The sequence below is a fragment of the Pelobates fuscus genome, chromosome 4 (genome assembly GCF_036172605.1).
Source record: "Pelobates fuscus isolate aPelFus1 chromosome 4, aPelFus1.pri, whole genome shotgun sequence".
In the NCBI taxonomy this organism is placed as follows: Eukaryota; Metazoa; Chordata; class Amphibia; order Anura; family Pelobatidae; genus Pelobates; species Pelobates fuscus.
Window position 1 is genome coordinate 180,679,488 of NC_086320.1, and position 72,089 is coordinate 180,751,576.

At 42.9% G+C, this 72,089-nt stretch overlaps 1 protein-coding gene across 1 annotated transcript; it reads right to left on the bottom strand.

The window, feature by feature from the left end:
- Positions 1-19,656: 19,656 nt before the first annotated feature.
- LOC134608744 (glutamate decarboxylase 1-like) lies at positions 19,657-52,361 on the bottom strand. The gene is made up of 15 exons (XM_063451826.1): positions 52,086-52,361; positions 47,046-47,189; positions 45,798-46,040; positions 44,398-44,488; positions 43,479-43,591; positions 43,221-43,336; positions 29,724-29,803; positions 27,482-27,536; positions 25,992-26,108; positions 25,230-25,294; positions 25,068-25,146; positions 22,271-22,420; positions 20,693-20,800; positions 20,306-20,395; positions 19,657-19,866 (listed from the first exon to the last, which is right to left on the bottom strand). The coding sequence occupies exons 1-15, from the start codon at positions 52,114-52,116 to the stop codon at positions 19,684-19,686; spliced, it is 1,665 nt and encodes a 554-aa protein (XP_063307896.1). The 5' UTR covers positions 52,117-52,361; the 3' UTR covers positions 19,657-19,683.
- Positions 52,362-72,089: the final 19,728 nt, after the last annotated feature.

Genomic DNA, 72,089 nt, shown 5'->3' on the forward strand with positions numbered 1-72,089 from the left:
TTTTAAGTTGACACCATTCCTTTATAGAATCTTTAGTTTCCAGAAAGCCTTTTGCCAGTAATGCAACTTTTTCTTTCCCTTTTAACCACATTGCTTTGCTCAATACCAGTTAATCTGTCTAACCATTTCAATACACAATAGCGTTTTCAGGATTAACTCTTTTACAGACAGATCCTGTTACATTTGACAGCAGTCTTTTACTGTCAATCCATAATTAACTAAACAGTTAATACAATTTGTTTAACAACAACAACAATATACATTTGAGCAACTTCTACAGACATGTTAAAGACACATACCCTTGAAGTATTTGATTTCCACAGGTGTGCGCATCATCTGATGGAAGAATACTTTTTGGAATATTATTTCTTGAGAATCCTCCGAAATGCCATCTTCGATCTGCAATTCGTCATAACATTTATTTCTTCATAAATAAAGTATGGATAAAAGGACCCAGATTGTCCATCTCAATTATTATCGTCAAATTCTTCCTTCAGTGCTGAGATTTCCACGTTCTAACGATTTTTCACCCTGCGCAACTCTATTTTCGCATAGTAAAGCTGAATGTTTAAATAAAGGATTTTTGGGATGCCATCCTGCTGTATCAGTCACTTGTGTTTCTTCTGTTTCAAGCCGGGTACTAAAGCTTTTTCTTCAGGGAACAATTTCAACTTTTCTTCAGTGATTTTCTTATCTTCTTCTTGTAATCTTCTTGTAGCTTGTTGCAGAACACTTAAAGATTAAGTCAGTAATAATTCAGGCTTAAATCAAAAGGTTGCTGTTGGTGCCCGCATTCTCCACCATTAAATGTAGGAAATTGGCATTCCGTGAAATCTTTGTTTGTCACATATCAGTTTTCTTAACAAATCGAATCAAGTATCTTGCAGTTTAACTTATGTTTATTCAAACATAACACATCATCCAGTAATAACATATGTCATTAACAGTCTTTGTCCAATACATAGCAGTGTTCCAGATGTTATCCATTTTTGATGTTAAAGTTATTGGCCACCAATTCTAAGCTACAATCTGTGTTATGGGTTTAAAATTCAGTTACAGAGGGGAATATACATAAGATTGCCTTACTTTAAAATAAGTGGCTATCTTAGAAAAAGGGTGTGACTTAGCATCATTTGAAATCTATGATTAAAGTCATACGTTATATTTGGCGGCAAGATATGTAAGACAAAGAACTTCCAAATACATACATGATGTAATGAATAATTGCCTGTAGAAATGTGAGTCTTCAAAGGAATTCAGGCTTTCAAGGCTAGGTCAAAGGTTATTATCAACAAGCCCTTCAACATCACTCTTAAAGTGAACCAGATGTGGTCTCCATTCCTATACAATGAAAGTCTGTAATACTCTATAGGCCAAGGTATGGCTTCTCAATTTCAGTGTTCTGGAAGCAATTTGAATAAAACTTATAATATTTATATCAACACATTAAATACATTTAAAGTTCATAAAAAATATTTTTCACTAGTGGCTGTAGCAGAGCTGCAATATTAAAATCAATATCTCCGCTGGTAGACTGTAGAACATCAAAGAGAAGCGTAGCAATATAATCCCAATTCCCCAGTAACCGGGCGATACACAGTTCTGGGAGTCAACTGATTTTTTATTCTGCCACAGCTGGCTTTTATGCAACTCCCCATGCAAGGGGTTTCTTAATTACATTCCAGGGGTTTTCCACTGGTGGACCTTGTTGGAGACAAGGGACAAATCAACATTTCAGATTCCTCCTCTCTGCCTGGGAGATAATTGACTATGAACAACTCTTTAATTACATTATCTCCCAGGTACAGAAAATTGACAATATTGCAAAACCTCTATAAAAACACATTTTAGTACAGAACTCCATGAAAGTTACTTCACCGAATAGCAGGGATCTGAGCGCCCACTTTGTCGCAATATCACTCAGATCCGTTCGCTAGAATGGTGTTCCTAATCTAGTGAAGTTTAAACCGGTCAACCACGAGGTGAAGCCCCAAAATAGTTTAGGCTTTGGCCGGTCTTCTTTCGGGAGTATAAAACATAGAAAATAACAAATTAAACCATGTGTATAGAAGGGGGTTGTTTGCCCAGTGTTCAGTTGTTTTTTTTTATACGAATGCTGCTCTTTCCAGGTGAACTGAACCAAACACACAAAGGGGTGGTAGTTCAGCGGTGTTCGTGCTGTCGAGTGTCCGATTTTATAATTCCATGCACTCGACAACCAAACACCACTGTCTGTGTTCGTGGACAAAGATGGCCGCCGCCACGTGTTCAGTCATACGAACGACGGCCACCCAGCCGACCGCCTAGAACCTTGTGGTTTCTAAGTGTGAATGAAGTAAATTAGCACACGACTCCTCTAGATGGTCCAACTGTTTGGTAGATGTTTCGGCATACGAACAATATAGCTCTTGTCTGTTCGGGAACCCCAATTGTCAAAACCGGTCTTTGACATGAACCTAGCCGTCTTTAATACAAATAGGTAGCTAGTTCTGCAGTTTTACAGCTGCAGGGTTAAAGCTAGGGGGACTATAGTGGTCCTTTAAGTAAGAGAAGTCATAAGAACTGATCGTACCACAGGTCTAGCATCTGCTAACTCAGAGAGTAGCGAACCAGTAGAGAATCTGTGTATGTGAGTTAAGCAATATTAAAATAGAAACAAGCATGTTCTAAGATATTTCCAAACCATGTTATGGAAAATAATCTGGGCCCATTAAAAGGGTGTTGGTTAGCTTAAATCAGACTATATGCACTTGGTTTAATTCTAAGAATACATGAGTGAAGAGCTAGCCAAACTTGGTTAAACACCTCTAGTGACTGAGCATCAGGATGTGTATTACGTCCTCGGCCGGTGGTGAATTCTGAGAGAATGAGTAATTCAACAAGCTAGGTTAACTTGAGTGAGTGCAGCCGGTACCCAGAGTATTAATAGACAATAAGCAATATATGGTTTAGAACGGGTATGGGTAGAGGAACAGGTTAAAGTGGGCACATTGCATATCAAAACATAAAACTTAGAAAAAGATAATTAAAATGATAACTTGGCAACGAAGTGTAACAGCATAGGCATTAAGGTATGTTATCTCTTATACTGATTTTGAAAGTTGTTGCATTTATAGCATTGTTATTTCATGCTCATTCTTTATGACATTTTTGTTAATTGTTTGTTTAGCTAGTGTTACTCCTTTCACTAATAGTCTTGTACGTTTATGTTCAGTTTATGACTTTCACCTATCTGATCCTTTATATATTTTTTATCCCAAATGTTATCTCCTTTGGTTTTTCATCTCTAATTACCTCAATATCTCCATGTCTCCCCACGCATAATGGTGTTTTTATTTATTTATTTTTTCACTAAGCCCAGACCTTATATTTCAGACTGGGCCCCTAATAACAGCATTGATTATCAACACCAAGTATAAAGAGAAAAACAGCAGTACTAGCCCAGAATGAATCCAATACGTAAAAAACACACTGGTTTATATAAAATATCTAAACGTCTCCCAATTTAAAAATTGTAGTCTCTGTAGTTTGTAGATAGGTCCAAAAGTTACATCTACTTATTCATTCATTTATTTATTGATTCATGTAGACTTAAAATCATATAAATTAACCTCATGTAACTAGTAGATGCAGCCGTTTTTATAAATGAATATATGCTATACCCTGATTCACCCTGTTTTTTAAACAATGTTGTTTTCATTATCACAGTTTTAAAGTTATAAATTTGCACACAAATTGATATTTTGGAAAGTGCATTGTAGATGTGTGTTTCTTACTTGTGTATTTTTTTATATTTCTATTTTCATTTTCATTTTCATTTTCATTTTTGTTTGTTTATTATCCTAACATTATAAGTTCACGGATAAGGTGACTAACTGGATTAGTACTGTCCGCAGCTGTCCGGGATATTCTTGATAATGTGAGCTATAAAAGTACACTGATTGCTCCCTTAGGTATACGAGCCTCTGAAGAAGTGACACCATTCAGTCACGAAACACGTAAGGCAATTTACGGCAGGAGTCGCAATTTCACCGAGATCCCGTGGAACGCAGATCGAGACTAAGTGAGACGCACGCGAAAACTTTGACAACTAACTTCCCGGCTTTTCTTTTTACTGCTACCTCTTGACCGGCCAGAGGTGTAGTGAGTAACCGCTTAACCTGGACTCTGCTTATTCCAAAGGACTTTGTAAATATATCCACTTGATTTTATTACGTTTTCATTTTTTATTATTGATGATGCTGTGCAAATAAATTTAATATATATCTTTTATTCAAAAGATGGGTGTTTGCTGTTTTTAACAAGCACTAGAGGACATTCATTTTTTATCACTCTAGATCTATGACAGTGACCTAGTGTGTGATCAGAAGCCCTTGTTGCATGACATATGAGTGCATTTTTGTGTTTGTCTGTTAACATACAGATATATTATTACAGATAGTGATACAGTGTAGCTGGGACGTATTTATATTTCGTTACTGGCAGTCTGTATCCACTGTTACATTTATATATACCGATTTTATCTCACCTTTCAAAGGATTTTTTGTCCACTTGGCACCTTTATAGTTTAAGGATCTTTAGCTATTTTTTTGGACCTATCTACAAACTACAGAGACTACAATTTTTAAATTGGGAGACGTTTAGATATTTTATATAAACCAGTGTGTTTTTTACGTATTGGATTCATTCTGGGCTAGTACTGCTGTTTTTCTCTTTATAGTTAGAAGATCTCCTGGTACGTTTAGGGTTAATTCCCCTTATACACAGTTTCATTGTTCCAGAGCTCTAATGGGAAGCTCTTTTACCAGTTGAGAACTTCTTCCTATTATATATTATTATTTTTATTTATTCTGTTTTTAAGACACCAATTCTGTTTTAAGAAACCAATTCACTGTACTATTTTCTCCACTCATCCAGGGTAGATTTTTCAACCCATATATATATCAACACCAAGTACTCACAAGCAACCAAGCCTTGCAGAAAGGTCTAAGCAGATGTATCATCTATGGAAGGCTGCCCACCCTCCCCTCCCCACACCATGGTCATTATCATACTTATTAGAGATGCACCAAAACTTCAGCAGCCCAAATTTTTGGCTGAAAATGGGCATATCCCATTTCGGCTGAAAATGGCTAAAATCTGCCAAAAAAGTACACCTGCCCCCTTTCCCTGCGTGCGTGGACATGCCAAATCTCCCGGACATTGCAGGAGCTATTTCCGTTCAACTTCTTCTTTCTGCCTCTCTAAGGATGGCGGTCATGTGAATTCACTGCGCAGGGGGAGGGGCCGAGTCCTTTTAAACCTTGTCTCATCTCCGGCCTTTCAGGCTCGCTCCTTGACGGCTCCAAGTACAAGTCGCTCCAGCCCCAGGGCCTGCGAACCGGGCCAACCACACACCACCCGGCCATGTCTCTCATCACAGCCAGCCTGCATCATTGGAGCCAACGTGAGCCGTGACCAAGGCACTACGACAGGGGGGCAATGCCTCATTCAATGGCTCAGACCCCATTTACCCTGGATCCCCCCTTCTCTATATCCATTTCCCCCACATGGCTTTAGCTCGGCTTCCCTCCCTCCCCCCGTGACCTGACTGTGGCTTCCCCAATCACGTTCCAGGGAGTGCCCAGATAGCTCTAGGACGCAATCTACACAGGGGTGGGTAGTAGATATCTATAGCTGTAATATCCGGATAGGAATGGAGTGCCAGCTCCTGGGTCAGTCCCTGGTTCCCCTCCTCTGCCCAGGGGTGTGATGGCTCTCCTGGGGTTTGGTGTTAATTTTAGTTCCTTGACATGTGCACAGACCCACCAGCAAGTTTAAAGCTATTGCCAATTCTGCCACCTATATACATTCCTAAAAATGTCAGTATACACTTGTATGCTACTATTTTGGTTTCAAATGTGTACCTTGGGATGCCTTCATTCCACATAAACGGTAGCACTAGTCTAGTGGCTAGCGAATATTTTTCTTTTTTTTTTTTGCATGTGTTGTAGTGTTTCACTTGGCAACACAGCTGATACTGAAAATGGACGTCAAACTGTTCTCACTGCTGTGTAGCGGAATTCACCCTGCTTAACTAAATGTAGCTTTTTCTTTTTATACAAGGAGTGCAGAATTATTAGGCAAGTTGTATTTTTGAGGATTCATTTTATTATTGAACAACAACCATGTTCTCAATGAACCCAAAAAACTCATTAATATCAAAGCTGAATATTTTTGGAAGTAGTTTTTAGTTTGTTTTTAGTTATAGCTATTTTAGGGGGATATCTGTGTGTGCAGGTGACTATTACTGTGCATAATTATTAGGCAACTTAACAAAAAACAAATATATACCCATTTCAATTATTTATTTTTACCAGTGAAACCAATATAACATCTCAACATTCACAAATATACATTTCTGACATTCAAAAACATAACAAAAACAAATCAGTGACCAATATAGCCACCTTTCTTTGCAAGGACACTCAAAAGCCTGCCATCCATGGATTCTGTCAGTGTTTTGATCTGTTCACCATCAACATTGCGTGCAGCAGCAACCACAGCCTCCCAGACACTGTTCAGAGAGGTGTACTGTTTTCCCTCCTTGTAAATCTCACATTTGATGATGGACCACAGGTTCTCAATGGGGTTCAGATCAGGTGAACAAGGAGGCCATGTCATTAGATTTTCTTCTTTTATACCCTTTCTTGCCAGCCACGCTGTGGAGTACTTGGACGCGTGTGATGGAGCATTGTCCTGCATGAAAATCATGTTTTTCTTGAAGGATGCAGACTTCTTCCTGTACCACTGCTTGAAGAAGGTGTCTTCCAGAAACTGGCAGTAGGACTGGGAGTTGAGCTTGACTCCATCCTCAACCCGAAAAGGCCCCACAAGCTCATCTTTGATGATACCAGCCCAAACCAGTACTCCACCTCCACCTTGCTGGCGTCTGAGTCGGACTGGAGCTCTCTGCCCTTTACCAATCCATCCATCTGGCCCATCAAGACTCACTCTCATTTCATCAGTCCATAAAACCTTAGAAAAATCAGTCTTGAGATATTTCTTGGCCCAGTCTTGACGTTTCAGCTTGTGTGTCTTGTTCAGTGGTGTCTTGTTCAGCCTTTCTTACCTTGGCCATGTCTCTGAGTATTGCACACTTGTGCTTTTGGGCACTCCAGTGATGTTGCAGCTCTGAAATATGGCCAAACTGGTGGCAAGTGGCAGCTGCACGCTTGACTTTTCTCAGTTCATGGGCAGTTATTTTGCGCCTTGGTTTCTCCACACTCTTCTTGTGACCCTGTTGACTATTTTGAATGAAACGCTTGATTGTTCGATGATCACGCTTCAGAAGCTTTGCAATTTTAAGAGTGCTGCATCCCTCTGCAAGATATCTCACTATTTTTGACTTTTCTGAGCCTGTCAAGTCCTTCTTTTGACCCATTTTGCCAAAGTAAAGGAAGTTGCCTAATAATTATGCACACCTGATATAGGGTGTTGATGTCATTAGACCACACCCCTTCTCATTACAGAGATGCACATCACCTAATATGCTTATTTGGTAGTAGGCTTTCGAGCCTATACAGCTTGGAGTAAGACAACATGCATAAAGAGGATGATGTGGTCAAAATACTAATTTGCCTAATAATTCTGCACTCCCTGTATTTACTATCCAATTTTGGTGTTACTTTCAATAAAAGTGTGGTTATTTAATTGGCTTGTAATTTTTCATATTAGATTAATATCATTAAGAAGTCTAATAATAAAATTATAGAAAAAACTGTTATTAAAATCATTTTGGGAAGTCCCTTTCGGTTTCAGACCATAATTTTCATTTCCATGCATCCCTAATACTTATAGATGATGCAGAACACACTAACAAAGTCACTAAACCTCTCACCTGAAATTCCTCTTAACAAACTGCATCCTTAAAGGGACACTCCAGGCACCCAGACCACTTCTGCCCATTGGAGTGGTCTGAGTGCCAACTCCCACTACCCTTAACCCTGCAAGTGTAATTATTGCAGTTTTTTTTATAAACTGCAATAATTACATTGCAGCGTTAATTCCACCTCTAATGGCTGTCTACTAGACAGCCACTAGAGGGCACTTCCTGCTCTATAGCACAGAGCGTCGCTGGACGTCCTCACGCTATGTAAGGACCTCAAGCGTCACTCAATTCCCCATAGGAAAGCATTGAAAAGCATTTTCAATGCTTTCCTATAGGGAGCTCTAATGCACATGCACGGCATTGCTGCGCATGCGCATTAGATCTCCCCGGCCGGTGGGCGGGATCAGTCTTGACGTAAAGACTGGGAGGAGCGGCGGCGAGAAGAAACCACCGCCGAGGGACATCGGCGGGGTCTCCGGTGAGTGAGTGAGTGAGTGAGTGAGAGAGAGAGAGAGAGAGAGAGAGAGAGTGTGTGTGTGTGTGTGTGTATATATATATATATATAAACAGAAATTACATATATAATTTTCATATCTATATAACAAAACACATTTACTCTAAATGTTCTCCCTTTTAGATTTTTTATTTTATTACACTACTTGAGTAATAATAAAGGCTTCCCAAATACGAACAGTCTCTGTCTGAAGTCCGGTATATGCCTGATGGATCCACACTGAAGAGCTTGATCCCTCTAGGGCTCTTAAAGTGAGAGTGGCACACAATCCACTCAAATGCATAAAGCGAATCAACACCGTAAAGGAGACTGTATTTAAAAAGTAGAAAAACTACCACAAGAGGACAGTCTTAAATTAGAGGGGCAAAGGTTTAAAAATATTAGGAAGTATTACTTTACTGAGAGAGTAGTGGATGCATGGAATAGCCTTCCAGCTGAAGTGGTAGAGGTTAACACAGTAAAAGGAGTTTAAGCATGAGTGGGATAGGCATATGGCTATTAGATAAGGCCAGGAACTAATGAAAGTATGTAGACTAAATTGGCCGAATAGTTCTTATCTGCCGTCACATTCTATGTTTGATACCATAAGATGTTATCAGATTATATGGTTTTTAAACAGGTTCTGCACTAGATGTTAATATTTTTATCTTAAAGCGGCACTGTCGTGCTGAACTTACCTTTCCCCAATCGATTCCTCTCCTCTCCCTCTCTCAGAATCTGTTATTCATTTCTTCCTGTCTGCTCTAGTTTTCTTTAAAACATAAGACAAAGTAGGGACTATTTGTCTTATGGAGGTTTCCTACGCCTGACCATCTATGACCAGCGGATGAGCAAAGTGTGCTTCATTTACGGTGGTCAGATAAATTTTCCCATAATTCTTTGCTTTCTTCCCTATTCTCGCAATGCATCCTGTCATTTAGACAGAATGCCGGCAAAATTGCCGAATAGCGTCCTAACAGAATGAGAACAGTTTCTCTATTCGTGTTAGGACGCAATTTGGGACTTTGTTCGTATCGGAATTTCATTTGAATGAATGAAACTCCGATCCTATTCATTGCCGTGGCTGTAGTCTCTTAGTAGATAGCTCCCTAATACCGTGGGAATTAGGGAGCTATCTACCAAAAGGCTGAAAGACCTAAATTGGTCTTTCAGCCAAAAATTTACTGCGCAGCGGGTGGGGGCCCTAAAAAAAAATAAGTGGGGGGGAGAATCTATTGCCCCTAAATTAACATTACCCCCTTCTTCTGCCCATTGGAGTGGTCTGGGTGCCAACTCCCACTACCCTTAACCCTGCAACTGTAATTATTGCAGTTTTCATAAACTGCAATAATTACCTTACAGTGTTAAGTCCTCCCCTAGTGGCTGTCTACTAGATTGCTGGACGTCCTCACGCTGTGCGAGGACCTCCAGCGTCGCTAAAATCCCCATAGAAATGCTTTCCTATGGAGAGGTCTAATGCGCATGCACGGCAATAAGGTATCCACAGCCAGCGGGCAGGATCAGTCTCCGCCACCGGGTGATGTAATGAAGGGGAGGAGCGGCAGCGGAAGCAGCAGCGACGTGGGACATATCGCTGCCTCTTGTAAGTGACTCAAGGGGTTTTCACCCTTTCAGTAACCGGGGATGGGAGGTGGGAGGGAGAGGGGACCTGCAGTGCCAGGAAAACTGATTGTTTTCCTGGCACTGGAGAGTCCCTTTAACCCCAAATGTAAACTCTGAAACTGCTTACAGCATTTTACAGGAGGCAGGGTTAACCCTAGAGGGACCTGGCACCCAGACCACTTCATTGAGCTGAAGTGGTCTGGGTGAATATAGTGTCCTTTTAAGGGTTCAACACAAGGAATTATACAAACTTGATATTTCTATAAAGTTTTGATATGTTGTGTGCATTAACTTTTTCCTTTCAATGTAACCGTTTGCACAAGAATGTTCTGCTTTGCACAAAATATTTCACACTTTGAAGGGATATACACCTCATTTCATTTTTTTTTATTATTTGTGAGTGCCGGTTTTACCCACTTATTTTTTTGGTTGTTATTCTTAGGATTCTACTTAAATATTCTTTATATAAACTCAATTGAGTGCAACACCTATATTTAACAATTTTTTTTAAAGTTTATAAACAAGTGTTTTCACATAGCTCTCAAACATTTGTAGAGTTTTTTTTTTTTAACAAAAGGTTAACAAATACATTTTCGCAGCCTTCTTAGTTCATATTTACCAAGGTTGCGTTTTAGGCACTACTCCGTTCAGCATTGGCATCCAGAGTTCATTGCCATTCATATGATAGAGGTGACACTCTACTTTAATCCTTGCACTATAGAGCACAGTGATGAAAGGGTTGTGCATAGCTGGGATATACAAATGTGCTCTGCTCCATTGCATACCAAAGGGAAGTAAATTATAGGGACAGGGCTGAGGGGCTCTGCCCTGCAAACAGGTATTTCCCAGGTCTCTGCTAGTGATGTCGCGAACACGAAACTTTCGGTTCGCGAACGGCGAATGGGAACTTCCACAAACGTTCGCGAACCGGGCGAACCGCCATTGACTTCAATGGGCAGGCGAATTTTAAAACCCACAGGGACTCTTTCTGGCCACAAAAGTGATGGAAAAGTTGTTTCAAGGGGACTAACACCTGGACTGTGGCATGCCGGAATGGAATCCATGGCAAAACTCCCATGGAAAATTACACAGTTGATGCAGAGTCTGGTTTTAATCCATAAAGGGCATAAATCACCTAACATTCCTAAATCACAATGGATATGGATTGACACCTGACATATGACATATTGACACCTTGACATATGAATGGACACCTGTCCTCAGAGACCCTGATACACACTGACACAGAGCAGAATAGGGACTGTTCAACCTACATAGGGTCACTTGGCAGGTATGGATTGACACCTGTCCTCAGAGACCATGATACACACTGACACAGAGCAGAATAGAGACTGTTCCCCCTACATAGGGTCACTTGGCAGATATGGATTGACACCTGTCCTCAGTGCCCCTGATACACACTGACACAGAGCAGAATAGAGACTGTTCCCCTTACATAGGGTCACTTGGCAGATATGGATTGACACCTGTCCTCAGAGACCATGATACACACTGACACAGAGCAGAATAGAGACTGTTCCCCCTACATAGGGTCACTTGGCAGATATGGATTGACACCTGTCCTCAGAGACCATGATACACACTGACACAGAGCAGAATAGAGACTGTTCCCCCTACATAGGGTCACTTGGCAGATATGGATTGACACCTGTCCTAAGGATCCCTGATACACACTGACACAGAGCAGAATAGGGACTGTTCCCCCTACATAGGGTCACTTGGCAGATATAGATTGACACCTGTCCTCAGAGATCATGATACACACTGACACAGAGCAGAATAGAGACTGTTCCCCCTACATAGGGTCACTTGGCAGGTATGGATTGACGCCTGTCCTCAGAGACCATGATACACACTGACACAGAGCAGAATAGAGACTGTTCCCCCTTCATAGGGTCACTTGGCAGATATGGATTGACACCTGTCCTCAGAGACCCTGATACACACTGACACAGAGCAGAATAGGGACTGTTCAACCTACATAGGGTCACTTGGCAGGTATGGATTGACACCTGTCCTCAGAGACCATGATACACACTGACACAGAGCAGAATAGAGACTGTTCCCCCTACATAGGGTCACTTGGCAGATATGGATTGACACCTGTCCTCAGAGACCATGATACACACTGACACAGAGCAGAATAGAGACTGTTCCCCCTACATAGGGTCACTTGGCAGATATTGATTGACACCTGTCCTCAGAGACCATGATACACACTGACACAGAGCAGAATAGAGACTGTTCCCCCTACATAGGGTCACTTGGCAGATATGGATTGACACCTGTCCTAAGGATCCCTGATACACACTGACACAGAGCAGAATAGGGACTGTTCCCCCTACATAGGGTCACTTGGCAGATATAGATTGACACCTGTCCTCAGAGATCATGATACACACTGACACAGAGCAGAATAGAGACTGTTCCCCCTACATAGGGTCACTTGGCAGGTATGGATTGACGCCTGTCCTCAGAGACCATGATACACACTGACACAGAGCAGAATAGAGACTGTTCCCCCTTCATAGGGTCACTTGGCAGATATGGATTGACACCTGTCCTCAGAGCCCCTGATACACACTGACACAGAGCAGAATAGGGACTGTTCCCCCTACATAGGGTCATTTGGCAGATATGGATTGACACCTGTCCTCAGAGACCTAATTGTGTAATAATGGTAATACTATTACCTATTATATAATATTGGCAGGAGCAAGGAAATTCCCTCTAAATAGATGGATATAGGCAGAGAGTATGGATTGATAAAGTGTCAATAAGGTGATATAAAGTTAAATGTATCACAGACACACAGCCACCCTTTCTCTTAGATAGTTTCCAGAAATGCTGGATAGGTAGAAGGGCTATAAAGACTCAGAGAGGTCTAAGAAGAATCCTCTAAAGTAGCCCTAATCTCCTTAAACACCTTCAAGGGTGTTCTAAGCTAAAGCTCAATCTAAAAGTTTAGATGACTGCCTGATTTCCCATCACAGATGCTGGCTAGGAATAACAGTGTGCAAGACAAAGAGTGGGTCTAAGTGCCCATAGTGCAGTAAAGTGTCCCTAGTGAAGTGAAAAAGAGAATAACGAGCTGGCGCCCAAGAGAATAACGAGCTGGCGCCCTATCAGGGGACGTGTATATGGCATCGATTTTAGGAACCGGGAGATGGAAAAAGATGCTTGGTCGGTCCTCCTACTTCAAATTTGGGGCACTGCACGTGCAATCTAATGTGCCACCAGATAGGAATAGTACTACTTAACACACCACTCCTATCAGTTTAATCCCTGTTATGTGTCTTTTTTTTGGTTTGGTTTTTGAAGCCACAGTGCAGCACCAGAGGGCCGAAAAATTAGGCAGGTACACATGCCTGAAAAATTAGGTATTGTAGCAGCGGCCATAAGAATTGATGTTTGTTTCCCAGGCAGAAAGTGCCCTAAAACATTGCGGCTTGAACCCTAGTTGGTGGCGGATAAGTCACGCAAGTCAACCGGCATTCAGAACTAAAATACAGCAGCGTGTGGACCATTTTTAGACCAAGGCAGCTCATCTCATCAGGCCTTTTTTATTCGAATGTATCGCCCACTGTCAGTCCCTTCGGGATCTATCCCTCATTCATCTTAATAAAGGTGAGGTAATCTAGACTTTTTTGACCTAGGCGACTTCTCTTCTCAGTGACAATACCTCCTGCTGCACTGAAGGTCCTTTCTGACAGGACACTTGAAGCGGGGCAGGCCAGAAGTTCTATCGCAAATTGGGATAGCTCAGGCCACAGGTCAAGCCTGCACACCCAGTAGTCAAGGGGTTCATCGCTCTTCAGAGTGTCGATATCTGCAGTTAAGGCGAGGTAGTCTGCTACCAGTCGGTCGAGTCGTTCTCTGAGGGTGGATCCTGAAGGGCTGTGGCGATGTGTAGGACTTAAAAAGCTCCGCATGTCCTCCATCAACAACACGTCTTTAAAGCGTCCTGTCCTTGCCGGCGTGGTCGTGGGAGGAGGAGGATGACTTCCACCTCTTCCCCTGTTAGATTCTTGTTGTGCTGTGACATCACCCTTATACGCTGTGTAAAGCATACTTTTGAATTTATTTTGCAAATGCTGCATCCTTTCCGACTTGTTGTAATTCGGTAACATTTCCGCCACTTTCTGCTTATACCGGGGGTCTAGTAGCGTGGACACCTAGTACAGGTCATTCTCCTTCAGCATTTTTATACGAGGGTCCCTCAACAGGCACGACAGCATGAAAGACCCCATTTGCACAAGGTTGGATGCCGAGCTACTCATTTCCCGTTCCTCCTCCGTGATCTCAATGAAGGTATGTTGTTCCCCCCAGCCTTGTACAACACCACGGGTACCAGATAGGTGACAACGAGCACCCTGGGATGCCTGTTGTGGTTGTTCTTCCTCCTCCTCTTCAAAGCCACATTCCTCCTCTGACTCCTCTTCCTCACAATCCTCTTCCAGCGTTGCCGCAGGTCCAGCAAGCGATGCTGATAAGGCTGTTTCTGGTGGTGATGGTGACCACAACTCTTCCTCTTCCTCTTCACGCTCATCTATGGCCTGATCCAGCACTCTTCGCAGGACACGATCCAGGAAGAAAACAAATGGTATGATGTCGCTGATGGTGCCTTCGGTGCGACTGACTAGGTTTGTCACCTCCTCAAAAGGACGCATGAGCCTACAGGCATGAGCGTCCAGTAACATGGCAAAAAAATTCCCAGCTCCCCAGAGGCTGTCCTAGCACCCCGGTCATACAAATATTCATTAACAGCTTTTTCTTGTTGGAGCAGTCAGTCGAACATTAGCAGTGTTGAATTCCAACGTGTCGGGCTGTCGCAAATCAAGGGCCTCACTGGCATGTTGTTTCGCTGCTGGATATCTGCAAAGTGCGCCATGGCCGTGTAGGAATGCCTGAAATGGCCACACACCTTCCTGGCCTGCTTCAGGACATCCTGTAAGCCCGTGTACTTATGCACAAAGCGTTGTACGATCAGATTACACACATGTGCCATGCACGGCACATGTGTCAACCTGCCCAACTTCAATGCCGCCAACAAATTTTTTTCCTTGTCACAAACCACTTTGCCGTTATCCAGTTTCTGCGGAGTCAGCCACTTTTCCACCTGTGCGTTCAGGGCGGACAGGAGTGCTTGTCCGGTGTGACTCTCTGCTTTAAAGCAAGTCAAACCCAAGACGGCGTGACACTGCCGTATCCGGGATGTGGAATAGTACCTGGGGAGCTGTTGGGGTGCCGTTGATGTGGAGCAAGACGCAGCAGAAGAAGAGGACTCAGCCGAGGAGGTTATGGAAGAGGATGGAGTAGGTGGAGTAGAGGAGGTGGCAGCAGGCCTGCCTGCAAGTCATGGCGGTGTCACCAACTCCTCTGCAGAGCCACACATTCCATGCTTGGCAGCCGTCAGCAGGTTTACCCAATGCGCAGTGTAGGTGATATACCTTTGCAGACCAGGTATCAGTGGTCATATGGACCCTTGCCCCAACACTGTGTGCCAGACATGCCATTACTTCCTTTTGCACAATCGAGTACAGGTTGGGGATTGCCTTTTGTGCAAAGAAATTTCGTCCGGGTACCTTCCCCTGCAGTATCCCAATAGCAAGGGGGTGACTTTCTGACATTGGCTTCTTACGCTCAAACATGTCCTTGACAGACACCTGACTGTGGGCAGATGAGCGGGAACTGCTCAAGGCGAGAGACGGAGTGGCGGATGGTTGAGAGGGGGCAAGGAGGACAGCAGTGGTTGACGTGGCTTAAGATGCTGGACCAGGAGGAGGATGGCGGCTTTGAGTTTGTGTGCTGCTTGTACTCATGTGTTGATCCCATAGGCGTTTGTGATGTGCGATCATGTGCCTACGCAAAGCAGTTGTACCTAGGTGGGTGTTGGACTTCCCACGACTCAGTTTCTTTTGGCACAGGTTGCAAATGACATCGCTGTTGTCATAGGCAGAAACACCAAAAAAATGGTACACTGCTGAGCTCTGCAATGACGGCATTCTGGTGGTGGACACAGCATGCGTTGATTGGTGTGCTGTCGGGCTAACCCCGGGTGCCGATGCATGCTGTCTGACTGTGCCACTAGCTCCTTGCGACGACCTCCCCCTGCTTCCAACTCGTCTCCTCCTCCTCCTCTCTGTCTCCCCATCTGAACTTTCGTCCAGTTCTTCTTCTTGCCGAGCGGGCACCCACGTGACATCCATGGACGCATCGTCATCATCAACCGCTTCACTTGTATCTGACAACTCAGCAAAGGAAGCAGCAGCGGGTACAACATCATCATCATCACACCGTACGTCCATGTGTGCAATGCTGCCTGCCTGAGACATATCCCTGTTATCTTCATCCTCTGGCAATAATGGTTGCGCATCACTCATTTCTTCAAACGGATGTGTAAATAACTCCTCTGACATACCAAGTGAAGCGGCTGTGGTGCTAGTGTTGGTTGCAGGCGGGTGAGTGGTATCTTGAAAGGTGCCCGAAGCTAAGCTGGAGGAGGATGGTGCGTCAAGGTTCCAAGTGGAAGCTGTAGAAGATTGGGTGTCCTGTGTTAGCCAGTCAACTATGTCCTCAGAACTTTTCAAGTTCAGGGTACGTAGCCTCTGAAAACTGGGCATTATTCTAGGGCCAAAAGGGAATCACAGCACCACGACCACGATGGCCCCTGCGGGGTGGCCTGCCTCGGCCTGTCATTTTTTGGGGGATTAGTGGTACTATGCGTGCAAGCTACTGTGAGACCAGATATGAGTGGCAATGTGCACTGGCAGAGGTTGGCAGAGTACACGCTGTAGGCCTGTCACCCGCTTGCAGACAACTAACTGCTATTCAATCTATAACAGTGAAAAACTTTTTTTCTTTTTAAATGCACGCTATAGTGACACCAGATATGAGTGGCAAAGTGCAGTTGCAGAGGTTGCCAGAGTACACGCTGAAGGCCTGACACCCGCTTTAAGGACACTGACTGCTATTAGCTTACAGTGAAAAACTTTTTTGCTTTTTAAAGGCATACTATTGTGACACCAGATATGAGTGGCAAAGTGCACGCTGAAGGCCCGACACCCGCTTTAAGGACACTGACTGCTATTAGCTTACAGTGAAAAACTTTTTTGCTTTTTAAAGGCACACTATTGTGACACCAGATATGAGTGGCAAAGTGCACTTGCAAATATACACCAGATGGTACTTGACACCGACGGCGCTCCACGCCGGAAATCCGGATATCCCTGATACGTGTTGGAGATGCGGTAACGTGAGGGGCACATTCATACACATCTGGTGGGCATGCACACGCCTCCGACCGTTCTGGGACAAGATTAGAGAGGTCATACATGAAGTGACGGACGAAATGCTTCCAAGATCCCCAGCAATATTCCTCCTACACTACACAGATATGTCTATCCCGACATACAGTAAATCTGTCATTCCACGACTCTTAAACGCGGCCAAAGCGACGGTCCCAATATACTGGAAGCAGGCCACCACACCCTCCATCGCAAGATGGGTGGAAGAGGTGGAAGCAACCAGGAAATTCGAAGACGTGAAGGCAACCACCCCGAACCTCAGCGATCGCTACACCAAACGCTGGTTCCACTGGATTAGACTAACCGCCTCTGACGCTTTTCAGAACCAACTGGCGACACAGTAGGCGGAGGAGGAGAGTATAGCCCCAAGATAACTACGGCACCTACATAAAAAGATGGGGAATGGCAAACCCGGACGGCGACAGGGGAGGAAATCACCCACCATCACCCCCATATATTACCCACATTCACATAGACAGGGCACGACCAGCCACCACATACATACACACACATGTGAACACACACAAGCAGCCAAACATATACACCATAAACGCTGCGACCTCAAACCGCGCTACTTGAAACCAGACCCACTACAACCACACTGACAGATACAACATAGAGCCGACGGTCACGGATACCAGCCAGGAACCGACCGGAGATGTGATGTCACGCAAACAGGGCACCACGCACACCAACAGTCCAAACTCAGACCTATATGATCCATCCTGTCAGTGGATCAGATATGCAGCACTACCGCGTACAAGGACATAACCCACGTAGTTCTGATTCATGTGCCTGTTTAATGTAGACCATTTGCTTCTTATTTTACAGTTTCTAGGCAAGCAGCTAGGATACAGATGTTACATACAAGATGTCAATTACAGTATAATTACATGCACCTCTCAACTATGTTCACCTTTTTCAGGTAGAAATGTCAGACTATAACATAACCATCAATCTCCAATATATTGGTACGTCTGTACCTTTAATTTCAAGGTTTACAAATAACAAACGATGCACCTTTTGTTTTCTTAGAACTGCCAAGGTAACCGAGAAAATGCATGCACTTGAGTTTTTGGTTTATAAAGGATAACAGGCTAATGTGCCAAGCAAACCACAGTTATGTATGCCTTGACCTTCATAGTGCCTGAGTGGGGGCTGCAATGTCGCCACTGGCACTGACAAGGTTAACACACATTAAGGCTCTAAGCACGGTATTACTAAATATACCCTTGAAGTGCCATTTTTGGTGCATAGGTTAGATTGCTCCTTTGGTAGTGTTATTTAAGGGGATGCAAATCAAGGCTTACCTTCATTTAATTCCTTTACTAGTTTTTGATTACTGAGTTTTTAATGAGGCTTAGCCAGAGTAGAACTAATTAAATTAACTGGATATATAGCCAATAGTGTAGTTCAACGCTTACCCTAGATGGTGCTTCTGTCTTTTACCCATTTAATAGCATGATCAATACTTAGATAATTGCATACTCACGCCTCAACCAGAAATTACATTTGCTTCTCACAACTACACACCAAAGTGTAGACTCAGTTGATTAAATGCGCAATACGTCGGACCATACAGCAACTTTTATTTGGTACTATTATAAGTTACATTTCATTTTCCACACCACGTTTACCAATTAAATACAGACTCTACATAAAAGTAATGTTCAGACGTTAAAAAAAAAAAAAAAAAGTAAACATCAGAACACGGGAAGAATGAGGTTATAGCACCTACAGCAACATAATCCCATGAATATTTCATGCAGTTTCATATACAGTAACATTCTGGTTATGTTAGATGTTTTTAGACCTATGGCTATATGCAGTGATCTGTAGATATTTACATAATTAGAAAAACCTATACAGTATTACTGAATAGAATTAAAATATATATATATATATATATATATATATACACACACACACACACACACACACACACTAATAATCCAAGCAGACCAGAGTTTTGACAGCTGAAGCCAGTGATCAAGGATTGAGTTAGAAAGAATACTTACAAATCCTCTTAAGTGATAAAATGTGCTTCAAGGACATTTAAGTAAAAATATAAACTCTAAAATGCTAAAAAAAAAAAAAAAAAAACTAAATATATGAAAACGTTCAGAATCCCTAATGTTGCTAAAGGTCTAATTCACCTATATTGGAGAAAAGTCTCTCCCGCTGGCAACATGGCTGAGTGCATGGTGTTACAGTTTTTGCACCCCTACTGGTACCTGCGGGGACCAAGCTCTAATTATCTCAGAAAAAAAAAAAAAAATTGATAAATAAAATTTATTACAAAAAAAAAAAAAATCATAAAGCTTAAACAATGTACACAAAAATATAACATCGAGAGTAACATTTAGAGATTACATAAATTGGATATTTTTCCCAAGTTTTTCAATTTCTTCTAAGAGGAAGTCTGCATCAGATTTTGTAGTTGCTGGGTTTGAAAACACCATTCTGAAGAAGTTAGGTTTGTCACCCAGTGGCTGGTATCCAACCATCACTGTGCCTTCTTCCATCATATGCGCTTTAATCATGGGAGCAACCTGAAAGAGGAAAAATAAATATATATAATATAAATAATAATATAAAATTTATATACACACACACACACACACATATATATATACACACACACATATATATATATACACACACACACACACACACACACACACACACACACACACATATATATATACACACACACACACACACACACACATATATATATACACACACACACACACACACACACACACACACATATATATATACACACACACACACACACACACACACACACACACACATATATATATACACACACACACACACACACACACACACACACATATATACACACACACACACACATACACACATATATACACACACACACACACATATATATATACACACACACACACACACACATATATATATTATACCCCCCCCCCCCACACACACACACACACACTTTACCTTATGCAGTTTTGCTTTCCATTCATAATCTCTTTGAATTCCTCTTAAACTTGGTGGAATATACCAGAAACAGACATTGGTGTGTTCAGGCTAAGATACAAGGTGAAAACATCAAATAAGTAAAACAGTATACAATGTGTCTAACCCCTTACATAATTATTGCAGTAATGTTTTCCTTCATTGGACAAAGGTTTTGTACATAAGTGAACAGTACTTTATACAGCCTCTGCAAGGCAACAGCCAACAGATTGTTCTTTTTAAAGAAGAACCATAGTTAAAAAATATATATATATAACTATATATCACCCCCCCCCCCTCCCCTCCACAACAACACACCCACCACTTTACATCTTTAGACTTATGAAGAAGGGATTCATTAAACGTTACCTCTTCAGGAAAGACTAGTTGAAAGTTCTCTTTTGTCTTTAGAGTTTTGTATATATACAGCGCAAGTTCCAGACAACCATTTATTTGATGTTCAAAGCCACTTGTACCCTAAAATTAATGGGGGGGGGGAATACAACAACATTTTACATATTAAAAACAAAGAGAACATTACCTGCGCTCTGGCCTAAATCCCCATGTACATTTAAACAAAATGGAGGCTCTTTAGTTTTATTCCAATGGCCATTTGAATATATAAGCTCACCTGCCACGTCAAGGCAAACCTCAATAGGCGAGTTCCTACACTAGCCGTTAGATATGCTGATATCAGCCAAGAATCTCCAGTAAGACAGGAAGGGGTATTTTATAAACCCTTTCACATTTAACCCTTTATAGGGCTTCTACACATATAATAAGCTTTGCTGGTATCAGACAACGTGTAAACATCTGAGACAAAGGGGTGGTTTATAAACCCCTACATACCCTGAATAGGGCTATAACATATAAATCACCTTGCCGGTATCAGCTAAAAGGCAAATTTCTGTTGAGACAGGAAGGGGTGCTGCCCCTACATACTTATAAACTCTTAATAAGAGTATTAAGGTCTTTCCCCTAATCACATGGCGGTCTTATTTTACCATGTGGATATTCAGACAAGTGTAAACATGCATGAAATTCAATCTTCAACCCTAGCATCCCCCCACCTCTATAAGCTAAAGGAAAGCTGTAAGTCTTTATACTTTTGTGCATGTGTAACGAAAATATACCCCAACTCGCAGGATTCAACTTAACAAAAGACAACACAGAGGAGAGATACGTCTACCGGACCTTAGAATGGCCAGACTCAACGTATATGAGAGGAGACAGAGTCAGGAACGATCCGAGGTCAAGGGTACAAAGAGACAGCGTAAACTAGGAATAGCCGGGGTCTGGTACACAGTAAACAGCAAGCCAGCAAACAGAACAGATAAGGATAAAGAGATAACGTAGTCAGAAACAAAGCCAAGGTCAATACGAAGGAACACAACTGAACACCACAAGCGCTAAAGGGAAAAGGGTGAGTATAAATACCTTCTAAATTAATGTGATTGGCTCCTGTCATATCCACACCCCCAAAAGGTAAGTGTATGGGGAGTGTGGCATGACAGGGGCCAATGGGAGCCTTTTGCCAATTTAGGCTCCCACTGTTTCTTTAAGAGCACGCCCGAGCACCGCGCTCTTAGATTCAGGCGGGACACGTGACCGCTTCTCGCGGTCACTGCCCGCCTTCTTGTTGCTGCCGTTGGATGAGCCGCACGCGGCTCGTGCAGCAGCAGGACCGCGCGCGGCTCGAAGAGAGGACCGCGGCCAGCCCCTGGATAAGGTAAGTAACGCTACAGCATGTAACCTTGCTTCATATTAGGGATGCGTGGTGTTTAATATTAGAGGTCATAAGTTTCTGTTAAAGTCATCAACTCCAACTTTAGATTTTCTGCAGAAAAATGTTTTAGTCCTTTTAATAAATTTCTTCAAGGCAATTTGGTTATGTAGATGACATCACTTATGCGCTCATCGCATGCATACACAGTGTAAAGTTCTTACCTTTGCCTTCCACATGAGCCAAAGTTTAAAGATGTCAACATGTCTTCCACACTGGATTGTCTTGTCTCCTGTATCATAAGCTGTATTATAGTGTTTGTCACGCTGGAACAGATATGTAGCTTGCATTTGGTTACATGCCTGCAAAAGACCCTAAAACAAAAACACACAGAAATATTTTAAGATAATTTTTACCGATAATATGGTTGGGAAGGGGAAAATGCATGTCAATGTAAAATCTGTTCCAACGAGAATGGCAATTCTCATTTACTACAGCTCATTTCGGTTTGAATTAGTGTAACCCAACCAAATCTACACCAGTCAGCTGGATGCACATCAGTGCTTTTTACAACCAACCAATCCCAAAAAAGTATAGGTTTTGGAATATTCACAAAACACACAACTAAAATAAAAAAAAATACAAAAACACTGACACATAATGTATGTTCTTGGAATATTCCCATTACAAGTTTTGAAACCCACCATGTGAATATTAATAGCCCCACTCGCTGCCAATGGGTGGAGGCACACAGTTGCCCTGTTAAGGGTTAAAGGTTTGGCTGATCGCACTGCCAGCAGGCAAATAGTTCTGATTTGCTTTGAATCCAGACCCATATTTTAACAATCCAGGTCTGGATTTCAGCAACCCAATAGTTGGGTGCAGGTGAAATTCAGGCTCGTTTCGAGCATTCTCTGCAAAATCCAAGCCTTGTTAATGTCCAGATTGTGACATTCTAAATGGCTTCACTCCATGTGGTATGGGGCCCATTTAGAGGTGTGCCAAACTTTTATACAAAATAGTCGACCCACAATTTATAGTGTTATTCACGATACATTTCGCATTCTAGAGACTCAGAAATTATGCAACTTGACAATATAGCTTGATTTGATAACCTCTAAGATCTAAAATTCAACCCTAAAAGTTCATGTTCTATACTATAGGGTCAGGAATACATACATCTATCCCCGATCATATAGTGTTAAAAAAAAACGAATTAGATGGGCAGCCCCTATTAAAAAGGGTTTAATCTGGTCTTTATTCCAGTTCGCACGGGCCGACCAGCGCTTGCTTTGTCCCCGCCCTGCTTCCTTGGCTGAGATCATCAGAATTGGCGGATATGGTCAATTCTGATTATCTCAGCCAAGGAGCTAGTGGGGAGTTGGGGGGGAGCAGAGCCAAAAAACGATCCGGCCAGTCAGCATCTCCTCAGAGATACATTGAAGCAATGCATCTCTATGAGGAATGTTCTGCGTCTCCGTGCAGAACATCATGTGCAGCATTGACTCAGGCAGCACTTGGCTTTTCCCACAGAAATCACTAATCTGCAGTGATTTTACTACTGCAAAGGATTCTAGGTGGGCATATGCACATAAGTTTAACAAAGCATCACATTTTTGCCTCCTTTCATTTTAAACATGGATTCCTTTGCGTCTGTGTTTGCTATATAAACACATTAAGAGGCTAAGTAGCAGACAGGTGCTGCTAATTAAGTGCCCTTGATTAAGTGATCATCAGAAAGTGTGACCACCTCTATAAAAGTCAAAGTTTTAGCAATTTGCTGGTGTGGAGAAATTCAGGTGTGTGCCAACACAATGCCAAGGAGTAAAGACATCCACAATGATCTCAGAGAAGCAATTATTGCTGCCCATCAAAATGGGAAGGGTTATAAGGCCAATTTAAAGATCGAGAGAGAGAGAGAGAGAGAGAGAGAGAGAGAGAGAGAGAGAGAGAGAGAGAGAGAGAGAGAAAAATAGATTTTTCAGAAGTGGAAAAAACATTCAAGACTGTTGACAATTCACCCCAATGCTCAGAGAAATTGCAAAAAACAAAACAAAACAACAAACAGTTACATCTCAGACTCTACAGGTTTCAGTTTGCATTTTAAGTGCTAAAGTTCATGACAGTAAAATTAGAAAATGACTGAACAGCTATGGTTTGTTTGGAAGAGTTGCCAGAAGAATACCATTCTCTCTAAAAAGAACATGGCAGTACGGCAAAGTTGCATCTGAACAAACCACAAGACTTCTGGAACAATGGCCTTTGGACAGATGAGTCCAAAGTGGAGTGGCTATAATGCACATGGCCGTGTTTTGTGAAAACCAAATAGGATATCAGCACAAACACCTCCTACCAATGGTCAAGCACGGTTGTAGAGGGTGATATTTTGGATTGTTTTGCAGCTACAGGACCTGGGAGCCTTGCAGTCATTGAGTAGACTACGAACTCCTATGTATACCAAAGTATTCCAGAGACCAGCAGGAGGCCATCTGTCCGACAGCTAAAGCCTGGCCAAAATTGGTTCATGGAACAAGACAATGATCCTAAGCATACGAGCCAATCTACAACAAAATGGCTGAAAAAGAAAAGAATCAAGGTGTTGCAATGGCCCAGTCAAAGTCCAGACCTCACATTTTAGGATCTGCTAAGGAACAGAAGATTGTTATGTCAAATATGTAAAACCATAAAATTCAAACAGAGTACTTTTTTCCCCCTCTTTTCTATACAGTCATTGAAAACAAAAAAAAAACAAAACAAAAAAAAAAACAGGCCATTAGAGAATGCTTAGCCCCATGGAGTAGGTATTTGCAAATTGCACTCTTAATGTGATTATCAGTTAGCTTAGTTTGCTTCCCAATTGATAAGTTATACAATTATGTTGCAGGGTAAACAAAAAAACAAAGTCTTCAGTCATAAACAAAAAATTTTTATAGCCCTACAAACTGCTTGCTAGTGCAGCATTTCTGGTTAGGTTTGTTAGACAATATTGCAATCTTCACAGTACACATGCTAGTAGTTTACCTTTTCCCGTGTGAGGACTGCAGAACACTGCAGGGGAACACCCATCATTTTATGAGGATTCCATGTAACAGAGTTCGCCCTACAATACAAAAACAGCAACAATAAAAAAGTACTCTAAAAAGGTTATTTTTTTTAAGGTTTAGATTATTATGTCTAACTTACCTTTTAATGCCATTCAATTTAAAGCAGTGCTTTTTTGACAGCAGTAATCCACCACCCCATGCAGCCTGTCAAAAAAAAAGTATTTAAGACTATTAAACTCTGCTATTTATTTATAGCCCTGGATACGGATGCCCTGTCTCTGAACTGGTGGGTTAAGTTAGTGCTGGAGCGCATAATCCTTGAGAGAGTGTCCCCCTTTCGAGCCCTGCAGAATCGGAATGAGGAGATCTCTAACTGACCGGTAGTTTATAGGCTGTATACCTCCCAACTCTGAGTGGCCGGCAAGGGAAGAGACATTTGGAGGCTCTGTTTAGATTCAGCTGGGACTTGGATGTTACGTTGCAGGCGACTACTGGACTTTGAGCTACTGTGGGTTAGAGCTAGTCGGATGGTTCTTAGAATGCTCACTGTGCCATTGGGGACCACAGGGAGAAGTTGAACTGGTCTTTACAGTATTACTGGCTCGTCGCTTCGAGATGAGAAGTGGAGGGTGCTAAATCTCTGGGCACTTTGCTCATTCAATACGCTAATGTAGCCCATTTTCCGGTCAAGCTTTTAGCCATTCAAGATACTAGAATACATTAAGCATCATTTCTGCAACACTGACTTCAACTGACCAGGATAGGACTTAAGTGGGTGTTATGTGGCTTTTTGGAAAAGAGAAAAAAACAACAACAAAAAAAAACAACACTTTACTGCATCATGAACTTTAATCTTGACTGAACTGACACAGGAGTTGAAAAGCTCAAACATTTGTCTTACATCAACATGCATCCAGAGATTGTGCTTCTCACAAATGTCGGCAATGTCTTCTATAGGATCAAACGCTCCATATACAGTTGTCCCAGCAGTGGCACTGACATAAAATGGAACAAATCCCTGACAATAACAGGAGTAATATTAGAGAGAAGTTTTGTTTTTTAAATTATACAAAAACACACAGTGTATATTTTACACAACGTCACATTTTAACAAGGTTATTTACTAAAGTGAGAATTGCCAGGAATTCAAAGTGATTTTCAAATTTAACTTTTAAGCTGGTTTCCAGATTGGCTACATTGGCCTTAAATGTAAATTTCACTAGGGGTTCCTGACCCTTCTCACTTTATGAAATAACTCCATAAGAGCATGATGCCCAAAAATCAGCTTCATACATACAATTAATGTTCTTGGAAAAGCAAATTTACAGTTTGAAACATTCTTCGTCCAGTTATTCCTGTGTATGATATTCCTGTTGTTGCAATATTTGAAACTGATAAAGATGGGGGGGGGGGGTATAAATTAACCCCTTAAGGACCAAACTTCTGGAATAAAAGGGAATCATGACATGTCACACATGTCATGTGTCGTTAAGGGGTTAAAAAAAAAACCCCACCTAGTTATGATTAACTGCATTTCTAAAAAGGTCATTAGTTTCCTTATAACCAAACTATAAACTCTGCCAGATTGAAAGGATGTGGATATTACACCCTTCAACAGGTATTTCTGGGCAAAGGGAGCAAAAAAAAAAATAAAAAAAAAAATTCTGATGTGGTATAGTCCACTTTCTCCTTGTAGTGGGAAAGTTCATATGATGCCGGATCTCCTGAATAAGACATGTTAAGCTTAGAATGAATGGAGACAGCATTTAAGTGCTAAATATAAGTAACAGCATTGCTTTATAACCACAGGTGACACATATCTTTCATGTCTTTCAGGTTATCCCATCCCATCTTTAAATACAAAGGATGAGTGACATTTACCACAATCAGTCCGTTCCACTGCATATTAAATAAACCCCTCAACGAGTAAGAAAATTATTTTCTTTTTTAAATATGAAAAAATAAAATCATAACCACCATTTCAGTTACTACCTTGGACATACAAAAATCAGTGTACAAAAGTGGCGGATCTGGGGGGGGGGGGGGGATGGCGAGCAATTGCTCCCCCCAGAGCTGATGCACTCCCCTGCAGGGACGGTGTTATCCAAGCGCCAGCCCTGCTGTGTGCCTTCATGGACCAGAGATCTTCCTCACCAGTCCGCTGGCACGGGAGGGAGAGGAGACCCGGGAGCTCTAGCTTGCAGCTCCCCTGGGTTTCCTCTCGCGAGCATGGAGTGTTGCCGTGGTTACCATGGCAACGCTCTGTTCTCGCGAGAGTGAACTCTAGCCCAGGAGGTGCAGGCTAGCGTTCACTCCCCACTAGAACCGCCAGTGATACAAAAATCAGTATTAAAAAAAAAACACAAAAACAATAACACAAAGTCCACTAACCTCTGCTTTAGCCTTTAGTATTTTTGCCTCCAAATCAGATGGAATCATCTTCCCCCTGACCAAATTAAAAAATATAATTAAAATGACATGCTTGTATGAATGAGATACATTTGTGATAAACATTACACCGATAAGGTAAATTTGTTTTGGAATGTATTAAAGGATATCATTTAATAAAATTTGCCAATTGAACTCCCATGTCTCTGCTCTAACTACAGAGAAAGGATTGAAAGTGTAAAGAATCATATCATAAAGATTTATTGGCTTGTTGTCAGGAGCATTGTATGTATCATTTATGACAAAATAGATCACCAGTGCATATAGATATTGCTATATAGCGATCTGTATAATAGTTTGAGGGTTAGGTCTGATAGATCCTGCAGACCGTGATATTTTCCAAGAAGTTAATGCCCCTGTATAGTAGTGTCAGTATTACTATTTGATCCAGCACGTAGAATTGTGTCACACCTAGGACTAAAAGGTAACGTCTTACCGGGCCTTAGAATGGCCGGACCAGAGGTACCAGAGAATAGTCAGAATACTAGCCTAGGTCGGGGATACAGAAAGAGACAACGATTAAGGAAAGCCAGAAGTCAGGGATACCAGAATACAGGGAAGTCAATACAAAGTCAAAGTCAATAACCAGAAGTAAACTCTCAGAAACATACTCTCGGACAACCACTAGGGAAACTATGACAGGGTAATGATGAAAAGGCATAAAGGAGTTTAAATAAGCCTATTTTAGCTCTGACTGGCTGGAAATCGACCTTTGACCCCAGAACGTGCACGTCTTCCGCGTGACATCACGCGCACGGCGACGTCGTCATCAACATGGGGCTAGAATTTGGAATGGATCCGCAGTGGCCGGTGTCCATCAACATGTTGCAGGAGTCAGGTACACAGACGCATGGCCGCTGGGCGCAAATGACGCAAGATGAGGCTAAATGTTACAGGTAGTACATTCATTTACCAAACTGAGTTTTTGTCAATTGACAAAAAAAAAAAAAAAACACAACAAAACCCTACAGATCCATGAAGCATCTTCCAGCTTTTTTTATGTAAATAAAGCATGCAGTAAGAGTGAATTTGACTTTGTATCCCCAAGAAGATTCAAAGATTATAGCAAAGACATTTTAGCTTGGCAGGCAAACCAGGCCAAAGTATTCCAGCATATGCAGGGCCGGATTGGCCCACTGGGATACTGGGAAATTTCCCGGTGGGCCATCGACACGTGGAGCCGGGGAGACATCTGGGTGAGCTGCGGCCACAGGGAGAGCTCTGATGGCGGCCGCAGGGGGAGCTGGCTCTTCTGTCTCTGCTCCCCCGCCCCCTACTTACTGAGACCGGGGACGGAATATGATATCATATTCCGTCCCCTGTCTCATTAATGGGGAGCAGAGACAGAGTTTCCAACCAATCCGCACTGACAAAGGAAGCACCTCTAGTGACCGTCTGAGTGTCTGTCACTAGAGGTTTCACTAGGAAGCAATGTAAACACTGCTTTTTCTCTTAAAAGTCAGTGTTTACATTGACAAGCCTGCAGGGACAGGCTATAGACACCAGAACCACTACATTAAGCTGTGTGTGTGTGTGCACCTGCTAGTGAGTGAGCTTGTTTGCATGTGTGTGTATGTGTGCCTGCTAATGAGTAAGCTTGTGTTTTTATGTCAATGAGCTTATGTATATCAGTGAGATTATTTGTCTATGAGGCTGGGTATCAATGAGCTTGTGTGTGAGTGAGATTGTCGGTGTCTGCATGTGAGTATGCTTACTGTATAATTAAAAGTTTTACTCTGAAAGGACCAATATTTTATATTAGAAAAAGCAATATATGTAAAATGTAAGGCTATGTCTCTCAATCATCTGGGGTGGCAAGACATAGCCTTACATATTACAAGCGACAATATTTGGCACAATGACTTATGGGGCTGGCAGAGATTTTTTTTTCCCAGGGCTGCTTTGATTTGACAATTCGCTCTTTGTAAAACGCAACATTTTTGTCATACCAGAACGGGCTATACAAGTGAAAAACTACCTAAAATGGTAAGTCATGCACCCGGACAATGTTCATGCATATTAATAGTGATATATGCTGGGTTTAACCTCTCCTTTTAAATTGAAGGGAAAAAAATACATAGAGTAGGATTTGACAACAAAACACTTCTAGTTTGGTTTTCTACTTGGTGGCTTTGTTAGTTTGGGAAAAGGGTTTGTATTTAACAATGGCTATTTAAAAGCTTACCTTTCATCACAATTCACAGCAATCACATTCTCTGTTCCAATGCCAAGAGCTGCAGATGCTTTCTCGAAAGAATAGTGGCTCTGTAACCGTAATACACATGTATAGATAAGTCATGCGGAAGGATACAAACAAACATTATGTCCTCACAATGTACACATTTACACAGCTACCAAATGATTATGCGTCCATTTTATTTCTCTAAGAAATGGAATGGATCACAAGGTTACATTATATTTTAACAGGGATTTGCATTGGAAGGCAAATTTATAAAATTTCAGGTAAATTAGGCAATACTAGAGAGCTGGTTCTAATGGGATAGCTGAAAACTGAATTGTTCTTAGACCAGGCTAATGAAGCTCAGCCTACTCTTGATACATCAAGCAAGTCCAGTACTCCATTTTACTCCACAAGATGGCACTTTTCCTTAAAAGTTTTTTTTACATATACTATATATATATATATATATATATATATATATATATATATATATATATATATATATATATATATATATATATATAATTAGTATATGTAAAAAAACTTTTAAGGAACAGTGCCATCTTGTGGAGTAAAATGGAGTACTGGACTTGCTTGATGTATCAAGAGTAGGCACACACACACACACACACAGGATGCAATAGTTCTAAAAAAAAAAAAAAGCTTGATTGCTAATGATTGCCAATTGTTTATTAAAGGGACATTATAGGAATCAAAACAACTTTAGCTTAATGAAGCAGTTTTTTGGTTTACAGATCATCTTGCTGCTCAATTATCTGCCATTAGCTGTGAAACTTCACATTCAAAATTAAACAGATTGTGCAAGTGCTTTATATGCTTAGAGTGTTCCTTTAAACACTAAGCAACATAAAGCTAGATGAAGGACACTGGGAAACCCCCAGGGTGCACAGACACCATCCGAAACAGTAGTCATGTGTATTATCAAATAGAAAATGAATTTCCCAATACAAACATTCAAGAATTATGATCCTGTATTAAGGTGCCAAGTAAATTGGTGATATTTTTTCTCCTCAAGGCCTTTATCAAACCCTTGATAAAAGTCTTGAGGGTACAAAACATTACCAATTTCTTGTAGGTTTGTTCTGGACAATCAGCTTTCTTTTTGAACTATTAGGACCATGCAGCAGTCTGTTACATTTACACAAACTACTCGTATGTCCTTAATTCTTAGAAGGCTACACACAATGTTAATTTGAAGGAAAGAAGCAATATATGAGAGAGCATTGGTTCACGTTCATTTGACAAGTTACTATAAAGAGAGTTATGAAATATAGAATTGCAGACTCCACCCTTCACCATGAAGTCAGAACACAAATATTACATTCAAGGCATCAAGCAGCCTAAGGCTATCAGAGGTTACACAACACTTGACTTGCATGGAAAGCACTGACTCAGGCATGTCAGCACTTTGGTTAAATAGCAGACATAGAATAGCGAATTTTTCAAAAGATACAACGCTTTTTCACAGAAGATAGGATGTCTGTTGTAGAAAGTGAATGTGCCAGTAAGTTCGGACAATATTGTTAAGGGGGAAGTATGGTGAGTATCATGACAGACATCTACATGGGTGGTGAGCACTTTGGTTGTATCCTCCACGTCAACTGTACATAGTGGAAGGCAGCACATGAAGAGCATTTCCCTGTAGCATGTAGAATTTAAATGCTACAAGATGGAAATAAAGTCAGCCACCACTCAGGAATTCTGCAGCACAGAATTTTCATGTACTGTCCATTACTACACACGCAAGAAAGCATCTAGCAACTCAGAATGATATAGACAGTAGTGATGTCGCAAACATAAAATTTTCGGTTCGCGAACGGCGAAAGCGAACTTCCTCAAACGTTCGCGAACCGGCGAACCGCCATTGACTTCAATGGGCAGGCGAATTTTCAAACACACAGGGACTCTTTCTGGCCACAATAGTGATGGAAAAGTTGTTTCAAGGGGACTAACACCTGGACTGTGGCATGCCGGAGGGGGATCCATGGCAAAACTCCCATGGAAAATTACACAGTTGATGCAGAGTCTGGTTTTAATCCATAAAGGGCATAAATCACCTAACTTTCCTAAATCACAAAGGATATGGATTGACACCGGACATATGACATATTGACACCTTGACATATGGATTGACACCTGTCCTCAGAGACCCTGATACACACTGACACAGAACAGAATAGGGACTGTTCCCCCTACATAGGGTCACTTGGCAGATATGGATTGACACCTGTCTTCAGGGACCCTGATACACACAGACACAGAGCAGAATAGGAACTGTTCCTCCTACATAGGGTCACCATTTTTTGCCCAAGGCAGCTCATCTCATCAGGCCTTTAGTCGAATGTATCGCCCACTGTCAGTCCCTTCGGGATCCATCCCTCATTCATCTTAATAAAGGTGAGGTAATCTAGACTTTTTTGACCTAGGCAACTTCTCTTCTCAGTGACAATACCTCCTGCTGCACTGAAGGTCCTTTCTGACAGGACACTTGAAGCGGGGCAGGCCAGAAGTTCTATCGCAAATTGGGATAGCTCAGGCCACAGGTCAAGCCTGCACACCCAGATGCTGGGCAAGGGGGTGACTTTCTGACATTGGCTTCTTACGCTCAAACATGTCCTTGACAGACACCTGACTGTGGGCAGATGAGCGGGAACTGCTCAAGGCAAGAGACGGAGTGGCGGATGGTTGAGAGGGGGCAAGGAGGACAGCAGTGGTTGACGTGGCTGAAGATGCTGGACCAGGAGGAGGATGGCGGCTTTGAGTTTGTGTGCGGCTTGTACTCATGTGTTGATCCCATAGGCGTTTGTGATGTGCGATCATGTGCCTATGCAAAGCAGTTGTACCTAGGTGGGTGTTGGACTTCCCACGACTCAGTTTCTTTTGGCACAGGTTGCAAATGACATCGCTGTTGTCAGAGGCAGAAACACCAAAAAAATGGTACACTGCTGAGCTCTGCAATGACGGCATTCTGGTGGTGGACACAGCATGCGTTGATTGGTGTGCTGTCGGGCTAACCCCGGGTGCCGATGCATGCTGTCTGACTGTGCCATAGCTCCTTGCGACAACCTCCCCCTGCTTCCAACTCGTCTCCTCCTCCTCCTCTCTGTCTCCCCATCTGAACTTTCGTCCTGTTCTTGCCGAGCGGGCACCCACGTGACATCCATGGACGCATCGTCATCATCAACCGCTTCACTTGTATCTGACAACTCAGCAAAGGAAGCAGCAGCGGGTACAACATCATCATCATCACATCACACCGTACGTCCATGTGTGTAATGCTGCCTGCCTGAGACATATCCCTTTTATCTTCATCCTCTGGCAATAATGGTTGCGCATCACTCATTTCTTCAAACGGGTGTGTGAATAACTCCTCTGACATACCAAGTAAAGCGGCTGTGGTGCTAGTGTTGGTGGTGGCGGCAGGCGGGTGAATATCTTGAGAGGTGCCTGAAGCTAAGCTGGAGGAGGATGGTGCGTCAAGGTTCCGAGCGGAAGCTGTAGAAGATTGGGTGTCCTGTGTTAGCCAGTCAACTATGTCCTCAGAACTTTTCAAGTTCAGGGTACGTGGCCTCTGAAAACTGGGCATTATTCTAGGGCAAAGGGGAATCACAGCACCACGACCACGATGGCCCCTGCGGGGTGGCCTGCCTCTGCCTGTCATTTTTTTTTTTGGATTAATGGTACTATGCGTGCAAGCTACTGTGAGACCAGATATGAGTGGCACTGTGCAGTGGCAGAGGTTGGCAGAGTACACGCTGTTGGCCTGACACAGATGCTTGCAGACAACGGCTATTCAATCTATAACAGTGAAAAAAGTTTTTTGTTTTTAAATGCACGCTATTGTGACACCAGATATGAGTAGCACTGTGCACACTGGCAGAGTACACGCTGTTGGCCTGACACACAGACGCTTGCAGACAACTAACTGCTAATTAATCTATTACAGTGAAAAAAGTTGTTTGTTTTTAAATGCAAGCTATTGTGACACCAGATATGAGTGGTGGCACTGGGCAAGTGGGCACAGTATCCACTGTGAGCCTGACACACAGACGCTTGCAGACAACTAACTGCTATTCAATCTATTACAGTGAAAAAAAAGTTTGTGGGTTTTTAAATGCACGCTATTGTGCCACCAGATATGAGTGACTGTAGTGGACACTGAATACACTAGCCTAGCTATACATTTCCCTATCAAATGAGCAGCAGCTACACTTTCCCTCCTCTATCTAAGAATGCAGCTTCAGAATGAATCTAAAATTGATGCTGTACAGGAGGTGGGAGGGTCTGGAACGGAGGGTCTGCTGCTGATTGGCTGGAATGTGTCTGCTGACTGTGAGGCACAGAGTCAAAGTTTACTCAATGATAACGAATAGGGGGCGGATCGAACCGCGCATGTGTTTGTAAGAAATATTAGTTAATTTCTCATATCATTTTATAAGATGTATTATCATTATTGCTGACTTGTTAAACTACTTTTTGCTTTGTATGCTAAAATTTAATGTACGTCATAGATATGCTGAGTGTGGCAAAACTTGGACAATGACATTTTTCCTTTTAGGATGTCTGACAATGTGATACTATGCTTAGTATACAATTGTATAGGATGATCTAATATGATTGAGTGTGACAGACTTACAATTCTATAGGATGTAAGACAATGCTAAATACTCAGGATGTCTGGCCTCGGATCCAGACATATTCAAAGAAGGTCTTATCTATCTATTTAACATGTGATATTTAAGGAAGTAATCAATCTTATATTCTGAATGGCATATCTCATGACACATGTAAATACAATTGTATAAATGCCCGATTCACAGTAATACAAATTGAGAACTTGTCATGCACCTTTCGTGTGTCTGTTATTTGCTGAGCAAGTTTCTCCCGTCAATTGATGTGGTGACCGAGAGATACAGAATTGAGGGAATTGAGTCCAAGACAGCATTAACCCTTTCAGCTTGGTGTCTAGAAGTGGGATCAGCAAACAGCAAAACCATTGGGTAAGTAGCCTTTTTGTGTCTTAATTGACACTGATTGTCTATGATTCCCTTTGGTTTAGTAAGACTGTATCCAGTAGGAAAGGTGTAAGGACTCTAGTTATATTGAGACCATGAGAGGTCTCCAGTTTATATTGAGACTATAAGAGGTCTCCGGTTTATTAGACATTTGGTCTAAATATATAGGGTTTTGGTAACCCAGGTTAGTATCTAAGATAGATACAGGGTATCTCAGGTAGATACAGGTTTTTGAGACCATAAGAGGTCTCCGGTTTATTAAGACTATAGGTGTTCTGAGGAGCACGGTTTATAGATCTATAAGTATAACCCAAACTTCTCTTTCTCCCGGTCACCTTTGTTTGTCTTAAGTGTTCTTTGTGGGTGATTGTTTGTCTATATTGGGGACACACTTTGGTAAGTTAGTAGTGTCCCCACTCTGAGTATGGGAAATGTGAGTTCAGGTCCTGAGTGACCAATATGTGTACATGTATATGTGTGTGTATGTATATATGTATGTATGTATATATGTGTGTATATATGTATAGATGTGTGTATATATATATATGTGTATATATAAGATAGCAGTACTTTTAAACAAATGGAGGTTTTTAAAATACATAGGGATTAAGGAGAGAACGCAGGTAACTTGTTTTTCTTTGGTTTTTATGATATATTGGGGCTGATGTGTGTTGTAGTCCTTGCTGCTGCCCAGTAGTGATGGGAGTGAGCGCAGGACTTATCTTTTTGCAAGATAGCAGTACTGTGTATTAGAAAAGAAATGACTCACAGGTTGTACTTGATAGACCTACTTAAATCTTTTTGCTTTATTCTTTCTGTCGCATAGAAGTATAAGTTTTATTGTAAGTTATTTCACATGGGATCTGTGTGCCTGGTATGATTGTTGCTTTAAAATACCATAAGCCCACTACACTTTCTATGAGAGTGGGATAAGTGTAAATGTGTTAAATTGTTTAAATAATGAGCTCAGTATATTTTATACCGAGACAAAAAAAAAGAGACACTTCATTAGTATTTGAAAGTTAATTCCCCATATGGGATTAATTGTATAGAACACCAATCAGCACATCTTCCCTGCCCTGTGTGTTTGTTGCAAAGGATCCATACTAAATATGATTTTTGTTTGAAAATAACAGAGTAACATTTTAAATTTTCAGCGGTCCAACACATGCTTTATTTTGTGCTGTAAGTTAACCTTTTTATTGCTACAGATGCCTTAGATGATCCAGTACAATAACTACTGCTTGTGTCTTCTATGTCTCACATTATGTGTTATTTTAAATTGTGGTATATAGCCTGGATCAGAGATCATTGACAAAGGTTTCTACCTGTTGTACTAAGGCTCTTGGAGACTGACCGGTCTAAGGTTTGCCATGCCTTTTAAACATGGTATAGAATAATTTTTTTTTAAGTCTCTGAGAGTTCTGAAAGATTCTGGTGAAACCATGTCTGTGTAATCTGATCCAGATGTTTGTTCAATTTCTATAAGATGTAAGTTGATGCAGAAGCATCTCAGATTAGTTAATGGAAGTTTTATACAAATAGTTGAGTTATGAGCGCGCTATATAAATGGATCCTTTCTTTATATACAATACTATAGTAGAGTAAAGTAATGAAGTTAATTAAGAAAATGTATACATAAGAATCCCTAAAATGAATCTAATCTAATATTGGTATACCATAAAAATATGTTGTGATTACAGCTGTTAACGGTTTATTCTGTGTAAATGGTGATTGTGATAATGTGTGAAGTGTGAAGTTTAACTGGAAAGTGGTTTAATTTATATGTTGCTGTATTGTTTTAAAATTATATGTGAATCAGTTTGTTACAGTCTAGTGATACTGATAAGAATGCCAGCTAAATAACCTAGCAAATAACTGTTTTACTAGCTGTTGAATACTAGCGTTTTGGCTGAGGATAGTTGGAGTTGTGGTCTGATATAGCTATATGGGATTGGAGATTTTGAGATGTTAGTTTAAGATTGCTTTTATATTGTGTCTATCCGTGTTTCCTAGGAGGGAGACAGAGTGTGTAGTTGCGTGCCCATAAATGTGATTTCTGTATTGGCATATCTGCTGGGTACCGATTATGTGTTTCTACAAAGATACTGTTAAATTAATTGTTGTTTATGAGCTTAGTACTTCAGCAGGATGTGCTAAAATGTAGAATGAGGTGGAAGTTGAAATGTTGAGATTATGGAAGAATAAGCAGTCTATATTCACTGTTTTGGCATATAAGCAAGATGCGAAGGAAGAGATTGGTAATATGATTTGTGTTGGAAGGATGAGGCAGGTTTAATGTCTGGAGATGATATGGATCTCCTTAAAATACAGTCATGCCTTGGTAATATGTTGCCACAGTATTCTTTGCTTGTGAAATAATTGATTTCAGACTGGGCCAATTTGGGTGGCTAAGATTTTCTTACCAAGGATATAGAAAAGGAAAATGCAGGTTGTTTTGACTTAAGAAGGTTTTTAGGAAGTAAGGTTGCTTATTATGCTCAGGGATTGCAACACTGTCCACCTACACAGGCTGAGAGCGAACATGGGATGGAGCACATAACGCCCGTGGATGGGGTGGTCAAAGAGGGGCAAGGGGATGGAGACAGGGAAATCAGGGTTATAGTGGCAGGGGTAACCAAGGAGGAATAGACAGGAACACTTGTTTTAACTGTGGCCAGTATGGCCACTGGAGAAATGAGTGTCCACACCCCAGGAAACCCCAGATACCCCAACAACCCCACAATTCTCAAAATATGCCCGGTAGATAAGAATAACACCAGACCCACTCCCAACACCACTGGCCAGCATATCGCTTAGTTCAGGACTTTAGAGCCCTGAATGGTTTAATTGTGCCCATTGCACCCATTGTCCCTGATGTGACATCCCTCATTACAGCCATTTCACATGATGCCACTTGCTTCACTGTTATTGATTTAAGTAATGCATTTTTTCTATACCTATTGATCAAGAGACACAGCTACTTATGGTTTTTATTTTAATTTTTGAAGGCTGTCAGTTTACCTGGACACGCTTACCCAAGGCTATGTGGATTCCCCAGCTGTTTATTCGTTGGTACTCCAACATACTCTAAAAAACATGGACCCCGGTCTTGGTTCCGTCCTTTTGCAATATTTTGATGATTTTTATTATGTAGCCCTAGCTATGAGGCAAGCACTGTGGATACTGTCAGCAACTGTGGGTCACAAGGTTGTTAAACACAAAATGCAATTGTGTAAATCAAAGGTTGAATACTTAGGTTTTGTTCTGGCTTCAGGCACCAGACAATTGAGTCCAAAACGTATTGAGGTCATTCAGAGGATTCCTACACCCACTACTCGGAAGGAGTTGCTCACCTTCCTCGGCATGATTAATTACTGCTGCCAATGGATCCTTGAATGCTCCCATTATGACTCAATCCTAAGGCAGGCTGTACGTTCTGACAGCCCTGAAAATGTCTGTTGGTCACCAGACATGATAGCTGCATATATTGCCCTCAAGGTTGCTATTGTACAAGCCCCGGCTTTAGGACTACCTGTCTATTGTAAATCATTTTATTTGTATGCTCAGGACAAACTGTAAAACCATGGCCGCGGTCTGTGCATAAGAGCAAGGAGGCGGTATGCGTCCCATAGCATTCTTTTCCAAAGTAGCTTGAGCACAGGGTATGCCGGTTGTCTCAGAGCATTGACAGCATGTGCAATGGCTGTTGAAACTGCTACTACTATCACACTAGGGCATCCTACAAAACTTCATGCCAGTCACCAGGTCACTCAGCTGATAACAAATCTCACTACACAACACATGACAGCCCAGCGCTTAAGTGGTTATGAGATTCTTTTTCTTAATACCCAGAATCTGTCTATTGTCTATAGTCTTGTTAATTCTGGTCTTGTTTGTTTTGCATGCTATTCTCATTTCTGCTTCTGACTCTGTCTATACCATCTAAGCCTCATAATTAGTGATGACATTTCCAGAGGAAATGCCTTGGCTGACAAAGTGGCAAAAGGAAGTTGCAGCCATAATGTTTGGATTAAACAAGGTTTAGAGAAAGATCAGAATGATCTGTTCTCTAAAGAGGGGAGAATAGGCATAATTGAAGCAAACAGTCTTTTGTAAGATAGTGTGAACCATGTATGAGAACACATCCTAATATTCCACACAAATCACAGCACGGACATTTGCCCCCTCCAGCTGCTCTTTTTACACACTTACAGATTGATTTTATTCATGTATCCAAAATTGGTAAGAATACTTACTGGTCATAGTTGATCAGTTTAGTAGATGGCATGATGGCCTTTGTGACATCTAGGGAAGATGCTAGGACTGTAGTGAAGATTATTGTTGCTGAAATTATTCCCAGGTATGGCGGCTCTCTGCAGTATTGGCTCTCATAATGGCTCGGTTTTTGCCAGTAAGGTTACCAAGGAACTTGCTAAATTCTTGCAAGTTACCTGGAAGTTTCATATACCTTATCATCCACAGAGTACAGGGGTAGTTGAAAGGATGAATAGGACTATTAAGGAAAAGCCCAGAATTTACCCAGGAACATGGGTAAATTGGACTAGATATCTACCAGCTATTTTAGCTGATATAAGAATGAATCCCCACAAGGTGACTAAATTATCTCCCTTTGAGATTTTTGATGGGATGACCTTTTCCCACACCCTGGGCCAGGGAACCGCTTGTTATAATGTCTGGGGATTTACAGCTAATACAAGAATATGTACAGGAATTGTTGATAAAACTGAATGGTATGTATGACAAAGTGTCTTCGTAGTTTTCCCTTACCTTCACAGGAACCTACTCATCCATACCAGCCCGGTGACAAGGTGTATATCCGTCAGCTGAACAGAACCAGCAAAGGAGGATACCCTTTTGGACCACCTGCTACTGTGATTGCTGTATCCAGAACCGCTGTCCTCACAGATTCCGATGACATCTGGATTCACGCATCCCGAGTGAAGCTGTGTCCAAAGAGGGGAACCAAGGAAGACAACACCACTCCTCGCTCGGAAACAGAAGAAGTTCCCTTTAGCGAAGCATCATGGCTTTTACACCGTATCGTAGATTGAGAGGATCATACGTACCTGAGACCAAGATTATGTTTTTCGCTATGCTTTTTGGAGTTGTTATACTCCCTCTGATATTGTTCCTTGAATACCATTATGAGTACAAGTCAATGGCAAGTTTGAAACCTGTTTGTTTCTGGAGAAAAGGACTTTGACATGATGAACAATTCTTCAATACCCCCAGCCCAATTAGGCCTTAGCCCCTCATCTAGCTTTCGTCACACACGCTCCCTCAAGAACCTTTCTCCACCACCTTTCTATCAGCATGTAATATGCAATCATTCATTCACTGAACGCATTTGGATGAATTGGACAAATAGTAACCCTTATAAGTACCAGTTACCCATATGGAATGTGTCCATAGCTAATGAAACGGATGCATTATGTTTGTTTGAAGGTTCACGGAATATTGTTAGATTTTATAACGCAGAAATGTGCATAGTTAAGGTTGCTAATTACACCAAGATCTGTGTCACATTATTTAATAGAAGTTCTGATGGTAAGAAGAAAAACAGGTTTTGGGATATATATATATATTATAAGAAAATTAATAAGGTTGCATATCAATATAAACAGACAGGCCGTATTACTTTTAATAATGATTATATAACTGGTACCATTAATTGGAGAAGGGGACAAATGTTGTAACATTATGTAACACAGCAAACAAAAGGCAGAAAAGGGAATGGTATGACACACTGTTAGGAGGTGCTGGAACCACTATGGGTATACTAAATAGTTATAGATATGGAGACCCTCAAGAATAAGTTAAACACAGCCAGCATGCATATAGGGACTGGTTTCCATGCTACTGCAAACTGGGCTCCAACTGTTGTTAAATCACAGGTTACAGGATTGGATTTAGATAAATCTATGTATAATTATTTAGATAATTTAACTGTTGCAACTATGAAATTCACTACAGGTCTAAGTAATTGGAGTATTTGTGCCATCAGGTATTTATGGATGCAACAACAAGGATTGGCATTAGAAAACACACTAATGATTCTTAAATTAGAGAAGATTAGAAGAATGCTTAACCACACAGATGTTTCATATTTTTCATGCTTTTGCTATTTTACATTATATCATGCATCATCAAAGGATGTTAAATTAGCTTGTCAATTTAACACATTACCAGTACCAGTTTATGATCTCTTTGCCAGAAATTTAACCTGGTGGGCACCTACATACACAGGTAGCCACACATATCTTAAAAGGAGAACTCCTTAAGGTGAGTTCACAAATTCAGAATGATTTAGCCCATCAATGGTATGACGCTTTCACTGGTTGGTCCCATACTGGATCCCAGATAATGAAATCATTCTTCTATCCGCTTGTTATTGTAGTTCTGATTTTATTGTGTATGAATTTTTATAACTGCCACCTTATTTGTACATTGAGGAAGAGAATACAGAAATTAATTCAGAACAGAAACAATTGGAAATTCTCCTCTCTGCCACTGGAGGGTATCAACCCATCTTTAAAACTGGGCCTTAGGAATTACCACATGGGAATCGAGGTGAAGAAATTAATTAAAGTCCCGCAGGGAGTGACTAGCACCCCTGAAAATACCATGTGGAGGTTTCTCTGTCCTGGTAAGATTTTTATCAATAACATGAGCAAATTTTATTTTTGCTCAAAGAGGGGAAATGTAAGAAATATTAGTTAATTTCTCATATCATTTTATAAGATGTATTATCATTATTGCTGACTTGTTAAACTACTTTTTGCTTTGTATGCTAAAATTTAATGTACGTCATAGATATGCTGAGTGTGGCAAAACTTGGACAATGACATTTTTCCTTTTAGGATGTCTGACAATGTGATACTATGCTTAGTATACAATTGTATAGGATGATCTAATATGATTGAGTGTGACAGACTTACAATTCTATAGGATGTAAGACAATGCTAAATACTCAGGATGTCTGGCCTCGGATCCAGACATATTCAAAGAAGGTCTTATCTATCTATTTAACATGTGATATTTAAGGAAGTAATCAATCTTATATTCTGAATGGCATATCTCATGACACATGTAAATACAATTGTATAAATGCCCGATTCACAGTAATACAAATTGAGAACTTGTCATGCACCTTTCGTGTGTCTGTTATTTGCTGAGCAAGTTTCTCCCGTCAATTGATGTGGTGACCGAGAGATACAGAATTGAGGGAATTGAGTCCAAGACAGCATTAACCCTTTCAGTGTTCGCCCGCCGTGGCGAACGCGAACACGCTATGTTCGTCGGGAACTATTCGCCAGCGAACAGTTCGGTGCATCACTAATAGACAGAGTGAGGTCAACTGTAACACAGCTATATACCATGGATAAGCTAATTTGGGGTTGCCTAATGGACAATTACATAGGCAAAAGAGACATGTGTCCATCAAATTCAGCCTCTAACATCGGTTTATTGCAGTTGATCCAAAAGAAGGAAAAACAAAAAGAAATTAAGCACTTCCAATTTTGCAACAAACTAGTAAACAAATTCATTCTTGATCCCAGAATGGCACTCAGATTTATCCTTGGATCAAGAAGCCATTACCTCACAATTTAAAAATTATATCAATGAATGTTAGGTTTTTGCAAGCATGCATCCAGTTGCTACTCAAACATCTGTACAGACTGATAAAACCACATCTTCAGGTGGAGAATTCCACATTCCTGTTGTTCTAACGGTTAAAAAAAAAAAAAAAAAAAAAACACAACACACCATTTCTTTGCCTTAGACTACATTTTCTTTCTTCAAATCTAAATGTGTTCCCTTGTGTCCCATGTATAGTCCGGTTTGTGACTAGATTTCCAGACAATGGTTTGTATTGGCCCCAGATAATTTTGTATAATGTCATCTTCATTCTGAGGCGCCTTTTTCTAAAACAAAGAGGTTGCTCGGATTGTTTGTTTAGATGAATCAATACAGCCAATTATTTATATTTGTAAGATTGTTCTAATTAAATTGTGGTATTAGACAGCCACTTTTGGTTCGTGATTGTGTAAAGCCACAAAATATGTATAGCATTTTGCATGTAGAATGCACTAGTTTGCTGTAAGAAGATGTACTCCAATACTCCGTGTATCCAACAATCACCTATCCCTTGAAACAGTTAAATTGAGATCTTGTTAAAATAAAAAATATTAAAAAAAAATTGTTACCCATGTGGCTTTTGGGCAGGAACTATACAAACAACATAGCATGTTCATATGATTTTATACGATCCACCTAATCTTCCACCCTTTCTTTGCAACTTGTTGCAAACACAAGATGTTCTCTTTTTCCCCCCAGTACAGTCTACCAACTATCTACAGAAAGCCACTTAATATTTAAGACTTTTGCTTTATACGACGTATGCAAAAAACAAACTAACAGTCTATGGATATATACATACATGTTCTGATGTAAAAAGAACAATCGGGGGTAGAGCTGACATTCCTTTGGTTTTTACAATGGGGAAATACTTATAACGTGCCACAAGAATACTGTACAAGTTTGAAATGGTTCCACCTGTAAGTGGAGAGGAGGAGAAAAAAAAAAAAAAATCAAAAAACGAAATTCAACATAACTAGAAGATGCAGGTTTGTAGAACAAAAGCTTATTTTTTTGGGGGGTGGGGATGAGGGAAACACATGCAAAACGATAAACCTACCAGGAGAGAAGATTCCATCCCCTTCATTTTCCTTCCAACCGACAATTTCAAACATCTTCTTTAGGACAATTTCTTCCATAATAATAAATACCGGAGAAATCTCATAAGTGAACCTAGATAAAGTAATCATAGTTTGACTAAATGTGGGTACACACATTGCCACCCCATGTTCTACTTTTCAGGAAGATTTACTTAGCTGCTGCCACTACCCACACATCGGTATACAATCACCATTCTATACAAAGGTAATGTTGGTGGCTGCATTTGCAATGCACTCATAATCTGGACATATCCAGCAAATTTAAATAAATTTGAGTGTTCACTGCAAGTGTTATTAAAAAAATTATATATATATATATATATATATATATATATATACACACACACACATATATACACACACATATATACAAGAAACTAATTTGCTGCCTCTAAAGGCTTCCAGAAGAGTTATATAAAGATTTCAGTCAAAATATTAAAATTCACCATTCACAGTCACATGGTTTTTCAATATGGGTGTTTATGCAGATTAGCTCTATTCGATGTTTGCACTTGTTGTGGTGAACAATGTGCGCAAACATTCCTGTATGCCCATTGGAGACTTAACGTCTACAGTTTTCTGTTCAATTCACACTCTTGCCAGTTACAGCAGGATCATCTGTATATTGTAACAATGCATGCACTGCCTACACATAGTTACAGGAGATAGTTGTAAAGCATGCTTTTTAATGTACTATCCACGGTCTTATATATGGCTAACATTTCCCAGGCAGATAAGGTCACACTGTTGATATAGCTCACCCAGAGCCACAGTCAAGAGCACAGTATTTTTACATTAAATTCACAGAAGGGACCAGGCACTCACAAACTGTGACTAATTAATTATATTACATGTAACATGATTGTTGACAGTACATACATGTTTGTGTTGGCAGTAGCAGTCAGCCATTCACCAGCCAGGCCAATAATGTCAAGTCCACTGGATAGCTGGTTAAAAAACCGAGGATGTGCTAAAAAGAAATAGAAGTATGCAATATGATTAGATTATAAAGCTATACTTTGGTGTTTCTCTTTTAAGTCCTAATCATCTACAAGCCACTTCGTGCAGCCATGGAGTCTACAATAACACTAGTGTCAAAGGTTGCCTTACCCTGAGCTAGATCATGATTTAACAACTAGCTTCTTAAACATGTTCCCAAGTTCACATCAAGCAGTTATATCGATGTTAAATAATATTATATTGTTGTAACAAATGTGCTGCAGGAAAGATTACACAAATTGTTACATTACACATAAGGACCTCTGACATACATCAAGACAATAGGGATAAGAATTAAAACTATTGTGACCTGGGTGGGGGTGCATAGGGATCCACAACCCCACAAACACAATGCAGAACAGTTAAAGGAACACCCCAAACACCTAAAATCACTATCTCGCTGAAGCTAAAGATATACAGCTTTTAACTGCATCTGCAGTGGAAGTAAATGCATAATAAAATACATGCATGTTCTCATTTGGGTATATCTACTAAATAGATATATATATATATAATTAATAATTATATGTATTAAAGGGACACTATAGTCACCTGAACAACTTTAGCTTAATGAAGCAGTTTTGGTGTATAGAACATGCCCCTGCAGCCTCACTGTTCAATCCTCTGCCATTTAGGAGTTAAATCCCTTTGTTTATGAACCCTAGTCACACCTCCCTGCATGTGACTTGCACAGCCTTCCATAAACACTTCCTGTAAAGAGAGCCCTATTTAGGCTTTTATTGCAAGTTCTGTTTAATTAAGATTTTCTTATCCCCTGCTATGTTAATAGCTTGCTAGACCCTGCAAGAGTCTCCTGTATGTGATTAAAGTTTAATTTAGAGATTGAGATACAATTATTTAAGGTAAATTACATCTGTTTGAAAGTGAAACCAGGTTTTTTTTTTCCCCCCCCATGCAGGCTCTGTCAATCATAGCCAGGGGAGGTGTGGCTAGGACTGCATAAACAGAAACAACGTGATTTAACTCCTAAATGACAGTGAACTGAGCAGTGAAATTTCAAGGGAATGATCCATACACTAAAACGGCTTTATTTAGCTAATGTAATTTAGGTGACTATAGTGTTCCTTTAACCCCTTAAGGACACATGACATGTCTGACATGTCATGATTCCCTTTTATTCCAGAAGTTTGGTCCTTAAGGGGTTAATGTATTTATTGTAATTTCGGCAGTGGAGTGCCCCTTTAATGCAGACCATTCCACTGAATCGCTGGAATTCAGTAGGTGGTTACAAAATGTTAAAAAATAAAAATACACAATACCTGTCTTTACACCATATTTCAGAGTGTCTCTGCAGTCCACAAGGATCTGTTCCAGGGGCTCAGGCTGGTCTGACAATTCCAAATTGAACCCTTCAATACCCTGTAGTATCTGATGTGGATGATGGAAGTCAAGAACTTTACTTTTACCATCATAAGTTTTCTTTATATAATTGAAGAGAATTTCAAAAACTTCTAGTAGAAATTGTTCTGTATGCTTCTCTCCACTTCTTGCGGGGAAGAGATCTGTAAATATGCAATGATGAAGGAGTAGTAAATTAATAAAATAAGAATCCCCATATCTACACATTGCAGGGAGGGAAAAAAATATATTAGTCACAACTGCCCTCCAGAACAGACAAGTGGTTATGAAACATTAAAGCTGAAAAAGACATGGTGTGAGGAGTTCAAAAAATGTCTGCCCTATTTTCTAGGTTACTACTAAAATTGTGTATTAGTCAGAGTGTAAAACACAAACAAGCAAAGTATTAGCATGTGCACATTGGTACGCATCTCTCGATTAGTTCTCCTGAAATTTGTGTATATAAAAAAAAAAAAAAAAGTCTCAAAAGCCTACTTAATCAAATGATAACAGGGATGGTAAGAATTCCAGAAATTCTATTTCCTTAGAAAAGTTAAAAACGATAAAGAGGTGCGAGTAGGGTAACCGCATTTGGCCAAGGTGTTTTCATCTTTGCCATTCATCAACAACTATGAATTACTGTTTTTGATTTATTTTTTTAACTTAAAAAAATTTAAATTATCCTCTGGAACATAAGTAAATTGTAATGCAAGATAATGAGCAGGAGTCAAAAGTACAGACTCCACAGCCCTGGCCAAACCTTTAGGTACCATTAGACAATGACCCCAAGTCTATGTTGCCTTAACTGATTTCATGCAAATCAACATTTTTGCATATTAATGGACTAGATAGACAGCCAAGTACACATCTGCACATTTACACTTGCAAAATAGTTCTTTCAACCTGTTACAATAAAATGTCCGCATGCGAATGATGATCTATATATTCGAGTGTACGAACTATGTAATTAAGATCTGAAGATGCTAGGAGACTAGTCTGAGCCCATTCTGGACTAATATTCTTTTAAAGCCTGGGGCTTATTACAACTAGTACCTTGAGAAAGTATACTCATTACAACCCTGGTAACAGTAATTATTGGTCACGTAAGCTCCAAATTACTCAGTAAATATTTACCGATTCATAAAATGCGCTTTGCTTACTATTCATACCTGAAGAATACAAGCTTGAAAAGTCTGACACAGACTTTGAGTTCCTCATAGAATCTTCGTCCTGCAGACTCACAAGAAGCTCATCCCTCAAATTCTTGGTAAACCAACACCCATTTTCATTCTTCGAGGACGAATTACCTTGCTCTGTAAACACAATGGTATACATTAGTATGAGGGACTGCCAAGTTAATCGTGATTATTGAAAATTATGCTGTACCGAATAATTAAATTTCTAATTGTGTGTGACATGAACATGTTATTTCCAGCATTCTGTAAGTAATGTAGAGTAAATTAAAAAATTAAAAATGGGGGGGGGGGGGGGGGGGGGGGGGTTGCTTTGGTAAACATGATTGGAAGCTGCAGAGAGTGATGGACCTGATTCCACTGGCAGGATTTACCTCCTTAAACGACAGTGGATTCAGATGTGTATCCTTTGCAATGATTGCATTTTCTAGAGCAGCTGAATACGAGAGATTAGGGGGCTGATACAGGGTGAATCCTAGATTCATGCAAGTCACAAGGGTGGTTTATTTCAAATGTAAGAGGTCATAAGATTACCGTGGTGATAGTAATGAATGCTGCATTGAGGCGACATATGGTTCAGACTGCAGGTTGTTGTTTTTTTGTTTTTTTAAATGTACACGCTGCCTTTTCCAAGAAAAGGCATTGTATACACTGCTGCCAAAGAACACCTCTAGTGGCTGTCAGAGGGCCATTAGAAGTGCTCCTTATCTCTGTTTTACAGTCCTATGGGGAAGCATTGGATTTGATGAGATTATCCAGATTGATTATCTCATGGAGATGGGATCAGTGTGGGAGAAGAAGTAAGTTTAAAACCTTTTCAAAGCGATCTTATGGTGGCTGGTGAGCTAAATACTTAGTTTAACCCCTTAAGGACAGAGTCTATATATTTTTTTTGTATTTTTCCACTATTTGGGGGACTGCCTAAAGCCCAGGCAGTTCCCTTGCAGGCAGATCCACAAGCAGCTATGCCTGCCAGGTGATCGCTCATAGAGATTATATATATGCTTGGTGTATTTAAAAAAGAAAAAAAAAAAAATATATATATATATATATACACAGAATTGAGTTACCTGTACATGGGGTGGGTACTGTTGTACTTGTGAGACATAGCTGAACAAAAATGTGTATTTTATTGTAATAAAAGCTAACAGTATTATGACATTCCCAGTCCAAATGCCATGCAGAACTTGAAAAACAACATTTCTTAATTCCTCAAAGTTTTTGAAATTTTATTTATATATTAAATTATGTTTCATATATAAATATTTGTTATGAAATGAAAGCCCAGTTTCTCCTGAACAAAATGATCTATAATAAGTGTGGGGGCACTTAATATGAAAAAGGTGAATTATGGTTGAACAGACATATAGTGAAAGTCCCAGGTTTTGTTTTGATCAGAACGTGTACAATTGACTCCGTCCTTAAGGGGTTAATAGAGAGATGTGTTTGTATGTAGTGTTGGAATTTGAATGCCAAGATGTATGCACAGTAACATATACTCACGCTGAAACACAATGACATACATGCAGATATGCACATGAACACAAAGATACAAACAAAAAATAAAAAAATAAAAAAAGGCTACTTGCGCACTATCCCAAATCTCTCTGCACATTGAAACAGGAGGTTATTTGAGCCATTTATTTAAAATGTAAAAAATTGATTTGAAAGAGTGTACAAGGGGGGGGGGGGGGGGGGGGGGGGGGGGGGGTGGGGCCGGACCGCCGAACTGGTCGGTCGCAAGCAAGTGAAGCTCCTCCAACACATAGCCGCAAAACGCCAATTAAACATGCCTTTTCACTCCAAAGCAGACCGACAGCAATTGTGCCCAAAGCATGGGGAATACTGGATCCAGGGAGAGGCTAGCTCACCGAGCTTCAGTCCCCTGGAGGAGAAATCTTCATTGCTCCAACAGAGGCCTTCTCCGGCAGTCAGTGGGGCTGGCGGCCGCAGCCCCACTATCCCGCAACACAGCACCCAGCCAGAGGCATGAACCCGAGCGGAACCCGGCCCTGCTCCCCTCCCTTTGGGCCGGTGGGGGTGATCCCAGCCCTCACCCTGTGACCCTGACCGGGCTGCCGCAGATGGGGTCAGAGAGCCCGACAGCTGCGCCCAAGATGGCGGGCGCCACGTGCGCGGGAGGCAGGGGGAAGACCAGCTCCCTCCCCGCGAGCACAGTTATCATCGCATCCTGCCTTCCGACCCTGCCACACAGGGAGACGGGACAACCCTCGCCTACCTCCGCAGCCATCCAAACCAGCGACTATAGCAGCTCCACCGAGGGGATGGCACTACACTGCACACCAAACATTCCTGCCTGGAGGGACCGAGCAACCCCTGCATACCGCCCGACCTCTTACTCACCTCCCAACCAGCTTGCACCAAGGTGACACGGCTACCATGGCGGTCACCAGCTCCAACAAGAGAGGAAAGCACAACCAGCTACAGCGGCAACCCAAGGGATTCCAGCAAGCAACCCAAAGCACAACATGGAGGGACTGCGCCCAGATGCCTGCTCTGACGGACACTCACTCCCGACTACACAGAAACAGCAGAGCAGGTATCGGGTAGTGGCGGGACTCCCCCTCTCTGTGAGGTCTCCAGAGCACCATGATGGCAGCCCTCTCCACTGGGGCGGACAAGCAACCTATACATATATACTGCTATAATTTCAATGCACTAGCCTGTTAAACTAGGTAGAGATTTGTACATGCTCCACTTGGAACACTAAAAGTCTAGTTTATGCACGAACACAGCCCAACTATGATTTACACCTACTCCTGAAATCGATTGCTTAAGCTTGACTGTACCATAATAATGTGCTTGATAATCTCAGGCTCTGCATGTTAAGCGCTACATCTTGAGTACTATTGTACAGCATACCGTCAAACTTACTAACAGCCTTAGGGAACATCTATGTTAATTAGTGTCTCCTCCCTAATGTTTAACCTAGGTTACTGGACAAGCCACTAATAAAACTATTATTGTACTCCTCACTCTTGGATTCAACAATGCTGCATACCTTTAACGAGCAGGCAGTATATGGCAACATACTCGTTTCCTCCTCAAGCATGGAACACAACTATGTAATTACTATTTCTTGTCTAACCTGTTATTGCAATATAACTACAATCTGATGTGCAACTAGTCGTGTTAAACGCAATTTTAACTTAGCATGTTATACCATAAAGCGACACCTATTAGCTTGTTATCTTTATGTAATATGTAAAAAAAAAAAAGTGTATTGTTTGTTTATCTACCCCCCACTGTAACTAAGGTCTTAAAATCAGCATATGGAATGCAGTTGGGGTACCATACGTATGCCTGTGACAAATATACGCACTGCAAAAATAAAGAATAAAAAAAAAAGAAAAAAAAAAAAGAGTGTACAAGTAACCTTTTCTTTAGTTTGTATTGGGGCTGATGTGTACTACAATCATTGCTGCCACCCAAGAGTAGTGGGAGTTTGAGCGCAGAGCTTAAAAGGACCACTATAGTGCCAGGAAAACAAATTTGTTTTCCTGGCACTATAGTATTAATAGGCCCCCCCGGCCCACCCTCATGGCCCCCCTCCCGCCAGGTTGAAGGGGGACTAATGGGTTAAAATCTTACCTTTCTCCAGCGCCGGGCTCCCTCGGCGCTGGGGACTCACCTCCTCCATTGGACGTCATCGGCTGAATGCGCATGCGAAGCAAGAGCCGCGCGCGCATTCAGTCAGTCCATAGGAAAGCATTCTCCATAGGAAATTACAGTGAGAAGCGCCTCTAGCGGCTGTCAATGAGACAGCCACTAGAGGCTGGATTAACCCATATGTAAACATAGCAGTTTCTCTGAAACTGCTCTGTTTACAGCAGGCAGTGTTAACCCTAGATGGACCTGGCACCCAGACCACTTCATTAAAAGGGCCACTAGAGGCACCTAGACCACTTGAGCTCAATGAAGTGGTCTGGGTGCCAGTTCCATCTAGGAATAACCATGCATGCTATGTTTACATATGGGTTAATTCAGCATCTAGTGGCTGTCTCATTGACAGCCGCTAGAGGCGCTTACCACTGTGATTTTCACAGTGAGAAGATGCCAGCATCCATAGGAAAGCATTGAGAATGCTTTCCTATGAACTGACTGAATGCGCGCACGGCTCTTGCCGCGCATGCGCATTCAGCCGGTGACGTCAGAAGAGGGAGGAGAGCCGGCGCTGGAGAAAGGTAAGTGTTTAACCCCCTTCCTCCCCTTCAGCCCGGCGGGAGTGGGACCCTGAGGGTGGGGGCACGAGTTTGTTTTCCTGGCACTATAGTGGTCCTTTAAGTTTGAGTGGATAGATAGATAGACAGACACCCTGACACTTACAAAGATACACAAATACAGATATACCGACATACATTCAAAAACACACAATGATATATACATGCTTGTCATTTTTTAGCCACCCTATTTTGGGTTCAGGATGGTGGTTTCTGGTTGATGATGCGGTTGGGAGTGTAAGAGTTCTGGATGTTTGCGCCCCTTCTCTTCCTCCCGTGCGCGATTGAAAGGGGCCGGTTGCACTTTTAAAAGCCCGCAGCGCCCGACCTGGTTCCTGATTACACACACTCATGGAGTCACTCTAATTACATGGGAACCCTCAGCGTTCAGTAGTTCGGACGCTACTCACAGACACCATTAAGAAGACCGTACTGGGAGGGAGCTGTAGTCAGCCAAAGCCCCTCCAGTCCAACCAAGAACCTTAGAACCTACATTAGCTTCTAACATCTGCTTGGAACATCCAAGAGTTTCCCTGGATAAACAGGAACAGACTATTGCTAACGGGAATAAAAAGCTAAACACTGCCACTTTACATTCTACAGGACTTCCTTATCACTTCCAGGAGCATATAAATTTATGGATCAAACGGAACATTACATCACTAATACATTACTACCTGCAGCTCACGAATAAGGTCTAGGAATTGGATTCATAGTAAACACAAATCAAACTATAGACCGCAAACGGCACTGAATATAAAAGAAAGATGCTTACGGTTTGTGTTAATCACTGTCCTTCTATCCATTGTGCAGGATAGAACGCGATGTAACCCAAGGTTAGAATTCCAGAGATCGGTCCTCTTCAGTGACCAGGTATACTGTATAAAACAATTTAAAGAGGCGCAGGTTTTATGCCCTATTGTGATGGGTGTGGCCAGGACATCGTTAACTTGTTTTTCAAGTTTGGATGCCGACCGTGCCGGTAGTCAAGCCCTCTCCGATGGTGGCTATTTCAATGGATATCAGTTAAGCAATTTAAAGTGATGGGGAAGGCTGTACTTTGTTATGTAAAAGAACACATTGTGCAATCGTTACTCCCAACATTTTACATTGGCAGAGGGTATTGCTCCACCTCAGTCCTTACATGATAGACAAGAGCAGCGCGCGGGCTATACAGTTGCAAATTTTGGGCTAAATCCGCACAAATGGAAAATTTCCCCATATGATTACAATGGACTTAACATTGCAGTTCATTTGCCTTCCTTTCAAAACGTTTGGTGTGCAGGGTTATTTACTAAGGTGAGTGTTCCTGGGAATTTAAGGCGTGTTTCAAATTTAAGACCAAACTACTCAAGGTGAAACTGAATTGATTCAGACAATTATTCTAATTTGGCTATTGTGACCCATGTGTAATGCATTCACAGCTATTCTTAGCTTAGTGAATACTATGTTACATAATAAAACAGAATGGCTTTACATTTTATTGTATGGGCTCTAGTGGTCAACTTGACATATTGTTTGTGGGAATGGCAACATTTAAAGGGACACTCCAGGCACCCAGACCACTTCTGCCCATTGGAGTGGTCTGGGTGCCAACTCCCACTACCCTTAACCCTGCAACTGTAATTATTGCAGTTTTTCATAAACTGCAATATTTACATTGCAGGGTTAACTCCACCTCTAGTGGCTGTCTATCAGACAGCCACTAGAGGTCACTTCCTGGGTTCTAGCACAGGTTTCCTGTGCTAGAGCGTCGCTGGACGTCCTCACGCTGTGTGAGGACCTCCAGCGTCACTCAAAACCCCATAGGAAAGCATTGAAATGATTTTTCAATGCTTTCCTATGGGGAGACGTAATGCGCATGCGCGGAATTTCCGCGCATGCGCATTAGGTCTCCTCGGCCGGTGAGCGAGATTAGTCTCGCCCACCGGCCGACGTAATCACTAGGAGGAGCGTCGCGGAGGCGGAGACAGCGGCGAGGGACATCGCCGCTGTCCCAGGTAAGTCACTGAAGGGGTTTTCACCCCTTCAGTAACCGGGGATTGGTGGGTGGGAGGGAGAGGGACCCTCCAGTGCCAGAAAAACGGATCGTTTTTCTGGCACTGGAGTTTCCCTTTAACACGTAGTTTATTTACTAAAATAGTTTAATAAGTCAGCCATTTTACGGTAAAATCTATCATTTCTATTTCAAATAATAAGAATTCACTTTTCAGTAGACTAGGGTACATAATAGGGTTGCTTGCTGAATTCACCACGTTTTCCTTTACACATATTTTTTTTGTATATATAAAATTTCTTCCACCTTTATATATTGTTACTCTCCCTTGCCCTCCCTCCCCCCCCCCTCTCTTTTTTTTTTTTTTTTTTTTTTAACGTGACAAAGTAATCTGTCATTCTGACCCTTTTTTCCCACTGATTATTTTTACTTAAATTACATGCACAAAATAAGGCAAGTGATTACCATAAAAAGGGGGGGAAATGCATTTGGAATTTGGAAATTGTGATGAATTGACAGAGGAAATTATCCAAAGTTCAGTGGAGAGTCGAAATATTCTATAAGCCTGCTATTTTCCGTTTTCAATTCGTCTCAGACTATCGTTCGGCAAATATCTCAAGCCTTACTGTCATCTGCATAAACTATCCAAGTTCACTATGGCAAGATTTCTAGTTAGGCACTTCCTACCCTGCCCATTTGAAGTGCTGGCACTGAGCCCTGACTGCTGAACTCTTTGTGCACTCTGTAGTGATGTTAGGAGACAGAATGAACCTCACTCCAGTCCTGGCATCTGTACTATGTGTGTATGTCAGTGATCAGACATCCCAGCAATTCATTCTCTCTCATCTAAGGTAAAAAAAAATTGAGGATCGACCTTATTATTAAAGCAAAAATTAAAATTATGTGTGTGTGGGTGTCAAAGAATGTGTACATACTTTTTCATTCTTCTTAATGGGAGGACAGATACTTAGTAAATACTCTGAACTGAAGCCTCTATGACTTTATCTATATTTGTTTTGTTTTGCTTTACTTTGACTAGGAAATAAGATCTTCAACATTTCCAATGGAAATAAAAAAAAAAAATACTTTGTCAATGTAGCTTCATAAATATCTAAGAACTGGGAGTGGATGCCAGACTGGCTTTCTTTGTCCTCACTTATCCTGTATAGTTAGCAAGGAAAAACCAAAAAAAAATTTTTTAAAAGCTGTAAGATTATTCTTCCTTACAGCCTGGAGTACAAGTTCAATGAGTGCTAGTTACCTAGGGCTGAGAAAAAAATCAAAAGTTCTCCTCTGACCAGTGCACTGCTCTCTAATATTGGGAGTCAGAGTGCCACTACCAGGCTGTGACATCAAACCAATTACAAAATTAAGCAGAGCTCAATAAACATAGATTGAAGAAGAGGGAGAGTTCATGCCACATTGATAGAGGAGGGAGAGGTCAGGGGAAATAGTTATCTCAGGATCAAGGCAGATAACAGTCATATGAGAGGAGTGAGATGTGATATACATATATGGGAGCATAAAAGAAACAGCAGATCCATATCCAGGATTTATTCACTGAACACCAGATTTTATCCAGATGGGCAAATTTCTGTGAAAAGTTCCGACTGGAATAGCAATTCTCATATTTACTAATACCATTTCCGTTCACATCTGAACTTTATACAAAGTAGAGTATTCTGAATATGTACAAATCACCCCTTTAAACTGAATTTGGGATTGGTTGCATCCAACAGGATGCACATTTGTAAATTTATGTTTCACTTGTTTTTTGCAAGCAGATGATAATTTGAAGTACTATTTGCCTGATGACAGCATTAGCAACCAGTAGGCAAATAGTTAAAAAACAAACAAAAAAAAAAAACCGTAAGGTGCCCAAGGGCCATTCATGTGGCATAAAAAAAAAAAACAAAGAAAAAATGAAAACTGCATCACAAGAAACTCAGAATGAGCTTTCAAGTTTTTTTTCTTAAGGCTTTTAAATCTTAGAGTAGTGCTCTGATTGGTTGGATTGTAAGCAAACCAATCTGTGTACTCTAATAGACAAGTCTCACTACTTTTGATACTTGCTATGAAAATAGTCTCTTGAGACCTTGCCTGTGAGAGCAAACTGGTTGTTTGGCTTACTAGCACTGCGGGAACTACCGCGGTCGCAGGGGTCACAGCTGCGACCGGGCCTGCCACTCAAGGGGGCCTGGCCGCCCTGCGGACCCCTGTGACTAGGTGCCTGCCACCATGTGTTGCGGACCTGGCCCACGTAGTAGAACCGCCACGGCCGCATGTTAAGGGGCCCATCAGCTGGCCCATGCTGTTAGGGCCACCCGATGGCAATGAATATCCAGGGGACCCGGTCACTCTTCCCAGCAATCACACAGAGTCTGCGCGGGAGGAAGGAGTCAAAACATTTTGAATGTGTGTGTGTCTGTATGTAATTATGTGTGTGTGTGTCTCTGTATATGTGTGTCTGCTTGTGTATCTGTTTGTCTGAGGGAACGTATAGGTGTTGGAGGAAAGAGGTATGTGGGGGTGGTGAACCTATGGAAGGGGGACGATAGAGGTATGCGGGGGTGGGGGGAACGTATGGGAATGACAGTATAGAGGTATGCGGGGGTGGAGGGGAACGTATGGGAGTGGGAGTATAGACGTATGGGGGAATGGCAGGGGGTAGACTATGGGGGAGGGCCCAGGGCAACTTTTGCACCAGGGACCCATGGTTTCTAGTTACTCCTCTGCTTACTAGCCAACCAGTCAGAGCACTCTGAGATTTCCAAGCATGAGAAAGCCTTTATAAAGACTTTTTCCAATTTGAAAGCTCATTCGGTGCAGAACCTTTAAGTTCATATTTTGTTTTATTTTTTCATCAAGCCCCAACCCTCAGCCCTTACACTAGAATGCCCACCCTTTTTAATTTAAACGTCTTCACCTGCTGGCTATGGGTGGGGGCAGGGGTTGGACAGTGATCTGTCCACCAAACATATAATTTAACCCCCTAAGCAATTATACAAGTTCTGATCAAAACAAAACCTAGAAATAGCTATATGTCCGTTGAACCTTAATTTACCTCTTTCGTATTCAGTGCATCCACACTTATTTTGTACATCATTTTGTTCAGGAGAAACAGGGCTTTTCATACCAAATCGTTCTATATGTAACATAATTTAATATGAATAAAATCAAGAAATGTTATTTTTCAAGTTCTGCATGGCATTGAAACTGTGTGTCATAATACTCTTAGATTTTACTGCAGTAAATTACACATATTTCTCACGAGTACAACATTGCCCCTCATGTACAGGTTTTATGGTGTTTTGGAAAGTTTCAGGGTTAGCTATAGGGCTTTCCCTTTTTCAGTTTTTACACATTTAAATTTGGTAGTTTAGTTTGCTGGGCCTATGTTGCCTTCAGGGCTGGACTGGCCCACCGGGATACCGGGAAATTTCCCGGTGGGCCGCGGCATCTGGGGGCTGCACAGGTATGTGCCACCAGGTGGCCGGTCCAGTGGCACACTCAGAGGGGGGCGGCTGGCAGCCTCGCCGGTCCGGCGGCCTTTCTACTGCTGAGGACGGAAGGAGGAAGGAGGAGCATGTCTCTCTACCATGCTCCCTCGCGGTTCCCACAATTCACAGATGCTGCTGTGAATTGTGGGAACTGCAAGGGAGCATGGTAGAGAGACATGCTCCTCCCTCCTCCTTCAGTCGTCAGCAGTAGAAGTGCCGCCGGACCGGCAAGGCTCCCACCCGGCCCGGCAGCTCCCCCTCTAAATCCTCTCAGGTAAATGGAGGGGATGAGGGGGGAAGGTAATATAGAGACACAAGGGGAGGGGGTAAAATAAAACAGAGAGAGGGTGACTAGAAAGATGCAGGGGAAGAAAGAGACAGTGGGAGAACAGAGAGAGACAGAGGGGGATGGAGAGCACCACAGAAAAGGGGGGAGACAGAGGGGGGATAGTGAAACACTAGGGGAGAAAGAGGGGGAATAGAGAGAAGGTAGAGGGGGAGAGAGAAACACAGGGAAAGGGGGAGAAAGAGTCAGAGGGGGAGAGTGAAACACAAGAGGAGAAAGAGGGGGAATAGAGAGAAGGTAGAGGGGGAGAGAGAAACACAGGGAAAGGGGGAGAAAGAGTCAGAGGGGGAGAGAGAAACACAGGGAAAGGGGGAGAAAGAGTCAGAGGGGGAGAGTGAAACACAAGGGGAGAAAGAGGGGGAATAGAGAGAAGGTAGAGGGGGAGAGAGAAACACAGGGAAAGGGGGGAAAGAGACAGAGGGGGAGAGTGAAACACAAGGGGAGAAAGAGGGGGAATAGAGAGAAGGTAGAGGGGGAGAGAGAAACACAGGGAAAGGGGGAGAAAGAGACAGAGGGGGAGAGTGAAACACAAGGGGAGAAAGAGGGGGAATAGAGAGAAGGTAGAGGGGGAGAAAGAGACAGAGGGGGGAGAGTGAAACACAAGGGGAGAAAGAGGGGGAATAGAGAGCAGGTAGAGGGGGAGAGAGAGACAGGGAAAGGGGGGAGAAAGAGACAGAGGGGGAGAGTGAAACACAAGGGGAGAAAGAGGGGGGATAGAGAGAAGGTAGAGGGGGAGAGAGAAACACAGGGAAAGGGGGGGAAAGAGACAGAGGGGGAGAGTGAAACACAAGGGGAGAGAGAGGGGGAATAGAGAGAAGGTAGAGGGGGAGAGAGAAACAGGGAAAGGGGGGAGAAAGAAACAGAGGGGTGAGAGTGAAACACAAGGGGAGAAAGAGGGGGAATAGAGAGCAGGTAGAGGGGGAGAGAGAGACAGGGAAAGGAGGGAGAAAGAGACAGAGGGGGAGAGTGAAACACAAGGGGAGAAAGAGGGGGGATAGAGAGAAGGTAGAGGGGGAGAGAGAAACACAGGGAAAGGGGGAGAAAGAGACAGAGGGGGGAGAGTGAAACACAAGGGGAGAAAGAGGGGGAATAGAGAGAAGGTAGAGGGGAAGAGAGAAACACAGGGAACCCATACACACGTTGCCCCACACACCCTACACACTGAACCTTTCACACAAACTGCACCCCTCACCAGGGCCGGATTAACATAGGGGCTTATGGAGCTGCAGCTCCAGGCACAGGCCCATGGAATAGGCCCATTGATTTAAAAAAAAAAAAAAAATTTTACATTTTTTTTTCCACACACACACTACTCTTAGGGATTCCACCTTTCTTTTATTTTATTGGCACAGCCAGTATTTGAGGCTGCCTGGCTGGTGCCAATATTGCCGTGATACTGGCAATACAAATGCTGGTATTTTTCTCAGTATAAACAAGAGATTACTCTGCAATACCAGCACTGGCCAGTAGGGGTCGCTGTATGTGGAGACAGGCAGGGATAGGAAGTTCCAGCATATCCCTCCCTGCCTCTCTCTAATCACTGATCTGCAGGGGTGCATCTACAGAGAGTCCAGACAGCAACTACCACCCTGCAGAGACAGCCTACAGCTCAGGGAAGTAAGGTATGGGGGAAAGGCTGCAAGGAGACATACACTGAGGCACTAAGGGACACTGGGAGACATTATGGCAGACACTGAGACACTAAGGGACATTGGGAGACATTATGACACAGACACATGGGGACACAGTGTCCCTAGTCTCCCAGTGACACCTAGTCTCCCAGTGACCCCAGTCTCCCAGTGACCCCAGTCTCCCAGTGACCCCAGTCGTCCAGTGTCTCACTGTCCCCATGTCTCCTTGTGCCTCCATGTCTCCCAGTGCCTCAAGTGTCACAATGTCCCCATGTCGCCAAGCTAGTGTCCCTAGTGTCTGTGGCCCTGGTGTCTCAGTGTCCCCATGTCTCCCAGTGCCCCATGTCTCAATGTCCCCATGTCCTCCAGCCAGTGTCTCTAGTGTCTGTGTCCCTGGTGTCTGTGTCCCCATGTCTTCAAGTGTCCCCATGTGTCCCAGCCAGAGTCCCCTAGTCTCCCAGTGTCACTGGTGTCTCCGTGTCCCTAGGTCTCCCTGTGTCCCCAGGTCTCCCAGTCTTCCTAGTGTCCTAGTGACATGGGATCCCTGTGATACATGGGGACACAGGGAGACATGGGGCATTGAGACACAATGATACATAGGATCACTGGGAGACCTGGGGACACGATACTAGGGGACACTGGGAGACACTGGGAGACATGGGGCACTGAGACACTGATACATAGGAACACTGAGACCTGGAGTAATCGACACATGGGGGCACTGAGTCATGAGGGCAATGGGAGACATGGGGGGGGGGGGGCACTGGGAGGAATCCATCTATACAGCAGAATCAAACTAAGTAGTTTTTTGGTGATTTTACAGCATCTTCTCTTATGTCACTCCTTGTGATTTACATAATGTGATGTCACCCATACATATTTTATTAAGCAAATTAGTAAGGCCAGTATGTTTTTCCAAGAAAGGTGGCAACCCTAACTACTTTTCACATACTCTTACTTAAGTATGGAAACTTGAGAGGGATGTATGGGAACAAAACTTGTGTAGACTGGCTGACAATGAATATAGTTAAAGGGACACTATAGTCACCAGAACAACTGCAGCTTATTGAATTTGTTCTGGTGAGTAGAATCATTACCTTCAGGCTTTTTGCTGTAAACACTGTCTTTTCAGAGAAAATGCAGTGTTTACATTACAGCCTAGTGATAACTTCACTGGCCACTTCTCGGATGGCTGTTAGAGATCCTTCCTGGGTCATGGCTGCCTAAAATGCATCCAAACATTCAGTGTCTCCTCCCTCTGCATGCAGACACTGAACTTTCCTCATAGAAATTCATTAATTCAATTCAACTCTCTAAGGAGATGCTGATTGGCCAGGGCTGTGTTTGAATCATGCTGGCTCTGACCTGCCTCTTTGTCAGTCTCAGCCAATCCTATTGGGAAGCACTGTGATTGGATCAGGCCACCACTTCTAATGATGTCAGCAGACTGCTTTTTTTCTGAGTCTAACAGCATGCAGAGTTACAGCTTCAGACTTGAATATAGTAAGATTTTGCTATATTTATGGAGGCATGAGGGGCCCAGTGGGGCTAGATGGTGGTGTTAACACTATAGGGTCATGAATTCATGTTTGTGTTCCTGACCCTATAGTGATCCTTTAACCCCTTAAGGACCAAACTTCTGGAATAAAAGGGAATCATGACATGTCACACATGTCATGTGTCCTTAAGGGGTTAAGGTAATGCTGACTTTGGTCTCTCTAACACTATGGCATGTTCCCTTTCTTCTACACTCACTACATACAGCTTTTCTCTGTCCCAGACTAAATACCAGGAACTTCTGCCTGCTAGTAAGAAGGTAAGGAGACAAGTGGACCAGCGAGTGCTAGAGGACAGTCCTTAGAAAGTGTTGAGCGAGCGCATCATTAGATGCATTTCTGCCAAGCTCAGGGTGCTGTCTGCATAGTATGCCCTTAGTTGGCCAGCTGCAGGATTGGCAGGCAGTCTGACATGCATTCATGCCAGGCTAGCCTTCTAATTCTTTGGGCAGACATGTCCTCTTTTTGGGCATGTTCGCCCCTTTTGGCAGGTTACGTGATTTGTGTCAGTGGCACACCCTTTTACCGTGCCCATTGACTTCCTGCTTGACTGGACACTGCTGTTAGGGGTTTTGGATTTACTTGAAAGATGAAAACATGAATTAGTGAGAGATTAGCATAGGGTATGTGTTTTCTTATAGCTGCTTTTTTCTTTCTCTCCACCACCATCTCCATCAGATACATGATGCTTGGGAGGTATGACTGTTTTACTGTTTTTGGTCGATATGATTCTGTAATTAGGCCCGTCATAATTGTCAGCACCAGGCCCACTGGGCTTTTAATCTGGCCCTGCCCCTCACACATTGCACCACTGCTCCTATACCCTACTACAGCCCCATATCCCAGCAGACCCCAGGTAAGTTGTCAAACTGTTCTTAAACGGTTTGACTACTTACTCTGGGAGCGGGTCCCGGCACTCCTGGCACCATAACCACCACACAGAGCAGTAGTGGTTATTGTGCATGGATTATTTATTTAAATAATCTATAAGTGCCCCTCCTGAGATCAGGCTCTGGATCCGCCACTGGTATATGTATATGTGTATATGTATGTATGTGTGTGTATGTATATATATATATATATATATATATATATATATATATATATATATACATAGAATTATGCCTATTATATTTACACATATATTAATGTACATTTATTTATGCATAATACACAGATAAATGCCATTAATATGTACCATATGTAATGAGCACGTATTGGCCCAGTCTTGTTGCTAGGTGCATACTCCAGCACAATAACATATTTAAAGTGAAGAGCGCACCCACAGGACTTCAAAATAAACACGATAACGTAATTTTTTACAGTTGTGCCCTACATATATTCACCATTTCAGTCCCATTACCAAGCTTTTCTTAATATGTCATGGTAGTTGAACTGAAACATTGGTTTTATGCAAAGGCACGTCTGCTTAAAATAAATCTGCACTCTTGTGTTTTTTTTAAGCCTATATGTGCTTTTTTTCACGTTGGAGTAATAATTTTTAATTTTAAGTTATCTTTTCTAACTCTGTATCTGCACACTATGCTGGCGCAACGCATTATGGGGCTGGTAAATCATTTTTTTCCAGGGCTGCTTTTAATTCCCAGTCCGGCCCTGGTTGCCTTTGAAACTATATGGCAGACCAGAAATGAAAAATAACCCCATCATGGCATACCATTTGCAAAAGTAGACAACCCAGGGTATTCAAAATGGGGTATGTCCAGTTGTTTTTTTTTCAGTAGTAGTAGTCACGAACCCTGGCCAAACTTAGCATTCATATTTGTTAATTTCATTTTTCACACTAAACCAGCATTTTCATTGATGATATCGTTGTTATACATTTCACTGTTCTAAAACACTCATATTTGTGCTCAGCGATGTCTCACAAGTAAAACAGTATCCCGCATGTACAGGTTTTATGGGGTTTTGGAAAGTTACAGGGCCAAATATAGGGCCAATTCATTTTTTACACATTCAAATTTTCCAAAATGTTGCCTTGGAGACAGTATAAAAGCCCAGGAATGAGAATTACCTCCATAATGGCATACCATTGCAAAGTAGACAACCCAGGGCATTCAAAATGGGATATGTCCAATCTTTTTTAGTAGCCACTTAGTCACAAAAAACAGAACTTTCACCGATGATATAATTGTCATTTTATGTTTTACTGCTCTAAAACACTCATATTTGGGTTCAGCGATGATCCACAAGTAGAACAGTACCCTCCTGTGCGTTTTTGGGGGGTTTGTAAATTGCAGGGTCAAATATAGGACTTTCCTATTTCAGTTTGCTAGATTGGTTTGCACCCAGCAGTAGTAGGCCCACTATGTTGCTTTGAGACCATATTTGCATACAAAATTATAGTGAGTGCTCAACTAGTATGGGTTAATTTGGTGAATTATGTGGTAAGGAAACTGCTGGGTGCCTAATGAGAAAACCTGTTCCCCCACCAGGTCCAAAACTCTTATAGTAAATAAACCCAAAGCACACCAGAATAAATTGCACATAAATAGTATTTTTTTTCATACAGTGAATCCATAAAAGTCATACAAACAACATGCAATAAATAGTACAGTCATGAAAACAGTTTATAACATGCCCATAACCACATAAAGTTTAGTATAAAGTGCTCAACCTTGAAACCCATATAACAATTTGTTCACAGGCGTACTGACCTAGAACAGGAGATAATCAAACCACAACGTTACGGCGTCTAACCTTCCTAGGGTTGCCACCTGGCCATTATTTTACTGGCACAGCCGGTGTTTCAGGCTGCCTGTCCGGTGTCGGTATTGCAGACATACCGGCCAGTCAAATGCCTGTTCTTTTTTTACATTTATATTAATACTACCCTGTAATACCGACGCCGGCCAGTGAGTGGCGCTGAGTACGGAGAGAGGCAGGGATAGGAAGTTCCATTTTATCCCTGCCTTTCTCTGCTGAATGGATCCGCGGGGGAGCAGCTCTGCACAGCCCAGAGTGAGTATAACCAGCAGCTCCCAGCCAGCATTTCAGGTAAGTGAGGAATGGGGGACACAAATGGCAGTACAAGCTCCTATCAGAAACCAATCCAGTAACATATGGACTTTACATTTCTTATACAGGACATGGGGAGATACCTTATACAGGGCATGGGGCGATTTCCTACACACAGCATGAGGAGATTCCTTACACGGGACATGGGTAGATTCCTTACACGGGACATGGGGAGATTCCTTACACGGGACATGGGGAGATTCCTTATACAGGGCATGAGGAGATTCCTTATACAGGTCATTGGGGAGATTGCTTATTCAGCTTATCTGTGTATTCAGCAGTCTGTGTGTGTATATATTTAGCAGTATATCCACCTCTGTTATAAATGGCTTGTACATGCACATGCATATACAGAAAATAACATACACAGACATAGTAGACACCCTCAAGTCAGGGGTGGACTGAGAACCCTCAGGGCCCCCGGGCAAAATAAATCAAGGGCCCCCTTACAGGCCCCACCCATACTCCGCAGCAAGCGCCACCCATGTCCCGCCTCCATGCACCGCCTCCAGCCACACCCTACACAATCTTTAGACACAAGGAACAAAAGTGCAATAATCCCTTCAAGACCCCAGTAGAAACTACAATTGAGGGCTAATCGGCCATGGAGGGGGGTCTTTCTAGCAGAGGCTATCTCAGTGTCCTTTAGAGAGTGTGTTAGAAAGAATCCCCTCCAGGCCCTATTAGAGACTACAATGGAGTCTAATAGGCTTGGAAGGGGGTCTTTCTAACAGAGGCCATCTCAGTGTCCCTGCTGGAAACAGTCGCCTCCAGGCCCCAGTAGAGACTACAATTGAGGGCTAATGGGCCATGGAGGGGGGGAGTATTCTAGCAGAGGCTATCTCAGTGTCCTTTAGAGAGTGTGTTAGAAAGAATTTCCTCCAGGTCCCATTAGAGACTACAATGGAGTCTAATGGGGCCTGGAGGGGGGTCTCTCCAACACTCTGGTTCCTATTCACAATATAGCAACACAACATAGCTTGCTGATACCTAGGCCAAGTTGGCTCCTCTTACCTTAATTACTGTTGTTGGCTGGCAGTCTGTGGGCTTGCTGGAAGGCTGTGGGCTTACTGGCTGCGGCTGGCAGGCTGTGGGCTTGCTGGCAGGCTGTGGGCTTGCTAGCTACTGCCGGCAGGCTGTGGGCTTGCTGGCTGCGGCTAGCAGGCTGTTGGCTTGCTGGCTGCGGCTTGCTGGCTGCGGTTGGCAGGCTGTGGGCTTGCTGGATGTAAGCCTAACTGGTGGCCTGTGCGCTGGCTGGCTGGCTGGCTGGCCTGTGGGCTGGCTGGCTTGCTGGCTACTGGGGCACTTGGAGATTATTTAAAGAAATAATCCATGCACAATAACCACTACTGCTCTGTGTAGTCGTTATGGTGCAAGGAGGGCCGGGCCCCCCTCCCAGAGTAAGTAGTCAAACCGTTTAAGGACAGTTTGACAACTTACCTGGGGTCTGCTGGGATATGAGGCTGTTGTAGGGTATAGGAGCAGTGGTGCAATGTGTAAGGGGTGCAGTGTGTGTGAAAGGTTGTGTGTGTGAGGGGGTGTAGTGTGTGTGAGGGGGTGTAGTGTGTGAATGTGTAGGGTGTGTGGGGCAATGTGTGTATGAGGGGGCTGTGTATGTGTGTGGCAATGTTAGTATGGGGGGCTGTGTGTGTATGGCTGGGCAGTGTATGTGTGTGTGTGTGAGGCAATGTGTGTAAATGTGTATGGTGTGTGTGGGGGCAGTTTGTGTGTATGGGGGGCAGTGTGTGAATGTGTATGGTGTGTGGGGGTAGTGTGTTTATGGGGCTAGAGTTCACTCTCACCACTGCAACCACCAGGAATCCCTGGTGGTCACAGTGTTGAGAGTGAACTCTAGCCCGTAGCTCCAGGGCTAGAGTTTACTTTCGCCAGAGCCGTAACGTTGCCGTGGTAACCGCGGCAACGATCTGTGCTTGCGCATGAAGGACCCAGAGGAGCTGCAGGCTGAGCTCCCGGGTCCTCTCTTCCTCCCTTCCTCCCTCCCCTGCCGGCTGCCCGCACGGTGCCTGCGGACAGGGGAGGGGGCAATTGCCCTCCTCTTACTCCCCCCTACCCCTCTTCTTACCCCCTCCCCCTCTTCTTACTCCCACCTCTTCTTACTCCCCCCTCTTCTTACCCCCTTCTTACTCCCCCCTCCCTCTCCTTACCCCCCTCTTCTTACCCCCTCCCTCTCTCTTTTTACCCCCCCTTTCTCTTTCCCCCCCCCTCCCCTCCCCTCCCTTTCTCTTTTTGCCCCCCTCCCCTCCCTTTCTCTTTTTGCCCCCTCCCCTCCCTTTCTCTTTTTGCCCCCCTCCTCTCCCCTCCCTTTCTCTTTATGCCCCCCTCCCCTCCCTTTCTCTTTTTGCCCCCCTCCCCTCCCTTTCTCTTTTTGCCCCCTCCCCTCCCTTTCTCTTTTTGCCCCCCTCCCCTCCTCTTTTTGCCCCCTCCCCTCCCTTTCTCTTTTTGCCCCCCTTCCCTCCCTTTCTCTTTTTGCCCCCTCCCCTCCCTTTCTCTTTTTGCCCCCCTCCCCTCCACTTTTTGCCCCCCTCCCCTCCCTTTCTCTTTTTGCCCCCCTCCCCTCCCTTTCTCTTTTTGCCCACCCCTCCCCTCCTCTTTTTTGCCCCCCCCTGTAGTGTGGGCGAGCTGCTGTGCGGTCCGCGCGCCCGGCCGGAGTGATAGGAAGGTGCACACTGAGTGTGCACCTTCCTGTCAGTCCGGCCGGGTACAGGAAACAGAAAAGAAAAAACTCACAGGCACTCTAACTTCAAGCCGCAGGCAGATTTATTATGACAGAATGCAACGCAACGTTTCGACCGGAAAGGTCTTGAAAAATGCAACGCAACGTTTCGACCGGAAAGGTCTTGAAAAAGACCTTTCCGGTCGAAACGTTGCGTTGCATTCTGTCATAATAAATCTGCCTGCGGCTTGAAGTTGGAGTGCCTGTGAGTTTTTTCTTCTTGGATTATTGTACTGGGATTGCTGGTCCTGCTCTGGAGCACCCTTGGCCGTTGGGACTGAGTGCGGTTCTCATCACTTACTCTGCTCATATAAATATACAAAAACATTTTTTAAAACTTAACCTTTAATAAATAAACAGCTGAATAAAAATAAAATATAAAGAAAGTAAGATTTGTAACCCTGTTACCTTGCTGATTAATATAGTATATAAAATATAAAATGTATCATATAAAACAGCCGGTAGATTCCCAAAACAAGATTGTAATGTAATAACATTAGGGTGATACTAAAATCACTCTATCTACGATATTTATCCTAATGGGTGCAAAGCCACCAAAGGAATTTAGCTCAGAGGTTAGTATAACTGTAGTAGTTGCAGTCAAAATGTGCTGACTGAAAACAGTAAGTGTTGCTTAACTTTGCAACTTGCAGTCAGAATGTACTGGCTGAAATTGGTCAATGTATTATTAAAGGACCACTATAGGCACCCAGACCACTTCAGCTTAATGAAGTGGTCTGCGTGTCAGGTCCATCTAGGTTTAACCCCGCCTGCTGTAAACATAGCAGTTTCAGAGAAACTGCTATGTTTACATATGGGTTAATCCAGCCTCTAGTGGCTGTCTCACTGTGATTTTCAGCCGATGACGAGAAGAGTCCCCAGCGCCGAGGGAGCCCGGCGCTGGAGAAAGGTAAGTGTTTAACCCCCTTCCTCCCCCTTCAGCCCGTCGGGAGGGGAGCCATGAGGGTGGGTGCACCCTCAGGGCACTATAGTGCCAGGAAAACAAGTTTATTTTCCTGGCACTATAGTGGTCATTTAAGCTTTGCAACCTGAGAAAAACATGAACAAATTATAACATGACACAGAAATCCTGAAGTGCCTTCCAAGGTGAAAAAACTAAATCTCCCTAATGAAATTATCCTTTAAAAACAGAGGAAGGTAGTGAAATCACTCAATGCACAGTAGTTATCCTACACAGTGCAAACCGTCAAAGGCATGTTATTGAGGTCCAAATGTGCTTGTTGACATCAGAAGCAGTGTTGCTAAACAATGCAAACCGGTAATATTGTAACACAAAATGTGCCTTCAAGGGCTTATTCAGCATATGTAGATGAAAAAACAAAACCCCCCTTAATTCAATGATATATAATACAAAGCAGGGTACAAAAAAATTATAATCAATATTAACAAGGTGTTCCAGACACAGTATCCAGTCTGTTAACTAACAGTATCCTTGTATCTGCATATCTACATGCGATACTGATTGTATGTGGGGCACCAAGAGGCCTGATGCCCACATTTTGCCAGAGTGGCTCATCAGTGGGGAACAGGATTAGAGGTTAGTTTAAGTATATAACTGCCTAATAAGAATGCAGATATTAACAGTCTGGGAGACTGTAGAGTATATGAGCAGGGGTGTATTTGATAATTCATCTGCCTTGGGCGGCACTTTCTTGGGGGCAGCAAAAAAAAAAAGCTGCCCCCAATCGCCCTAGTCTTGGGGGACCCAGGAGCTGGTTGGCTGGCGACCTCAGGGCCACCCAAGGCACTTGGCGGGCAGCAAGGGAGCACTGATCCTCCTGTTCAGCTCCCTTGCGCGCACCTCAGTGATGCCGGAATATGATGTCACTCCTTCCCTGGTGTGCGAGGGAGCTGAACAGGAGGATCAGTGCTCCCTCGCCGACTGCAGTAACTGACCGGCCACCCGCCCCAGCAGCCCCACTGGACCCCAGGGAAAGTGAGAATCCACCCCAGCACTCCCAAAGGTAGGGAGGCTGAGGGCATTGGAAAAAAAATGTGAGTGTGTTTGTGTGTGTGTGACTGTTTGTGTGTCTGTTAGTGAGTGTGTATGCATGTATGTTAGTGAGTGTGTGTCTGTTTGTTAGTGTGTGTCTGTTAGTGAGTGTGTGTCTGTTCGTGACTGTGTGTGTCTGTTATTGAGTGTGTGTCTGTTAGTGTGTGAGAGAGTGTGTGTGTGTGTGTGTCAGTGAGTGTGTTAGTATGTGTGTTAGTGAGTGTGAATGCATGTCTGTTAGTGAGTATGTGTGTCTGTTAGTGAGAGTGTGTCTGTTAGTGAATGTGTATGTCTGTTTGCTAGTATATGTGTGTCTGTCAGTGAATGTGTGTGTCTGACACTGAGTGTATATGTGTCTGTCAGTGAGTGTGTATGTGTATTTAGAAGGTGGTGCGGGTGGGGGGGGGGGGGGTAGGTGCCTGAGATTTGTCATGCCTAGTGCTGCACAAAACCAGGATACACCACTGTGTATGAGCCAAATATGCCAGATAAGAATAGTTTGAATTTAATCTCTTAGCGAAGTCCATCAAAGATCCTGACTCAATGTAGCAGAAATTAAAGTCATACATAAAAAGGTGCAAATTTACAATACTACTATAAGTGGAAAGTTTAAATGTGTAACCAAAGTGAGCCAAACAAATCCATATATGCCCTTATGGGGGGGTGGTGGGTTGTTGCTAAATGTGTTGCATAGTTATGATAATGCATAATACAGCTTAATAACAGTGAACTGCCTAATGTAAATGCAGATATTAACAGTCTAATAAACTGTGTTGTCACACTTAAATATGAGGTGTAAGAGCCAACTATGCCAGATAACTGACAGTGCCAATTTTATAATATTTATGTAAGGTTAAGTTTTAATAATACGGGGGCGTGGTTCCGGCTCTGACTAAGATGGCTGTGTAAGGAGAAAGCTCCGCTCCTCCGGACCCCAATACAGCGACATTAACGCAGCTAAGTAAAGCTTAATGGGGCGCACTAAACGCCTGGAGCAGTCCCAGACCCCAAGGAACACCTCACAGGGCCCGCTGGACAGATTCCTACAGCCGCAGCCCGGGGCGAGCGGAGACTCTGTAAGCCCCAAAATGGTGGCATCATTCGCCTCGGGGCAGGAGATGCGGGCACCAGACCGCATTGAGGGCACTCTGCGGGACCTATCAGCTTCAATGGTGACAAAAACTGACCTTCAGGTTATCACAACTGCCATCCAGGACACTCTGCGGACAGAGGTCGTGGGGATCCGCACAGAGCTCACTGCGCGAGCAGGCTGCATTACCGGGATGGAGGAGGTGAACGCGGCCCTCACGACACGCGTGGCGGCTACTGCTGTAGCACGTCAAGGTGAGATGCTGCTCTCCATGCGTCGACATCTCGAAGATGTAGACAACAGAGGCAGGAGATGCAATATACGTGTCCGGGGTGTGCCAGAAACAGAAGGGACGGAAAACGTTATGGAAACACTTATGGAACTCTTCTGTTCTATACTGCAACCGTCCCCGCTGCCAGAGATAGAATTTGAGAGGGCGCACAGGGCCTTACGACCCCGAAATGTAGAAGACGGGCCGCGGGACCTAATATGCTGCCTACACTCCTTCCCGGTGAAGAACACCATTATGGCAAAAGCCCAGGAACGGCAGACCTGGCCCTTCAGAGGAGTTCAAGTTTCTCTCTATAATGACTTGTCTCCCATGACGTTGGAGGCCAGACGGGCTCTCCGCCCGGTTACAGCGACATTGAGAGACCGTAATATACCATACAAATGGGGATTCCCCTTTGCCTTGATGGCTAGGCACCAGAACAGATGGCTCACCATGAGATGGCCAGAAGAGGTATCACGGTTTATGGGAGAAATAGGCCTCCCCTCACGGTCGGTCCCCAACTGGATACTGGGAACATTAGACCCGCAGCCGAGACCACAGAGAGGGCTCAACATCCTGGAAGGCGCGGAGACCCGACGTCCCCGGAGGAATAAATACACCTGCCCACCCACGTCCACGACCGCCGCACATCACTCCTTGGCAGCTTACCCACACCAGTACCCAGTGTCTCCTACTCCCAAAGCTGACCGTAGCGAGATTGACCCCTGCAACTGGATGCCTGCGACCCTCTCCTACCTCCCAGTGCCCGAGATGAGCAGGTTTGGTGTACGGTTCACCTTCAGGTACACTGGGATAACGTTTTGGGGCTTGGGGAGGGGGGAACTTGGGTTTGTGGGCACACACAGGGGGCTCATACACACTTGGGGCTAGCATACGGGACATGTAATTGAATCAATCACTTTATATCCTGGATGATACCCTACACAGAGCAGGTGAACACTGCCTTGGGGTGGGGGGTCTAGAGGGGCAGCAGGCAATACACACCAAAAGTCCCACCGAGTAACCATTATTCAGCCAGAAACCCTGAACACAAATGCCGTGAAGGGGACATTTTTTTGCAGACGAGGACTTTAAATTGGGCCGCATGCGCTTAAACGCAATGACTTTGTTCCGCGGGGATGGAGTGGGGTGGAGAGGGAGGGGAGGTTGAGGGAACTTGATTGTCAATGCTGTATATTACTGTACCCTGATGCTGACTGACCCACAACCACCACTACACCCAATCTCACACACTGCTGTACCCAGGAAGCTTTAGACAGAGGCATGCTGGTAGCACTCTAATCGGGCCCCATTACATTTCCTCAATGTTATTGTTCCCTGAAATGTTTGGGCGGGCAAATACACTGCTACCCGACTTAGTCTAGGACTCCCTGCTAACAATTACGTACACACGCCACTGGATCATGGCTTAGACTCACATAAGTCACGAATTCTCAGATACGTCTTCCTGTCTACTCATAACACACACACCCACAACCGCACTCACCCCACTGGCAAACGAACATCTATGGTTTCACTCATATGTACCCCCCCCCCCCTCATAGGAATTGACGGGAACAAAACTGGAGTGTGTACACAAAATGTGTAACCTGTATGTAGTTATTGGATCAGGGGCCCAGAGGAAAATTATTTGACGGGCACACAAAACAGGGCTTCATACCGCTATTGGATTTAAGGAAACTAACACTCAGCGACACACTGGGTATGAGGGTTAACCTAGGATGGCTGGAGCGGGTGGACGCTGGATGGTTATCTATTGGTTAGGGGGAGTATTTGGGGAATGACGGGATGCACTGGATTAAGGAAAGCTGACTTGGGCTCATTGTATGTCAATGCATTTTTTGATGTTACTGCTTATATGCATTTACTGTGACTGCACAATGTACGTACATTTTTGCTATCCATTCAACTTTGACCTTGGGGGATACGGTGGAGCGGAGTACCCCATATATATATTCTTTGATACCTTACCTGGGTGGAGCTCGAGCCGCGTTCTCGAACACATACACTCGTGCTAAGTGGTTTGTGGCCGGACGGCGGGGACCCTCAACTCTTGGGCTGGTACCGGAACGAGCCCCTGCTGGTACTGGTCACTGCGCGAGTTCTCCCCCTCCTGTGTAGAGGGGGTCTAGTTCCGGGATCCAACCGGAATCTGGGGGGGTACCTACAAAAAGGGTACACACCTCCTTTTACATTTTACACAGCCGGCCCCGCGTCCCGGGAACCGGACTTTCTACTCGTAGCACCTGCTATAACCCCCATCTTCTTTTCTTTCCCTCCCCATTATCCCTCATCCCCCCTCTCTCACCTCCACCTCTACCCCCCTCCCACGTTTTGGTCTGCCTGTGCACCGGACACGTGGTTCTCCCTGAAGTAGCGGAATACCGGAGAAACCTCCGGATCCTGCATCAGATTGGAACGGTAACCAACACATATAGTGAAAATGGCCTACCAAAGCGCACCTTTGAAGATTATCACACAGAATTGCAGAGGTCTTAACATCCCTGAACGAAGGACGCACCTGCTACGAGAATTGAAGAAAAAACATGTAGCGATAGCTATGCTCCAAGAGACGCACTTCAAG

Bases quoted from the DNA above. Each gene is read 5' to 3' on its own strand.
- LOC134608744 (XM_063451826.1), bottom strand. From the start codon at position 52,116: ATGGATAGAAGGACAGTGATTAACACAAACC. The intron at 43,592-44,397 runs GTATGTACTGTC...TACTTTATCTAG, and splicing joins GCTACTGCCAACACAAACAT to GTTCACTTATGAGATTTCTC. The intron at 22,421-25,067 runs GTAAACTACTAG...TTTTTGTTTTAG, and splicing joins CAGTCCTCACACGGGAAAAG to GGTCTTTTGCAGGCATGTAA.